This window comes from Dendronephthya gigantea, unplaced genomic scaffold (genome assembly GCF_004324835.1).
Source record: "Dendronephthya gigantea isolate DGI-Jeju-01 unplaced genomic scaffold, DenGig_1.0 000029F, whole genome shotgun sequence".
NCBI lineage: Eukaryota > Metazoa > Cnidaria > Anthozoa > Malacalcyonacea > Nephtheidae > Dendronephthya > Dendronephthya gigantea.
This window is the reverse complement of record NW_021163039.1, coordinates 1898670-1970758: the sequence shown is the minus strand read 5'-3', so window position 1 is coordinate 1970758 and position 72089 is coordinate 1898670. Positions and strand designations below refer to the sequence as shown.

Below are 72089 nucleotides of genomic sequence, written 5' to 3'. Positions count from 1 at the left end.
GACGGTATTCTTGAACCCAAGTTTCTCAATTTTTAAAAAATCTCCTCTTAATTAACCCGCGAACAAACGAGTGGGCCTAATTTAGGTAAAACATATATGCAAACAATTCCTACATCCGCATCTATTATTTCATGTATTTTATGTACAAAATGATTATGGCATATATGCCTAAGTTGATGTACCACATTTAATGCGACGTTGCTTGCCACAATTCGATAATTTACGCGTTCATTTCTCTACTTAAGATCTTAACTTGTCTGTATTTGAACCGAAGCGAGTATTTGCCAAACAATTTGACCGATATTTAAATTTGTCGAAGTTTGAATGTTAAAATGTTTCTCTGATGACTTACATCTCACACAGCCACAGCCATATCACAGGAAACTACAAACAGTTTAAAGCGACGTATCTTTGTTATACGAAGACTGATTAAATGCCTCCTCGTGGGCAGACAGCTGGTTGCTGTGTGGGGGATATTTGCATTCATCCACAATCAACATTTAATTTCACATTGTTTCAATTAAACTCTTCTATTTATATAAAATAGATTCAAGAGCATGCTGACTTTCAAATTTATTCAGGCATATAGACACAGTCTTTAAGAGATCACATATTAAATATATATATAAACCCTTATATATGAACGCTATATGAACCGGGCCTCAGTTTACACCCGAATCGCCGTCTCTGTTTCGTCGTCCGTCCGTCAACACTTGTCTAATGCTTATTTGCCCTTGGATTTTAAGTTCCACCATGCTGCAGTAATTTCGTGAGCAAGTTGTTCGGCCCTAAGATCTACTTTGTGTTTCTTGGCACACTTTTCGATCTTAATTCACAAACCCACTCCTCGACCATTCGAATCTCATCGAACAAAGCGTATAGAAGAAAATAAGATGATAAAATTTTTTATCAATGAACTGTCACATGTATGTCCATCTAATCAATTTTGTAAAAATTGATTATTACCGGCCTGCGTGCATTCTCATCTTATCTCTTGGCATGCCCAGCCGTGAGCAGCCATATACTAACATGGTTGTTTATCTCAATCAATAAAGTCGACCATTTTATTACTGCACTTAGCTATACGAATATAAAGTTGTCTATATAAAGACATACATAAATTATGTCTATATATATGATGATGTTTTAACTTTCCAATAAAGTGATCGAAATATTCAAATTATAAAGTCAAACGCATGGTTTCACTTTTTCGCTCATCTTAAAAACGAAACGTATAACAACTAACGTTATCTAACATAACCTTGAGCGGTTGATAAGATACAAGGAAATTGAGTTAATATATGAATTTTTACCGTGATCATACAATTTCATGCATGTATAGGTTGTAGCCTAAGTCAATTCCAAATAAATTAACTTCAAATGCCATTCATGTTAGTCTTGTTATGGCAGCAAAAATGCCATGTACACAGTTATAAGCAGTTACCACATATAAGGTGTCCGAAACACCCCCCGCCAACCTCCCCCCCCCCCAATTCAAATGGAATGACGGCTTAATTCCAGCACAATGCTTTATCTTTAATAGATTAAAGATAATTTTAATTATGCTTTACTCTTATCGTTTGTATTTTCCTCTAATCAATCAATATCAGTGTTTAACCTCACACTGTTTAGTCACAGTTGTGTAGTTAATCTAAATCATTGCTATTAGGAGGAGATATTTTTCTATTTCACGTAATATATGATCAAAACCTCAGTTATATCTTCATGCAACACTAAAATTTTCAGCATTAAAAATGTTGTGCAAAACTGAAAAGTATCCACAAAGTATGTTTACTGTAAAATCTCAAAATATTGTGAAAATGAAAAGATTTCTCGGGATACGCCGAAAGGAAATGACACTTGAATCAAAGCTTCTTTTGTATTCATTTCAGTTATAATGGCGTTGCCATTATAACATTGTTGATAGCCGCATTATATTTTGTAATAACTCCTTTGTTTGGTGTTTTGCATTGACCAAATACAGTTCAAAACTTAGTTCACAACATAATCTAAAGAATAACGGTAAAATAAATGGATTTTGAGTGGTACGCCGAAAAGATTTTAGGTTTTGAGCGTTTTCCCGTCAAAATACGGGACATAATAAAAAATCTCCTCTTAATTAGCCTTAAAAAAGGACATTTTTGGAACAAATTTTCATGAAAATCGCGTTCACCGTAGTAGGTCAGCATCTTTGGTGTTATTTGTACACATTGCTCCGTTATTGAATGGCGCCTCGCTTTATAAATACCACATTTGGTTACGTTGGAACTGAAATCTAACACGTTGATCGCATGATCAAAAATGTTAATCAAAGAAACGATAGCTTCTATATATTATTAACAAAGCGCATTTGTCGGACGGAAGACAGTGGCTGTGTTTCGAAGATATCGTAAATGGATCGGGATAATTATGAAAGCAACCATTTTGATTATTGAAAGAACAATATATTGTAATTATTCAAATCATATTATATGCATGGTTACATTTTTTATGGTGATGCTATATCGGTCTACAATACGACTAAAAAATAGTCAAAAAATCAACTTTTCATCGATTTCAGGTTTGATTTAATTATAGGACTAATTTAAATTATAATCATCGACTAAAAATGAATGTAATTCATTGGTCTTCTAAAGTCCCAATTCTATGCTAAGATATTACTTGCATGTGAAATGATAATAACTTGTTCAATGATAATAACTACCTTTTTTCATACTCTATATATGTTTTACTTTCAAAAGTATTCAATAAAAGTAATGTGGTAATGAAGTATAAGATATGAAAATTCCGTATAATGGAGGATAATGTAGAGCTCAGCAGCAGTGGTAGGAATCTAAACATCGTGCAGTATTGCAGCTGCTGTGGTAATGAAAGTGTTGATATATTGATATATTGTTTCTTGGGTATATCGCGACTGTTTACTTTTAGTTTAAATGATCAACTTCTCACTTCGATAACTTTATTCGGAGTGCTCGATTTAGACCAAAATCATAGGGGATTGGAGCATGATTAAGACGTTTATCACAGACGTATGTACAGTGAGGTTTCAAAATAGTAAATTAACAAACTAATAAGTTTATGTAAAATTGAACACTTCCATTACCACGTATCATTAATATAGGCTATGCTCAACTCTATATGTCTACTTAGATTATGACCAACATTCCTTATAACCATCTTGTGGACTGTACGTATCCTTTTTGTTAGTTTCCATCGCTTCAGGGTGTGAAGTTCATGAGAGAATATGCCACCTTTTCCACGAGAAACACTGTTCGAATATAAACACGATGGTCGAGTTGTAAATATAAACGTTATAAACTCATATCCTTTTAATCCATTTGTAGTATTGCCACTGCTTTTCTAAAAGACGTCATTTTCAATCCTAAAAGAGGCATGTTATAATCTTGGGTGAAAGAGATCAGTATACACTTTTACTGCAGTCACTGTAAACCACGTGGTAAATATTGATGATTATACTGTTTGACTTTCATCTTTCACCTCATATTTCTGCGTTTTACGCAATCGCGCGTCTCTTTTCCGTTTTTACGCACGTTTTTAATTCACGTAACTTCGTCATTCTTAATTTCATTGTTTCCGTGTCCAGATTTTTTTGTATTCCGTTGAAACGGGCACATCCGCAAAGTTTTCCACAGAAACTTGGCAACTTTCCATTCCTTTGCAACTCGTGTTTATGTTACCCGTGATTTCCTTTTGATCTTCTTTTGACTGATTTTCTTGAACATTAAGCTTTCTTCAAAGCATACGAAATGTTCTCACGTGACGAGTTAGACCATGACTGCCTGCTAATTTGGGACGTACGCGTGGTCTTCTGTACAAGGCACGAAGACTCGAATCATTATAATTATCATATTTCTTCTTTCGTATTCTGGTGATAGCCAATAAAATGCGGATATTGTTTTTCCACCAGGTTATAGAATGTTGGTTAAAGGTCAATGTTTTTTCACTTAAAATAACAAAGTCCTGTGCTTTTTCACAATTTATAGCGAGTAATAGCTACTTTTTACTCGTATTAGATCGTATTAGAATTACACCCCAGGACCTTCCCGAGGTATACAGAAATTTAGTAATAAACACTGCTGAGAACAACGAAAAATTTGTTTACTCGAGAGAAATATTAACTTTTCGGATTTTAAAAAGAGTAAATATGAAGCTGCGAAGAGCTGGCGTTTTTCACCAGCATTTTTTCATTATCCTCCAATGAAAGTGAAATAACGCAATTATTTAATACCTTATTCATTCAAGTCTTTCACTTGGTTGTTTGTGATTGCGTTGCATCACATAAACATTTTCCATTTACTGACCGTGTAATGAATGTTTCCATTGCACTGTCAAGCTGTGCAAGTTTTTCTCAATGCACAGTTGCTTTCAAAGCATTAATCGTATCGTACTTGCACACATTTGATCACGAATCCGAACATGGAATTACTCATAAACACAAACCTGTTTATTCATTAGATCTATTTGGTGTTTTTTTTGGTGCTGTATGAAACGAATAATTCTCCTCGATGAATGGAATAATCCATCTTTCACCTGGTGAAAATATTCTTTATCACTGCGCTTGTAAACATTCATTACTAGTTTTACCATGTATGGAATTAATCAGAAACTGAGGGGAAAATTGTAAAATTTTCGCGCACGAAACAAGTATGTTCATCTTTGAAATATGAAAAAAAGACATTGGATAATTTTTGAAAAATACATGGAATTGTAGTTACATGATCCAGATGAAGTAGCATGCAGCATGGCAGCCTCTTCGATTTTCCAATTGATGAATTGGTTTATCAGCTATGTGATGATGCAACAAGAAAACTTCTCCTCTTTACCCCAAGAGTAGTGTTTCGCGGGCGCGGTGCTTATGCACCTGCATTCAAGGAGGTCTACTAAACTAAATCTAAGTTGCAGGTTGAATTATATACTTACACCAGAAGCCTGAAAGATCTTTGCGTGGTGGTCCCCATGCCATAGAATCGCTTGTTGCCTAACCAACACCAAACTCTTGAAAATAGCTGCTAATTGTGGTGAGAAGAAATTTCACATCAATTTAGTACTTCTGTTTGTACTGGCATTTGGAGAGGCGTGGAAAGTTACTTTGTTTACATAATCTTCGAAATTTAATTCGCTTAAATTTATAGCCAAATTCAACGAAATTTTAATCAATCTTTTAATGGTCGATAGGAAATTCACTCACAAAATTTGGTATGAGTACTTTAATTTTATTTATTTACACTTAATACACACACACACACAAACACACACACACATGTACAAACATAAAACCCAGATGTTTACATATCCTCCGGTTCAGGTAATTATTGTATGATCATGAACTATTTGGATACGTTAGCAATTCACATCTTGAATTTCATACAATCCTAAGTACATGATTACATTATTGAATAAAATATGTAATTCAAAATTTTACAGCCGGTATACTCTTCCATTCTGACTATTTTCTGTATTAGCGAGGACGAAAGATTTAAACAACCTGCAAATAATTATATTGAACAGAACCTGGAAGATTAATAACCTTCCTAAACTTGAACTACAGAATATACAATGATAACCTATTCTATGGTTTATCTTGCAGGTTAAGATTTGCAAGCGAACCAGTAAGTTCATCAGGTGGTAATACAACAAAATCAGAAAACATTTTGCGAGATTTCTCTCTTATCGTTTCGATATCATGTTTTTCAAGCATCACATCTTCTCCGTAGATTGTAAACGGAAAACGACCTACAAAGGATCGATGCGACTCTCTATCGTGATTTTCAAAGAGTTTCTTTGTCTTCTCTAGCGCTTCCCTGACTGATGAATTTTGCAGTAAATGATTATAAAATGCTTTTATAAACTCCGTTGTTGCATCATCGTCATTGTGCCTTAGTCTGGTAAGAACAGAGCGAGCTCCTGCTTCAAGAAAAGACAGAGCTAAAGTTTTAACACATTTTAGAGAGACTTTGTCTTGCCCAGAATAACGTAGGCATAAAACAACCAAGACAGCTTTCAAAGGAATGCCCCGAACGTTCTGTTGCGTTAAAAGATCCTGAGTGGAAGAACCTTGATTCCAGGAGACACATGGAGAAAGCATTATTGCACATTGATTAGGTTCAATATGTGCAGAAATATGGATAATACTTGCCCCGCTCAACAGTCCCAGCAAAACCTGTTTCCTGGCTTCGCCCTCCACGAAGGCCTTGGTTCTGAAAAGCTTTGACAGAGAATTAACCTCCTCGGTGACTTTAGGCAAGTCTGACGTTGGATTACCAACAAACAACGCAAAACCACACTCGGGTAGAGTTTCACTGGATTTTTCTCGGATCCTTTCAATGTCGCACCTTGTAAACATCACATCCTCTCCATAGAGAGTAAATGGAGCCCAAATTAAAAAGGAGCGGTAATATTCTCTTTCGTGTTGCTGAAAGAGGTTCATTGCCCTTCTTAAAGCTTCACAAACTGGTGTTTCCTGAAGCAGTTCGTTGTAGAATGCTTCCATAAACTCCTTTGTTGCGTCATCGCAAATGGGCCAGAGTGTGGCGAGAAGAGAGCGAGCTCCAGCAGCAAGAAAAGACCGAGCTATACCTATGACACCTTCTGAAGAAATCTCACCTTGCCCTGTGTGACAACAGCATAGGACGACCAAGCGAGTTCGTAATGAAATACTAGTAATATCATTCTGCGTGAGGAGATAGGAATCTGTATTAGGAAGAGAAGAAGATGGTTCGTTTAAAGAAAGGTCAGGAGCAAGCATTATTTCACCTCTCTCTGGTTCACCATGAGCAGCAATATGAATTATACTAGCACCGCTTAGAAGTCCGAGAACAAGCTGTTTTTTCGCTTCACCTTTTACCAGAGGCCTTGCTGCAAAAAGCTTTGCAAGACTTGCAACTTCCTCGGCTGCTTTGGGTAGGTCGGCAGGTGTTGAATCTGTGCCATAAAAAGAAACCTTTCCAACTTTTGGATTACCAACGAACAACGCAAAACCGAGGTCAGAGTCATGGGGTTGTTCTTTAGTGAACGTCAAAGTGTGTAATGAGGGCGTTACTTGAATGCTGTAACTCTGAGATAAATACCTCCCATTTTCATCAATCAATGAAGAAAAGGGAATAAAGAACAATTGCATGTCAGGAACAACAATGAGCTTATTTCCTTTGACGGCATCTCTTATCGGTTGAATGAGAAGATCGAACAGTTTTTTCAGAATAGTTTCATCGCTGGAATTATCGCCGCTCGGATTTTTTCCGTGCAAGTCTTCAAACGTTTCTTCTTTACACAGCTTGTTTCGCGGTGAGATCATGTGACTATCAAAACTATGTTCATTCGCAAGTGAATCAAGTTTAAAAAATGACGAATCTCGATTAACTTTGACGCTTGTCCTTGTGAAAAGCTCACTTATCAGGGGCATCAATATATGAGATGCTGCATCTGACATCAAGCACTTAAAGGTGACATCACTATTTAAAACCCAAACATTCAGAGCACTTATACTTTCAAAAGCAAATACCACTATTGAAGTTTTATCATTTTCAACCTGGAAAATTTTCTGTATTCGCTCTATTTCTTGATTTTCCTCCCCTTTCTCGATTTTGCTCCATATAGATTGTGCGTAAGGAAGCAATTCTGTATCTAAAATTTGTTTTCTTTCAATATAAAAATGAAGCCCTTTAGCTCTTCCCAGATCAATCACTAATAATCCGGATTCTATGCGCCCCCACCAAACAAAACAATTCATTAAAACCCTATGGGCTTTACAATAACGTTCGGTGAAGGTTAGTTTGTTCTCATCTGGGACTGTATTTCGGAACAGCTCATCTAAAATTGTAATAGATTCTACTAAATATGATGATGCAGCTTTATATTCTCCTAAACGCAGATGGATATGGCTAAGATCTTCATAACTATATGCTACCAGCTGCGAATTGCCAATATCCTTGCCTATTTTTAAACTTTTTCTACAATATTCAATGGCTTTTTCCTTATCCCCTAACCGTTCATATATAATGCCCATATTTCTATATATTTCCCCTATTACTTGTCGATCTCCAATAATAGTGGCAGTTTCTAAACCCCTTCGGACATACTTCATAGCCTCGTCGCATTTGCCGAGATTATAGTAACAAGATCCCACGTTTATATTGCCCACTGCTATTGCCCTTGGGTCGCCGTTTGCTACAAATAAGTCTAATGCTTTCTTGTAGTGGTTAATTGCTATTTGAAAAATTCCGCAAGAATAATAGATATTACCTAAACAGATATTGTTTCCTGCTATTATTGCAGAATCATCAATAGCCGTGCCAATTTCTATGCTTTTTTCTAAATAGTTAATGACCTTTTCGTTCTCTCCTAATATTTGGTAAACATGAATCAAACTTTGATTAGCTTTTGCTATACCAAATTGGTCATGGAGTATCATTGCCATCTCTAAGGTTGTTCTGAAGCAGTCGATGGCCTTGCTGTATTCTCCTAAGCCCATGTAAATATCACCTATTTTTTTACTGATACCTTTAATTTCTTTCTTGTCATCATTAGCATTATATATGTTTAAAGCTTGTTTGTAATAATCAAGTGCTTTTCTATTTTCACACAAACTATAATAGATTCCGCCCAAACGGTCTTTGCTATAAGCTATTCGTTTCTGGTTGCCAATAGCGGTTACAAGTCTTAACATTTCCTCAAAACAGTGAAGTGCCTCTTCATTCCTTCCTAGTTGACAGTAACGATGACCTAAACTGCCATTGGCTTCTGCTATTAGTCTTTGATCGCCCATTGCTACTGCCAAATCTAAAGTTTTCTTATGATGGCCAATTGCAATTTCCCACTTTCCTAGACAATAATAAATATCGCCTAAACTGTTACTATTTTCTACCATTAATGGCTGATCATCAATGGCCCTGCTAGCTTCCAAACTAACTTTCAAGTAACTAATAGCCGTTTCATAGTCATTTGATCTTTGGTAAACATCACCCAAATAGAAATTGGCCAGTGCTATACCTGATCGGTTATGGACCGCTTTTGCAATCTCTAAAGATTTTCTGAACCAGTCGATGGCCTTGCTGTATTCACCTAAATTCTTGTGAACTTTGCCCAAATTGATACTGATATATTCAATTTGTTTCTTTTGATCAATACATCTATATATGTTTAAAGCTCGTGTGTAATAATCAAGTGCTTTTCTGTTTTCCCCTAAACTGTAATAGATTCTGCCCAAACGGTCATTGCTATCAGCTATTCCTTTTTGGTCACCAATTGTGGTCATATGTCTTAACATTTCCTTAAAACAGTGAACTTCCTCTTTATTCCATCCTAGCTGCCCGTAACAATGACCTAAACTGCGATAGGCCTGTGCTATTATTCTTATATCGCGTATTGCTACTGCCAAATCTAAAGTTTTCTTATAATAGTCAATTGCAATTTCCCACTTTTCTAAACAGTAATAAATATTGCCTAAACTTATATTGTTATCCACCATTAATGACTGATCACTAATGGCTTTGCAAACTTCCACACTAACTTTGAAATGGTTGATAGCCTTTTCATAGTCTTTTAATCGTTGATAAACACCACCCAAACATGAATTACTGAGAGCTTTTCCTTTCAAGTCGCCAATAGCGGTCACAAATCTTAACATTTCTTCGAAATAGTGAAGCGCCTCTTTATTTCTTTCAAGTTGCTCGTAACAATGGCCCAAACTAAAATTCGCATTCGCTATATTTTTTTCATCGTCCATTGCTATTCCAAATTCTAACATTTTCTTAAAGTAGCCAACCGCTTTTTCACACTCATTTGAACATAAATAAATAAAACCTAAACTATTATTGTTTATTGCCATTAATAACTGATCACCAATAACCGTGCTTATTTCTAAACTTTCTTTTAAACAGCTAACAGCTTTTTCATAGTCTTCTGATTTTCGGTAAACATCACCCAAACGAAAACTGGCTTGCGCTATAACCGATTGATTACGGACCGCCTTTGCCATCTCTAAAGATTTTCTGAAACAATTGATGGCGTTGCCGTAATCACCCAAATTTTCGTGAACATCGCCCAAATCGATACTGATATTTAGAATTCCAATTTTATCATCAATAGAATGAAAGATGTTTAAAGTCTTTTTGAAATAATTGATTGCTTTTCTATACTCTTTTAAACTAAAAAAAACCTTGCCCAAATTTTCATTACTATATAAGCTATTCCTTTCTGGTCGCCAATAGCGGTCATAAGTCTTAACATTTGTTCGAAACATTGAACTGCCTCGTCGTTTCTTCCTAGCTTACGGTAACAACTGCCCAAATTGGAATTGATCTCTGCAATTCTACTTTGATCGCCGATTGCTGTTCCCAGTTCTAATGTTTCCTTATAACAGTCGATTGCGCTTTCCCACTTTTTTAAAGTATAATATATATCACCTAGAGTGTTACTGTTTTCTGCCACTAATGACTGATCACCATTGGCCCTGCTAATTTCTAAACTAGCTTTCAAATAGCTAATGGCCTTATCATGGTCTTTTATAGCTTCATAAAAACCACCTAAACCTCGATTATAAAGCGCTATTCCTTTCTGGTATCCAAATCCAATGGCAGAAATAATTCTTAACATTTTTAGCAACGGTGAAATTCCTGTTTATCTCTTCTGCTTTTACTATAAGTCTATAACGAAGCAGTGTGAGTGTCTAGCTTTTCTTAAGATATAGTTAATCGCCTTACCTGGTCTTTTAACACTATATTATAGATTTTCTCTACGTTGCTACGGAATTTTTGCAAAAAGTTCGACGAGATTGTTATATCACGGCAGTTAAGTTCGATATCCTTTTTTTATTTAAAATAGCATAATATGCGTCCAGCTCTACGCAGCAATGTGCTATTCCTAGTTAGTATAAAGTAGGCATGCAGTGCTTTAATCCAAAGCTAGTTTGTAGCATTTTATCGCCTTTTGTATAGATATTTATATTTTCATCGCCTTTTGTATTTTATTTTTATTACTATATATAATGCATTAGCATTATTGAATACTTACGTGGTGTACCTACAAGCTAATTTACTTACTTATTTCATGGTGATCACCATGCAAACGTACAAGAATATCATTGCCTTTTTATATATTCTTCAAATTTAGCATTGGTCGAGGTAATTCTGGATGATTACTTTCCCTACCTGATCGAATTCCATTACTTCATGTTCTTGGTTTTAAACCTGTAAGCTGTCTTCCCCAGTCTATAATATAGATATAATAATGTTGTTTAGGACGGGTAGGCTACATGTGAACACTTGCCTACCGGCCGATGCTCGCCGGCCACGAAAAGGTAGTTAACTTTTTAACTACAGTTAGTGACGGAATCGACCAAATAAAATCGTGTTTCTTGTCGTAAACTGTGAAGTAACTACCTAGTCAGGAGATTATACAACCAGGCCCAGTTTTCTATCTTTATTATGGCCCGAGTATTTGGAAAAGTGAATTATTGAAATCAGCTGTCAAAATATTCATAACTGGACGTATTCTGAATATGTCTTCACTTTTGGCACATAAACACTGGCAGTCTTCAGAAAAACAGATATGTTTCATATATAGCATTCCAACATCCTCTTCAGAGAAACTAAACTATTATTATATTTATCACGAACATATCCCCACTTGGCCTGAATTGGTTTTTGCCAGACGAAATGAATCGTAGAATCTCATTTTATAGTAGTTTGTGATTGTCGCATTGGGGTTCAGTACAAGGTGTGTAACAAAAAAGGTAACACTCGTCTACACTCAAATTTTTGGCATGGCACGGCTAAATTGGATACTCGTGCCTATCTCATTCGTGCCCAGCCTTTGTTTTGGTAGCCTGAGCACTAATAAAATTGGGCACGGGTACCCATTTTAGCCGTGCCGTGCCAATAGTGTGGTGTAAACAGGGCTATAATATTCATATTGTTATTAAGTTCGCTATAATATTCATATTGCTATTAATAGCACTTCTAATTGTGTATAGCTCACAAAGTGAGTATTTTTAATATTAAGTGGTTGCTTTTTATTAAAGACTAAAACCCCGTATAGACTCTAGCTCATGTGGCTTGCTTTCTGCCAGTTTAAGGTCAATCTACTATATAGTTACATGACTTTGTTGACTTGTTTGACATACTTCACAGAAAGTGTAATAAATAGCCCGTATTTGATCAAAAGAAGAAAATCATTACGTAAAATCTGAACACAAGGGCATGCAAGGGAAATGAAATGAGGTTTGTCGTGTCGTGTTAATTTGTTATAATTATGGAGTTTAAACTTCGCGTTTTCTGAGAACGGCAAACGACAAAGCCGAACTTTCTTGGCAGAATTTTCGTTTAACTTCTTTCGTCTCAGACTTTCTTTTTGATGTAAAAACATTTATTGTGCCTCGAGTTTTAAAATATAGAATTAATTCGCTCTTTAACAGCAGCTATTTTTTAGCATGAAGAACATGCCGCACATATACGAGATCACTTTAGGTGTTAATGGTTAGCACAATGTCAAGTCATTGTATAGAATGTCCTTAGCTCAAGTGAACGCTAGGCGACCATTTTGTTTTTACTTTGTCTTTGAAACTGTGAGTTACGTCAGTTCCTGACGTCGACGTGCAAAGTAGGAGAAAAATTTTTTCGCAAAACTATCGTGATCCTAAATTGCTCTTCCCTCACGAACTAAATCATTTTGTAAAATATCAACACGTTGAAGACTGATTTGACAAAAGCCATGTAAAGGAAAGGCACAGTTTGTAGGGTTACTGTATGCTAATTTGTTATATTGAGTGCATGTAACCTCATCAATTACACACTTATTAAAGTTTAATTACAGAGCATGCCACGCACATACAAAATTACAAATTTACGTGCGGTTGGTCTGCCCAAGTCATGTCAAATGACTCAAATCATTGTAATATATTATTTGATGTATGAGATTCAAACTTTCTAAGGCTAAATGGGTTATAACCGAGACATCACAAATAGAAATTCGCTTAGCAACCATCTTTTTTTATTTTGTCTTTGAAACAGGAATGTTAATTCGTGGGTCGAGAAATAAAGAGTCAGTCTTCGTGACAGAGGAAGTCGATCGATGTTCAAAACAATTCAGTGACTGACCGTCATACGGTCACACACCAGTCTGCATGCAACCAGTGTAAGGAGTAAGAGTAAAACATTCATAGATGGTTTGAAACCTTGCATGCCTTGTAATAAAGAAACTTACTTAGAACGTACTCCTTATCTTTTAAAACTCTTTTAACTATACCCAAGAATGTCAACAATTTTCAAAACATATCTTCATCATATTCATTAAATTTACTGCATTTCTTTGAACTTTACATTCGCGTACTTACAATCATTGGGTTTGTCAATATTCACTGGTTAGCTGGGATGGCTTACAATCTTTCATTTGCGGCACAATTTTAAACGAAAGGTTGAAAACGTAATAATATAAAACAAACAAAGACACGGCTCGTTTTTGACTGAAGAAATCAAATTAAGATCGATCGTGAGAAAGACAATTCAGTTAAAAATAAAAGCGCAAGCAATTTAACAATGTCAATAAGAAACTATACGTCGTACTTACCTCATATTTTCAGCTTTCTATTCCCTTTCACCTTTCATACTAACTACTAAGATGTTCCACCACAGACTAAAATTATTCCGTATTATCACTCTTTTTATACAGCTGTCTTACAAAGCTGTCTTTGAGAGGTCGGGAGAGGACAGTCCGTGAACATTCAGTTTAATATGAATATTTAGTGCTACGAAACGATTACGTTGTTGAAGAAGCTGTCGTTGTTGCTAGACCTATCACATTGCTGGATTTTTATTCGCCCGTGCAAATTAGGCGAATTCGTACACGCGAATAAAAATCCATACTATTCATGCAAGGGGCAGATTCAGTGCGACTGATGAATTGGAAACCTATAAAAAATATTGCCGTATACCCAATGAATTGTGCATGAGCGCATATCAGAGTTAAGCCTCGTACAGACGAGCAAGTTTTCTTTGACAAGTTTTCTTGACCAGTTCACTTGCTGGTGTGTATGGCGAACAAGTTTTCGTTGACAAGTTTTCCTTGCCAAGTTTTATTGACAAGTTTTACGATAATATGAGTATATTTTAGGATAATATGAGCCATGATAAAATGAGTATACGATCGAATTTCAAAACAAACAGAAATGATAAGTAAAATTTCAAAAACCCGCTCGATTGGTTCTAGGATTGTTGCGCTGTTCCCTATTGCGCAATTCCTTGTCAAGTCTTCCTTGACGGCCGTACACACGAGCATTTTTCCTTGTTGAAAAACTCGCATGACTAGCTTTCGAACAAGGCTCCTTGTTAAGGAAAACTTGTCAATTTCTTCGGGTACACACGAGCAAATAAAACTTAAATAGGAAAACTTGCCCGTTTGTACGGGGCTTTACAGTGGGTACCCTCTCTCCTCCGCAGAGGCTTCGAATGAAAATGCGCTAGATGATGCTAGATGATAACACGTAAATATGACCGCTGCTGAAATTAGTAACGCGCGCGGAAGAGGGAATCTTTACGGTCATATTTAAACATTGAACTGTCTTTAAAATACGTGTTATCATCTAGCGCATTTGCATTCGAAGCCTCTGCGGAGAAGAGGTCAAGAGAGGTGGGTAATGACAAATTATTGAGCACTCTCTAGTATTTCGTAAACCAAACGACTGATTTAAATCTATAATTATAATTATAAACATATGTATATATACGATATCTTGAATTCTGCTACTTAAAAACAGCCGAGTCCCAGTCATAGACATAGTTATTCTTCGCATCACAGTTTTAGAAGAGTTTTACTGGATGTAAGGAGTTTTGACTTACATTCCAAGGAATTTTACAAGTTGGAAGTGAGATTGCCGCCATAATTTTGAATTTATTCTCGCACGTGCACGTTGTTCTTTAAATGCGCATGATCTTGCTTACTCTTGCAACCTGACAACAAATGAAATCTTTTAACATTATCCGAGTTCCAGATGCAAGATACATACAACAAACAGAATGCACTCTTTTGATGTGATCAAACAGGGCAGCCTGGACTTGTTTTTAATAACAGGTAGCTATGTTTGCTATTAAATGTCTCTCCTCTTGTGTTTGTCTCATTTGTCTGCCTGGGAATCATGTGTTTGTCTGCCTGGGAATCATGTGTTTGTCTCCCTTGGAATCATATATGTTACAAATGACACTTGTATTTAATGATGTATATTCATCCGAAGATTGCCATATCCATAATAGAATATATAATACATTTAATCATAAATATATTTAATCTGAATTCAAACTTATAAGTTGGATAAAGTCATTCTAATTATTAAGTGCACCAATGCTTATATAAATGGCAATGAAATTACTGTGTTAGTATATTGTTTATGATATATACTCTTTTTGTGTAATTCTTTTGCGATGATAACCAGAATTAATAAACAATGCCTCATTCACATTACACTTGATCAATTAATTGACACAGCAGTGACAGCACTGCTAAATTCAGTCACATTAGCAAAATTGTATGTGCTTGGCTTTTTATATACACAGTAACCTGAGCACAGATAAAATTGGGTAGGGGTATAATCAATTGTAACCAAACCATGCTAAATTAATTAGGTGAAGTGTTGACAATGCTTAATCAACCTTATAAGCAGCCTTAATTATTTGCATGTTAATTTGTGAATTTCCAGGATCTTCCAGGTTTTTTAAATAAAAAAATAGTTCTATCTATTAGCTATCTTGAAAACAATTGCGATTTTGTGGAACTTCACTCAATGTCGGTAAATTCTAAGGGGTTTTTTATTTTTGTCATTTTCACTTGAAATTAAGACCCTTTAAAAAAACCTTTAGAATTTGTCTTGAAACACATTAAAATGTTCCAAATACAAAATTTACCTTCAACAGAGAAATCTGGTCATTAATATTTTCCATATTCCTGGATAAAGGAATGGCTTTACAAAATAGACTATAAGCTAGCTTGCATACTGATTTAACATTAAGGTTGGGATTTGTTTCAGGATTCAGATTAGTCTTATATTGTCACAACTTTTTGTGTTTAGTAATTGACTCCTACATGTGATTGATAATTTCTTAATGCGGATAGCATTGACGGAGGTCGTTTTGCAGATAATATTGACAGAGGTCTGAATAATTCTTGATTTCATGGAAAGACCGAGTCCAAAAATTGTTTTATTATACGTTAATTTAAAGACATTAGAACGTACATATAAAACAAATTCGCCAACTGCAAAAGAGGCCGTTCTGACTGAACTCCCCCTGATCCCAATTCCTGAAACTTTCAACAAATTTACACCGATATGTATTTTACATTTCAATCTTTGCAAAATACAATATAGTATTCAAAACCCTTTGTATTCAAAACACCAGTTATCTATGAAATGTATTATTCGATTAGTGTACACATTTCAACTAATTCTTCTCTGTGAACGTCAGCAATAAACATCAAACTATATTTGCTTTTACAGATAGTTCTAATAATGCTGCGTATAAAAAAATACTAACAGAATGCACAGACTAAATTACACAACTGAACACAAGTTGTGTACGCATTCTTTAACACACTGTATGAGCAGTCAAAGTCTGTATTTCTCCCCGGGGGAATTCAGTATTATTTATATGATGCCTATAATTTATGCAATCGCCAAAAGCTGCCAGGTTAAAAAATAACCACTTGCGCTTTAAGTATGGAATCGAAACATAGTATTAGTGAGTGGGAAGAGAAAATATAGAAAAATAGGTACATATGGTATATGTCAGCGGGATATTGTTCAGTATTCTCTCTGCTTACTTTTCCGGAACTCATGAACGCTTATCATCTGAAAGTCGACCGGTATCAAAGTAAGCCAGTCCAATCTTTAGTTTTATTTGTAAAGACTGCACAGGTCTCGTTTGAGTTGAATAGCACCTCATTTTAACACCACATTTGGTTACGTTGAAACTGAAATGAAACACGCTGGTGCTAGCGCATTATCAAACATGCTCCATCAATCAAACGATGGCTTGTATGTACTAGCAAAGCTCATTTCTTGGACGGAAGACAGTGGCTGTATTTTGAAGATATCGTAATTAAGTCGGGATTCATTCGTCCATGATAAATAGAATCGTCAAAGTACCACTTTGATTCTTAAAACAACAATATATTGTAATTATTCAAGTATTATTATATGGATGATTACATTTTTACGGTGATGCTATATCGATATACAATACGACTAAAAAATAGACAAAGAAATTAATTATTTTTTCATCGATTTATGACCGATTTGTGCTAATTTAAATTATAATTATCGACTAAAATTGAATCTAACTCATTGGTCTTCTAAAATCCCAATTTTATGCTAAGATAGTTACTAACTTGTTCAATGATAATAACTACTTTTGATTACACTGTTTTATACTTTTGTGTTATCAATAAATGTAATGACGTTATAAGAGTAAAAAAAGGAAAATTCCGTATGTGAAACAAATGGAGGATAATGTAGAGCTCAGCAGTAGTGTTAAGAAGCTAAAGATCGTGGATTATTGCTCCAGCTGTGGTAATAAAAGTGTTCCTGATATATTGGTGTTGTTTCTTGGTTGTATCGCAATGTTTTACTTTTTGTTTAATCCATCAACTTCTCACTACGAATAACTTTATGGGATCTCAATTTAGACCAAAATCATACGTAATTTGAGCATGATTAAGAGGTTTATCAAAAATTATCAAATGTTCGGTGAGGTGTCAAAATCCTAACCTAATAAAGCAAATAAACTATAATAGATTTATTAGGAACACTTCTATTTCAACCACTTGCGTATCATTTAATAAGGCTAAGCTTAACTCTATATGTCTACTTAAATAATTTAACTTTTCTACTTAGATTATGACCAACATTCCTTATAACCATCTTGTGGACTGTCCACATCCGTTTTTTTAGTTTCCATCGATCCAGGGTGTGAAGTTCATGAGACAATAATTTTTATGGCAACCTTTTCCACGAGAAATACGGTTCGAATATATAATCACGATAATCGAGTTGTAAATATACTCGTATCCTTTTAATCCACTTATAGCACTGCCATTTCTTTACCATAAAAAGCCATTTTTAATCCCTTGAAGGGGATCTGTTATAATCGTAGGTGAAAGAGTCACTTTTACTGCCGTCACTGTAAACCACGTGGTAGATATTTAACAGTTATTCTGCGAACTCGAGTCGTAGGCTATATGAACTGATAGATTTATTATATACACCGAAACTTTGTCGCCCTTTCGGTGCATTTTGGTGCGCTATTATCAACCAAAGCTTGGATTTCTATTTACTCAACTCCCCAAATCTTTCGGCCATTTTGTTTACTTTCTCTACTAGACAGATATGAGCTAATATATCTGTCTAGTAGCCAACCAATAAGATTGCAGCATACCTCATATCTGGCGCTTGTGTATATAATAATGATAATTATACTGTTTGGCTTTCATCTTTCACCTTATCTTTCTGCATTTTACGTAATAACGCGTCTCTCTTCTTTTTTACGTTCGTCCACTTCATTTTTTAACTCATGTGGTTTGGTCGTTTTTAGTTCACGTGTTTCCGTGCCCCCAGTACTTTGTATTCCGCTGAAACGGGCAAATTCGCAAAGTTTTCCACAAAAACTTTGAAACTTTCCATTCCTTTTCAACTCATGACTTTCTTACAAAGTTCTCTTGACTAATTTTCCTAAAGCTTACGGGATGTTCTCGCGCAACTATATATATTTAGACCATGACTGCCTGCTAATTTGGGATGTGGTATTCTGTACAAGGCACGAAGACTTGAATCATACTTGTTCCTTCTTATTCTTATGATATGCCAATGAATCAGGATATTGTTTTTCCACTAGGTTATAGAATGTTGGTTAAAGGTCAATGTTTTTTCACTTAGATAACTAAGCACTGTGCTTTGTCGCAATTTATAGCGAGTAATAGCTACTTTTACTCGTATTAGATCCATGTTTAGAATTACACCCCAGGACTTTCCCGAGGTATGCAGAAATTGAGTAATCGACACTCCTGAGAACAACGAAAAATTTGTTTACTCGAGAGGAATATTAACTTTTGGGATTTTAAAACGAGTAATCAAATCCTTCTTAATATGAAGCTGCGAAGAGCTGGCGTTGTTCACAAGCATTTTTCATTATCCTCCATTGAAAGTTATGTAATAAAACCTCATTTTTTATGTCTTTCAATTGGTTCTGTCTTTGTGGTTAAAAATTAATAATAATAATAACTAATAAAAATTTTCCATTTTACTGACAGTGCAATTAATGTTTCCATTGCACCGTCAAGGCGTGCAAGTTTTTGTCAATGCACAGTTGCTTTTTCACAAAATTTAATCATTCACAGCAATTATCGTATCGTACTTGCACACATTTGATCACGAATCCGAACATGGAATTATTCATAAACACAAACTGTTTATTCAATAACATTAAATCTTTTTCGTGTTTTTTTTAGTGTTGTATAAAACAAATAATTTTCCTCGATGAATGGAATAATCCATCTTTCACCTCGTAAAAGTATTCTTTACCATTGCCCTCGTAAACATTCATTATTAGTTATACCATCGTATGGTATTGAGCAGAAACTGAGGGAAAAATTTTACGAACGAAACAAATACGTCTATCTTTGAATGTTGAAAAAGGCATTTTTGAAAAATGCATTGAATTGTAGTTATACACGATCCACATGGAGTAGCATGAAGATTGGAAGCCTCTTCGAATTTCCAATTGATGAATTGGTTTATCAGCTATGTAATGATGCAACAAGAAAACCTCTCCTCTTTACCGCAAGAGTCAGGGGTGGATCCAGCACTAGTGCACTAATTTGCATTACAATACAAAATCGCTATTTTGAGCAGTTTTCTTGTGTCATGCAAATTAGTGCACTAGTGCTGGATCCACCCCTGGCAAGAGTTGTGCTTCGCGGGCGCGGTGCTTATGCACCTGAATTCAGGCAGGTTTACTAAACTAAATCTAAGTTGATGCTTGAAGTATATACTTACATCAGAAACCAGAAAGATATTTGCGTGGTGATCCCCATGCCATAGAATTAATCGCTTGTTCTTTAACACACACCAGCTGTTAATTGTGGTGAGAAGAAGTTTTGGGGCATTTGGAGAGCCGTAGAAAGTTACTTTTTTTACATAATCTTCGAAATTTAATTCGCTTTAATTTATAACCAAATTCAACGAAATTTTAATCAAGTCTTTAATGGCCGATATGAAATTCGCTCACAAAATTTGGTATGAATACACTTAGTATTTATTTATTTACATTTAATACACACATACACCAACATAAAACCCAGATGTTTATATATTCTCCGGTTGAGATATTAAATATGATTGTGAACTATTTGGATACGTTAACAATGCACATCTTGAATTTCACACAAACCTAAGTGCACGATTACATGATTGAGTAAAATAATATGTAATTAAAAATTTTACAGCCAGTCTGCTCTCCCATTCTGTATTAGCGAGGATTAAAGAATAAAAAACTTACAAATAATTATATTGAGCAGAACCTGTGAGATTAATATAACCTTCCTAAACTTGAACGACAAAGTAGACAACGATTACCTATACTATGGTTCATCTTGCTGGTTAAGATTTTCAAACGAACCAGTAAGCTCAGCAGGTCGTAATACAACAAAACTAGAAAACATTTTGTCAGATTTCTCTCTTATCGTTTCGATGTCGTGTTTTTGGAACATCATATCTTCTCCGTAGATTGTAAACGGAGCTCTACCTACATAGGATCGATGCGACTCTTTTTCATGCTTTTCTAGGAGCTCCTTTGTCTTCTCTAGCGCCTCCCTGACTGATGATTCATGCAGTAAGTGATTATAAAATCCTTTTATAAACTCCGTTGTTGCATCATCGTCACTGTGCGTTAGTGTGGTAAGAACAGAGCGAGCTCCGGCTGCAAGAAAAGACAGAGCTAAAACTTCAACACCTTCTGGAGAGATTTCGTCTTGCTCAGAATGACACAGGCATAAAACAACCAAGCCACCTTTCAGAGAAAAGCCCTGAACATCCTGATGCGTCAAAATGTCATTTTGCTCAGCAAGAGTCAAAGAACCTTGATTCGAGGAGAAATATGGAGAAAGCGTTATTGCACATTGCTTAGCTTGAATATGTGCAGAAATATGGATAATACTTGCCCCGCTGAAAAGCTCCAGCAAAATTTGTTTCCTGGCTTCGCCCTCCACGAAGGCCTTGGCTTTGAAAAGCTTTGAAAGAGAATTTACCTCCTCAGTGGCTTTAGTCAAGTCTGACGTTGGATTACCAACAAACAACGCAAAACCACCCTCGGGTAGAGTTTCACTGGATTTTTCTCTGATTGCTTTAATGTCGCCTTTTGTAAACATCACATCATGTCCAAAGATAGTAAATGGAGCCCAAATTAAAAACGAGCGGTAGTCTTCTCTTTCGTGTTGCTGAAAGAGGTTCATTACCCTTCTTAAAGCTTCACAAACTGGTGTTTCCTGAAGCAGTTCGCCGTAGAATGCTTCCATAAACTCTTTTGTTGCATCATCACTAATGGGCCAGAGTGTAGCGAGAACAGAGCGAGCTCCAGCGGCAAGAAAAGACCGAGCTATACCTATGACACCTTCTGGAAAAAGCTCACCTTTGCCAGTGTAACAACAGCATAGGACGACCAAGCGAGCTGGCAATGAAATACTTGTAATATCCTTTGTGTGAGGAGATAGGAATCTGATTAGGAAGAGAAAAAGATGGTTTATTTAGGAGACAGGTCAGGAGCAAGCATTATTTCGCCATTCTTTCGCTCACCATGAGCAGCAATATGAATTATAGTAGCACCGCTAAGAAGTCCGAGGACAACCTGTTTTTTTGCTTCAGCTTTTACGAGAGGCCTTGCTGTGAAGAGCTTCGAAAGACTTGCAACTTCCTCAGCTGCTTTGGGTAGGTCATCAGCTATGAAATCTGTGCCATGCAAAGAAACCTTCCCAACTTTTGGATTACCAACAAACAACGCAAAACCGAGGTCAGAGTCATCGGGTTGTTCTTTGGTAAACGTCAGAGTGTGTAGTGAGGGCGTTACTTGAATGCTGTAACTCTGAGATAAATACCTCCCATTTTCATCAATCAGGCACGAAAATGGTACAAAAAACAGTGGCCCGTCAGGAACAACAATGAGCTTATTTCCTTTGACGGCATCTCTTATCGGTTGAATGAGAAAATCGAACAGTTTTTTTATACTATTTTCATCGCTGCAATTATCGACGCTCGAAAGTTTTTCGTGCAAGCCTTCAACCTTTTCGTTTTTAGACGGCTTCCGGGTTGGCGGTGAGATCATGCGACTTTCAAAACTATGTTTATTCGCAAGTGAATTAGGTTTAAAAAATGAAGAATCTCGATTAACGTTGAGACCTCTCCTTGTGGAAAAATTCAACACAAACAACGCAATATTCAATGCATCATGTAAACTCTTAAAGGTGACATCACTATTCAAAACCCAAACCTTCAGAGACCCTTCATTGTAATCAAACGCAAATAACACTATTGAAGTATCGTCATTTTCTACCTGAAGGATGTTCTGTATTCGCTCTATTTCTCGATTTTCCTCCCCTTTCTCAATTTTGTCCCATATAGATTTTGCGTAGTGAAACGATTCTGCATCGAAATAATTTTTTTTTCTTTCAATAGAAAAATGGAGCTCTTTAGCTCTTCCCAGATCAGTCACTAATAATCCTGATTCTATGCGCCCCAGAGAAACAAAACAACTCATTAACTCTCCATGGACTCTACAGAAAAAACATGTGAAGGAAAGTTTGTTTTCATCTGGAACCGTATTTTGGAACTGCTCTTCAAGAACTTTAATAAGCTTTAGTAAATATGATGATGCAACTTTGTATTCTCCTAAACTCTTGTAAACATCTGCGAGTTCTTCATAACTACCTATCACCATTAACGGCTCGCCAATATCAGTGCCTATTTCTAAACTTTTTGTACAATGTTCGATGGCTTTTTTATGATCACCCAACAGTTTATATGTAATACCGATTTGTCTGTTGGCGTCTGCTATCCCTGATGGCATTCTAGTCGTTTTGGCTAATTCTAAACTCTCTTCGTGATAATTCAAAGCCTTATCATACATTCCAAGTTTACGGTAACAAGTTCCCAAGTTGCCAATGATCGCGCTTTTGGCCGTTTCATTGCCCTCTGCTTTGAAAATTTCAAATGCTTTTTCGAAATATTCAATTGCATTTTCCCACTTTTCGTAGGAAAAAAATATATCAGCTAAATTGGCTTGGATTTTTGCCATTAATGACTTATCACCAATAGCCTTGCCGATTTGAAAGCTTTCTTCTAAATAGCTAATGGCCTTTTCACGCTCTCCCATTCTTTGATAAATCAAAAACAAATAACAATTGGCTTCTACTATACCTGCTTGGTCACAGACCGTCTTTGCTATCTCTAAAGATTTTCTGTGACAGTCGATGGCTTTGCTGTATTCACTTTTATGCTGGTGAACACGGCCCAATTCGTTATTGACATATTTAATTCTATTTTTGTCATCAATAGCCTTATATATGTTTAAAGCGTGTTTTAAGTGAGCGAATGCCTTTTCATATTCACCGAAAAATAAATAGACGTGACCTAAAAGGCTATTACTGTCAGCCATTCCTTTCTGGTGGCCAATGGCGGTGAAAATTCTTAACGCCTCTTCCAAACATGGAAGTGCATCTTCATTTCTTTTTAGATCAATGTAACAAATACCTAAATTACATTTGACATTTGCTGTTTCCTCTTGATCGCCCATTGCTTTTCCCATTTCTAATGTTTTCTTATAATAGTCAATTGCGCTTTCCCACTTTTCTATACAAAGATAAAGATCACCTAGATTTCTGTTCTGTTCTGCCATTGATGACTGATCACTAATGGCCGTGCTAATTTCTAAGCTGACTTTCAAAAAGCTAATTGCCTTTTCATAGTCTTTCGTTCTTTGATAAAATCTGCCAAAACTCATATTAACATCAGCTATCCCTTTCTGGTCGTCAATAGCGGTCATAAGTCTTAACGCTTCTTCGAGACATAAAAGTGCCTCGTCGTCTCTTCCTAGCTGACCGTAAGAGTAGCTTAAACAAATATTGGTGTTTGCTATTCTTTTTTGATCGTCAATTGCTTTTCCTAAATCTAATGTTTTTTTGCAATGGTTAATTGCGATTTCCCACTTTCCTAAAGAATGATAAATTTTAGCTAACTGGCCATGGCTTTCTGCCATTAAATTCGTTTCGCCAATGGTCGTGGTAATTTCTAAGCTTTCTTTGAAACAGCTAATAGCTTTTTCGTGGTCTTTTAATTCTTCGTAAACAACTCCTAAATACATATTAGCAAGAGCTATACCTTTTTGGTCCCCAGTAACGGTAATAAGTCTTAACATTTCTTCAAAACATTGAGCGGCCTCTTTATTTCTTTTAAGTTTAATGTAACAATTGCCTAAATTACGTTTAACAATTGTTGTTTCCCATTGATCGTCCATTGCTTTTCCCAATTCTAATGTTTTCTTATAATAGTCAATTGCGCTTTCCCACTTTTCTATACAACGATAAAGATCACCCAGATTTCTATTCTGTTTTGCCATTGATGACTGATCACTAATGGCGGTGCTAATTTCTAAGCTGACTTTCAAAAAGCTAATTGCCTTTTCATAATCTTTCGTTCTTTCATAAAATCTGCCCAAACTCATATTAACATCAGCTATCCCTTTCTTGTCGTCACTAGCGGTCATAAGTCTTAACGCTTCTTCGAGACATAAAAGTGCCTCGTCGTTTCTTCCTAGCTGAACGTAAGAGCAGCCTAAACTCTGATTGATCTTTGCTATTATTCCTTGATTGCCAATGGCTGTTCCTAATTCTAATGTTTTTTTCCAATGGCTAATTGCGATTTCCCACTTTCCTAAAGAATAATAAATATTACCTAACTTGCGATTGCTTTCTGCCATTAAATACGTATCGCCAATGGTCGTGCTAATTTCTAAGCTTTCTTTCAAACAGCTAATAGCTTTTTCATGGTCTTTTAATCTTTTGTAAACATCTCCTAAATACATATTAGCACGAGCTATACCTTTCTGGTCGCCAATAGCGGTCATAAGTCTTAACAAAACGTACTGCCTCTTCATTTCTTTCTAGTTTACTGTAACAAATGCCTAAGTTACAATTGACACCTGCTAATTTTTCTTGATCGTCCCTTGCTTTTCCCAATTCTAATGTTTTCTTATAATAGTCAATTGCGCTTTCCCACTTTTCTATACAACGATGAAGATCACCTAGATTTCTATTCTGTTCTGCCATTGATGACTGATCACTAATGGCGGTGCTAATTTCTAAGCTGACTTTCAAAAAGCTAATTGCCTTTTCATAATCTTTCGTTCTTTGGTAAAATCTGCCCAAACTCATATTAGTATCAGCTATCCCTTTCTTGTCGTCAGTAGCGGTCATAAGTCTTAACGCTTCTTCGAGACATAAAAGTGCCTCGTCGTTTCTTCCTAGCTGAACGTAAGAGTAGCTTAAACTGTGATTGATCTTTGCTATTATTCCTTGATTGCCAATGGCTGTTCCTAATTCTATTGTTTTTTTGCAATGGCTAATTGCGATTTCCCACTTTCCTAAAGAATAATAAGTATTAGCTAACTGGTGATTGCTTTCTGCCAATAAATGCGTATCACCAATGGTCGTGCTAATTTCTAAGCATTCTTTCAAACAGCTAAAAGCTTTTTCATAGTCCTTCAATCTTTTGTAAACAACTCCTAAAAACATATTTGCATGAGCTATACCTTTCTGGTTGCCGATTGCCGTTGCTATCTGTAACGATTTTTTGAAACAGTCAATAGCCTGGTCATAATGACCTAAATTCACGTGAGCATAGCCCACATCGATACTGTATTGCACCTCTGAAGCGCGATCTGCCATTATTAAGCGAGCACCGGAAGCAATGTCAATAGCTAAGCTTTTCAGATGGTTAATCGTGTTTTCATGGTCCCTTAATTAATTAAGGACCATATATTTTTATTCGTGATTATCAATAGCAATGCTTACTTGATTACAACTCCTGGTGGTGGCTGTTTCTAAAAGCCTTCAATGTTATAACATACCTTGTTGCTCGGATTTGTTTTCTGTACACTCTACCTTTTCCGTCTTTAAGTTTCCTTCCTCAGTCTAAATAAAATATAGATATAATGCTTAGGATGGATTTCTGGATGGATGGGTGGTGGTATGGATGGATGGTGGAAGGGTGGGTGGTTGGGTAGATTGATGGCATGATGGGTGTATGGTTAAATGTTTAGGATTATGGGTGTATGACCGCCGAGTTTGTCTAAACACGTTGGGGTTTTGATGCAAATCGAAGCCATTATGCCTTGTAGTATACTTTCTAGGAACAAAATTGCTTCCAAACATCCGCTTTTTATTCTTATGATGAGTTGATTATTGAATTTAATGTCAAAACACTGGTAATTATATTGATCAACATGGTCGTCCAAACATAACATTAGGAAGTTTAGTGTGTACGTAATTTTCACCTTCCGGAACTTTCTGCACGAGAACACAGGCAGTTTTCAGAAAAACTAAGCAATTATCCAATTGCGCAATAAAGAAAATATGCAATTGCTTTAACAAATTTGCAAATGCGAAACATATACGAGATCGCAAAGTTTTTGTGTGATTAGGTTGGCAACATGTTAAAGATGGCAAAGATGGTATAGTTTGACCATGCAGTCTGGTCAAATATGATTATATAACATCTTGCAACATATGCCAACCATATTGTATAACGTTGCGACGAAATGTTGCGACCGATCATCATAGACAATCCAGAAGACAATGTTTTCTGGATTGTCTATGGACCGATTGACCAAGGACTAAAAATTGAATTACAGAGCACGCCACTACCTGTGCTTGATTTTCACAAGTCATGAGAGTTAATTGATAAACTTTCTAATGATAACCGAAATATCACGGATATAAACTCGGTAGCTTGTTTTATTTTTTCTTTGAAACAGTGAATATTAATTATCATTGGTCGAAATATTTTAAAGAGTTACTGAAATAGAACGATAAAAATGAGCAAGAATATCGTGATCCTGTAATATATTCGCTATTTCTACATGCATTTTAATGAGATGTCTTGTGCTAAGAAGGTAGATATTGTAACAATGCCAAACGAAGATGTTGGCAGATGTTGTTCAATGCCAAACGAAGACAATGCGTTCAAAATCCTATTGGTGGAAGAAAGGGAGATAAAGCTCCAGATTGATACAGGAGCGCAAGTCAATATAATACCGTTACATTTGTTCGTTACAATGCAATTCACACAATAGATAATGAGATGTTACGCCTCATTAAGCTTCATTATCATCTCTTTATCTATTGTTTGAATTGCATTCGACGCGATTAAAATGCGACGTTTAACCTAGGCCATACACTCGGACTGGTGATTATCCGTCGGTGGTGAGAGAATGCAATATGAAGTGTGGCAATGACATTGAATTTTTTCGTTGTCAAAACCCAACAAGTGCCTATCATTGGGTTGAAAGATTCTCTGAAGTTAATTTTGATCGTCATTAACGTCAATCAGCAGAAACTTTTCCAGAGAAATTTACTAAAGTGATTTCGAGGCGGGATGCTTAAAGAAGCCCTATGACATCGATGCTGACCCCATGATTACCCTAGTTGTCAGTCCCTTATGTAGCACACCAGTTGCGCTCAGAGCAAAGTTGAAATTGTCCTTGGACAACATGGAAGAAATGGCACAATCTACCAAAGTTTTATACCTAACATGTCCAAGATAACGCAGCCGATTATATGTAAGTATGAGAAGTATAATAAGCAGCAGAATCTTGATATAACTGTAAATAACCTTATATGTCGGCATCTGTAGACAATCCAATGAATCCACAAGACATCTTCTGGATTGTCTATGATGTCGATTAACAAATACGTTATACATACATATTACCATGGATAATAAAATCAATATTATTGGTTAATAAAATCACTATAATTAAAGTCTTTTAACTATCCATGATATTATTTACATGTGAGCCGCTTATATATGTTAGTATATTTTCACATGTGAAGCACTTTTGATCACATATGAACCATATGTGTTGACAGATATTCCCCATGTAACCACATGCGCATCACATGTGGTTCACATGTGCATCCCATGTAACCACATGCGCATCACATGTGGTTCACATGTAGACTCAAAATAACCGCGTATATTCACATGTGAATCACATATGATCACATGTAAACCACATGTGATCGCATGTATCCACATGTTTGCATGTGTTTTTTTCGTAAGGGCATGCTTAAAGAAGCCCTATCACATTGAAGTTGACCATACGATAACCCTACTTTTTAAGAAGCGAATGTGCCAGTCCTTTGGGGATACCCAAAGTGATGAATGATGATAAACACAGGATGAGCGTTCGATGATTACCCTACAACAGTGTGAAGGAAGCTAGAGTGTCACTGCTATACAAAAGTGGCGCTAAAACTGATCCAGACCTCATTTACGACCAACTTTATGATTATCTTAATGAGAACAACTTGCTGACCTCTTGTCAATCTGGGTTTAGATCATTTCACAGTACACTAACAGCACTACTAGAGGCAACAAATGATTGGTCGGTTAATATAGATAACGGCTTGTTAAATGCGGTAGTCTTTATCGACCTAAAAAAAGCTTTTGACACCATTGACCATGAAATTCTTCTGCTAAAGCTAACAAATTATGGAGTTGATCCAGGTAGTCTAAATTGGTTTAGGACATATCTAACGAATAGAAAACAAAAGTGCAAAGTAAATGGTCAGCTCTCAAGCTCTACCTCGTTAACCTGTGGAGTTCCTCAGGGTAGTAGTTTGGGTCCATTGCTATTCCTTATCTATATTAACGACCTACCAAATTGCTTGAATGTATCTAAGCCAAGAATGTTTGCGGACGATACGAGTATAAGTTATTCCGCTGATTCATTGGACAAAATGCAATTTGTTATTAACCGTGAGTTAGAAAATCTGAATAACTGGCTTACAGCTAATAAGCTTAGTTTGAATATTGGTAAAACGGAATTCATGCATGATAATAGGATCGCGGCAAAGAATTAATACTACCGATAACGATATATCTATTTCCATTAACAATCGTGAAATAAACAGGGTCAATGTTTCCAAATCTTTAGGTATGTATATTGATAGTCACCTCTCGTGGTCAGAGCATATTGACAAAATATCCAAAAAGGTTTCTTCGGCTATTGGAGCGTCAAAGCGCGTAAGACCCTTTATATCGCGCAAAGCGGCAGTTCAGCTTTATTTCGCTTTAATACAACCTCATTTTGACTACTGCTGCTCGGTTTGGGATGAATTAGGGGACACACTTGCAAAAAAATTACCAAAACTACAAAACCGAGCAGTTCGAGTCATAACGAGGTCAAGTTATGATGCCAACGCTTGTGCTCTCTTAAATCGCTTGCAATTAGATAATCTCTATATACGACGTAAAAAATTGAAGTCTCAGTTGATGTTTAAAATACTAAAAGGAAATATGCCTCCATATTTACAAACCTTGTTTTCTATTCGAAATTCTGAGTATGACTTTAGAAATAATCAATTTAAATTAAACTTACCCAAACCACGAACGAACCGTAGCTAGAATCTAAAACGTAGCTTATGCTATGACGGGGCTTTGCTATGGAATAGCTTTCCTGAAGAAATGCGTAATTCAACCCTCTTTCCTCAATTTAAGAAAGCTACAAAAGATTATTTTACTAATTTATATAACGACTCTCTCACGGCAATTTTGTAAACCAGTTGTATTTTTTAGCTGAATATTCCTCCGTGTCTAAATAAATTGTTTGTATTGTATTGTTTGCAAGGAATAAAATCTCACACTCAACAAAGAGAAATACGAACTTCGCGTGCCAGAAGCTACCAATAATGATCACAAGTTAACTGAAGATAGAATGGAACCAGCCGGGCAAAAAGTTAATAATAGAACTGATAAATAAAAAAAATAATAGATATTCTAACGATGAGCCAGTTCTTGCATACTACGACGTGGAGACGTCTGTGACATCCACGTTGTCAATGTGATGTGTCAAAATGTGGTTTGGGAGCTGCGTTAATTCTGTGGATGGTTGTAGAAAACTCTTTAACTACGCTTTGCATATTTAAATCCTAGTTTACTCAGAAATACACAACTCTGCTTTGCTAATTCTGTCCTTAACTACAGTTAAAAGTTAACTAGTCTTATATACAACTGGCCAAAGGATGATAAACCAGTCGCGTTTGCGTCGAGAGCTCTTACAGATGGGGAAACTCAAATCGAAAGGGAGCTGCTGGCAGGTTTTTTTGCATTCGAGGAGTATAACGAGTATACGTACACCAAACCTGTCGAGGTTGAAACTGATGATAAGCCGTTGTTAGTCTCCGTTGTAAAGAAGTCGTTAACGTCAGCGTCTGCAGAGAATGCTATTGAGTTCACAACGGTAGGACTTCACGCTAAATTATAAGCCTGGAAGGAAATGATCATCGTCGATACACTTTCACAATTATTTTTCTAATACCCACTTTGACAACAGTCATATTAACGATGAGTTAGAGTGTTATGCAAACATGTAATAAATTTTATAACGGCACTGCCGTGGCTTTGTTCCTATATAAAATCCTCTCACGTGGTACAAATCGACCAATCAGAACGTAAGTTCACAAAAAGAGAATGATAATTTGTTAAATTCAATGATGACGAGGCAACGTCAAATACACGCAAAAGAAAGGTATTGCACAGCATTGACATATAGCAAATTTACCTTCACAAGTCGTGTCAAATGATTGATATTGTAGTATATATTTGCTGTACGAGAAGTAAACTTTCCAATGCTAACCGAAACGTCTCAAATAGAAACTCTTTGCTATTAACTACCATCTGTAGATAGTTATTGTCGTGTTCACAATGCGTTATTTGCTATAGACGGATGCGATGACCATAAGACTAAATAAATATGAATCTACGGCATTGATGGGAAGTCGATTATTCAGTAGTTTCGAGCGCAATTGCTTCCATGCATTAATTTTGAAAAAAAAATTTTTTTATTCAGGAAATTAATTACATTTCACAATAGCCTTCACTGTTTGAGGAAAAAAAACAATTGTTCATTGCCTCATTTAGGCGTGGGGATTTTGCAAGCATGTATTTCTAGTTAAACAAACTTCTGTTCTAGCGCGCCTCGTGTATGCCAGTCTTATATTAGTGTGCGGTGTAATATGTGTAATGTGTTCATGAATATAAATGGTTCATACTGCGTTAGAGCTTGGTCGTATTCTTTTTCAATCATGTGCGACGTTTTTACGCGCCATGCGGTACCATATCTTTAAACGGCGAAATAGCAGCGATATTATTAAAATAGAACCAGAATCTACATGAAATATATTTTCAGGCCAGTTAAACCTAAACTTAATCAGCCAGCATTAAAAGAACGGTGTATTTGTGCTTCATGTAGGAGGATTATGTATGATGTGAGCAAAATGGAATCGCGCATCAGAAAATTGGCCCAAGATTTGATCGACGAAATATATTAAAAAAATAATAAAAATTGAAGAAAACCATTTTCTAAATTTCCAAGGTGCAGGTGGCTCTTCTATAGCGCAGTTCCTAATAAGGTCTTATAAACATCAAGGAGAAACAAAGAATTCGTCTGTGAAACGTATGGCAATTGTGTAAAAAATAAAAGTGGTTTTTGGGCTGGTCTAACATGGTATTGTTCACATCAGGTTTTCTAACTATTTGTTGTTTGTAAATTCTTTGTTGTATTTGCCTAGTAAGTAACTAGGAAGACAACCTGAAATATTTCATCAACTTAAATTAAAATTCGAGAACATTTACAGTATTTCAAATTTCAATACTTACATTTCCTACACGCAGGGCTCGTAAAATGTGATTCTTCCCTCATTGACGGGAATTTAAATTCTGCTCTTAAGGTTTGAAGTTATTGGAAGCCAAGCCAATGTTAATTGATGCGATGCCTGTTAGACCGACAGGCCATGCACCCAATTAAATTTTAAATAATAATGATGCTGCGGGTAGCTAGGCTACTATGTGTCTGCGCCACGGACTACATAAATACATTATGCAGATTATCGAGTCGATCATTCGGTAGAAATAGGCACAAAGAATGGCACAAAGTGCTTGTAGAAAACTTCATCAGGGACGTCAATATATCCAATAACATCTGGGACTCAAATCTATTTATTAACAACACTGTTCAAAACCCAAACATTCAGCCGGAACTTTCATTTTCAACAGCAAATAACATTTTGAATTTTCATCACTTTCTACCTAGAATTATAATTATCATCGGTAGAGATATTTCAAAGAATTACTGACATAAATATTAAATATACATGTATCATTCAGTGTCAAGATCCTCAAATGTGTGCTCAAATACGGAATATGAAGTAATCATTATGTGAAATGTGGACACGCTGAATACGTGATAATTTGAAAAGGCCACGACGCAAGCAACGCTCAGTTTGTCCTGTCGTGTTAATTTGTTAAATTCAATGATGACTCATGACTAGGCAACGTCGAGTACACATAAATTAAAAGAAACGATTGCACAGCATGACACACATATATGAGATAGCAAATTTACGTTTGCTTGGCTTGCACCAGTCATGTCAAATCATTGACATTGACATTGTATATATATGTATATATATATATATATATATATATATATATATATATATATATATATATATATATATATATATATACATACATATATATATACACCCATTTGCAAAAACGTTGGCCGCAGATAGATACTCGAAGTCTAATTAGAATTGCATATGATTACATTTGCGTGTGATTTCTATAATATTACACAACATATGCAATTCTAATTAGATTTCGAGTATCTATCTATATATCTATCTGCGGCCAACGTTTTTGGAAATGGGTGTATATATATATATATATATATATATTAATATATATTATATATATATATATTATATATATATATATAGTATATTTTAATATATATATATATATATATATATATATATATATAATTTGATGTACGAGAAGTAAACTAATTTGATGTACGAGAAGTAAACTTTTCAATGTCACAAATAGAAACTCGTTGCTCAAGTCAACGCTTAGCAACCGTCTTGTTTCGTTTTGTTTTGAAGAGTGAATAATGATTATCATCGGTTGTTAAATTTCAAACAAGCACTAACATGAGCGAGAAAAATTAGCAAAACTATCGTGATCCTTAGTCGACTACTACTTATAGTATATAAAATATGAACACGGTGAATACCATATGTTTTGAAAGGGCCATGTAAGGGCCGTGTCGTGTTACAAAATAGTTATTTTCTTATGTTGAATGCGACGCCGTGCCGTGAATTAAAACAAAAGTGCAATAGCCGGGCATGCCTAGCAAAACTATCAAATTAGCAAACCATCCAGATCATAAATCACTTTTCTCTGATATTTAACGTCTAATTTATTTATATCAATCGGTTGGTCATGTTTAATACCAGTATACAATCATGAAAGAATGTTTGCTGTCTGTGGAGTAGTCAGACGCCAGATCGACCGCAACTTATATAAATTATGATTTGAAATCTTGCATGCATTGTAATAAGAATATGCACAACCGAGATATACCATGCCTTTGGGGGAACTTAATCAGAACTCCTTGCCTTGTAAGAACGTTTTAACTACATAAAGATATAGACAATTGCACAAAACATTCGCTCATAATAATTCAACTGACATTAACTAAAATTACGCCGTTTCTTTGAACTATGATTTCGCGTACTTACAATTCATGGATTGATGAGTTCCATTCAAATAATTCACTGGTTAGCTGCGATGTATTCTAATGCGATGTATTCGATGTATTCAGCTCATGTTATACAAGTCCTTATCAACAGTAGAAATAAAAATATCTATAAAATATATATTCAGTGATGACGCGTAACGTCAATTAAACAGTACAGACGGGCAAGTTTCATTGCCAAGTTTTCCTTGCCAAGTTTTCCTTGCCAAGTTTTCCTTGCCGAAGTTTTATTTGCTCGTGTGTACGCGAAAAAATTGAAAAGTTTTCTTTGACAAGTTTTATTTGCTCGTGTGTACGCAAAAAAATTGACAAGTTTTACTTGACAAGGAACCTTGTTCAAAAGCTGGTCTCGACTCATGCCAGATTTTAAACAAGGAAAAATGCCCGTGTGTACGGAATTGAATAGGAATTGCCGAACGTATTTTAGGGAACTGCCCAACAATATCTTCGAGCCAATCGAGCGGAATTTTGTTTGTTTTGAGATTCAATTTCTGTTTGTTTTAAGATTCGATCGTATACTTATTTTATCATGGCCATATTATCCTAAAATATACTCATATCATCGTAAAACTTGTCAAGAAAAATGTGTCAAATTTTTCGCGTACACACAAACAAATAAAATTGGCAAGGCAAAAAAACACGTTCGTCATACACACCAGCGCAAGTGAACTGGTCAAGGAAACTTGTGAAAGAAAACTTGCCTGTCTGTACGGGGCTTAACTCACAAAAGTCGTAATTCCTGTCGCAGCATGACACACGTGTACGAGATCGCAAACTTAGCTACGTTTGATTGGCTTCCACATCATTAACTGAAACATTTCAAATAGAAACTCTTTACCTTATGTGAAGGTTTAGCAACCTGCAACCGTCTTTTTTTCGCTTTGTCCTTGAAACATTGCATATATAATTATCATCGGTTGCGATATTTCAAAGAACTATAATAACATGCAAAGTATATAAAAAAATTTCTAAGTTTCTTTTCGTTCATGAAGTACAGTAAATCACTATGTAAAATGTGGACACCCTGAATACCATATGTTTTAAAAAGGCCGTGGAAGGAAAACGAATTAACATATTGTTGTGTTCCAGTATTTTAACTTTTTATATTGAATGCATGATGACGCGATAAGATTATAATTATGATTTTCATTAAGATATGCTTTTTCACAATAAAGTGATTCGGTTTCAAAAAAATTACAAAATCATGTAACAACAAACAATTAACAATTTATATCTATCTTTATTTACCAAACAACTTTTTGATAACCAATACCATTGAATTTGAACATCTTGCTGTACAAATAATTCCAACGTACAGACAACAGAATGAAAAAATAAAATGAATTCCTGTCTTTGAAAAAGATCATAAGTACAAAGTCCAGGGGAGGGATAGTAGTGAAGAAAGTGTAAGGTAAAATCATACTTGAAAAACAACACCTATAGTGCACTTAAGAAATGAGCCTTAATTATATCGGGAAATATAATCATGAAAACAACCATTTTGATTATTTAAACAACAATATATTGTAAATATTCAAATCATATTATATGCATGGTTACATTTTTTACGGTGATGATATATCGGTCTACAATACGACTAAAAAATAGACAAAAAATCAACTTTTCATCGATTTCATGTCTGATTTAATTAGGACTAATTTAAATTATTATGATCAACTTAAATTGAATGTAATTTATTGGTCTTCTAAAGTCCCAATTTAATGCTAAGATATTATACTTGTGAAATGATATAAGATAATAACTACTTTTTATTATACTATATATATGTTTTATACTTTTGTATTCAATAAAAGTAATGTGGTAAAGAAGTATAAGACATGAAATGGAGGATAATGTAGAGCTCAGCAGCAATGTCAGGAATATAAACATCATGCAGTATTGCAGTAGCTGTGGTAATGAAAGTGTTGATATATTGATATATTGTTTCTTGGGTGTATCCAGTGAACTCAATACAACTGGAACGATAACTCCGCCGCCATCTTGAAGCCACACTGATGGCCGCCATTGCACGTCAGGGGTCGAAATTACTCCCCTTTTTCGTTGCATGTTTTCTCATACTCTAAACTAGCAATTGATATAGAATAAAGTCTAGAAAGCTTCAACCTTACCTGGACTTTTCTAAAAAAACACTTTCTAGGCAGGAAATTAATTTTAAGCTTTATTTTAGTGCTGTTGAAAGTTGAACTTTTTTTCGGCGCGTTTAAACTTTTGAAATATTTACGATATGGGACTGTTACCTCGAAAGTTTACCCCCTAAATGGACGTAAATCACTACCAACTATAAGTGACATAAATTTCAAGCTTGGAAATTGATGCTATCGGGCGGAAAATATCTTTTTATAGCCAATTCTTGCTCAAAAATACGCTTTTTCGCTCCTTTACACTCTCCCCACTTCTTTTAAAAGTGTTTTTCTCGCGCGCGGTTCTCAGATTAATAAGGGATTAGTATTCAAATCAGATTCATATCGGCTTCAGCAAATCACAGGATTTTAGAGACTTTATCACTCGAGTTATCGTTCCAGTTGTATTGAGTTCACTGGGTGTATCACGACGGTTTACTTTTAATTTAGTTTAACTGATCAACTTCTCACTTCGATAACTTTATTAGGAGTGCCGAATTTAGACCAAAATCATAGGGGATTGGAGCATGAATAAGATGTTTACCAAATGTACAGTGAGGTTTCAAAATAGTAAATTAATAAACTAATAAGTTTATGTATAATTGAACACTTCCATTACCACGTATCATTAATATAGGCTATGCTCAAATCTATATGTCTACTCAGATTATGACCAACATTCCTTATAACCATCTTGTGAACTGTACGAATCCTTTTTGATAGTTTTCATCGCTTCAGGGTGTGAAGTTCATGAGACAATATGCCAGATTTTCCGCGAGAAATACTGTTCGAATATAATCACGATGATCGAGTTGTAAATATACACGTTATAAACTCATATCCTTTTAATCCATTTATAGTATTGCTACTGCTTTTCTAAAAGACGTCATTTTCAATGCAAAAAGAGGAATGTTATAATCTTAGGCGAAAGAGATCAGTGTACACTTTTACTGCGGTCACTGTAAACCACATGGTAAATATTGGTAATTATACTGTTTGGCTTTCATCTTCCACCATATCTTTCTGCATTTTACAATCGGGCGTCTCTTTTCCTTTTTTTACGCACGTCTAGTTCATATTTTTAATTCATGTAATTTTGTCGTTCTTAATTTCCGTGTTTCCGTGTCCACATTATTTTGTATTCCGTTGAAACGGCACATCCGCAAAGTTTTTCACAGAAACTTGGCAACTTTCCATTCCTTTGCAACTCGTGATTATGTTACTCGTGATTTCCTTGCGAAGTTCTTTTGACTGATTTTTTAAAGTTTGAAATATCTTCAAAGCATACGAATGTTCTCGCGTGACGACTTAGACCATGACTGCTTGCTAATTTGGGACGTGGTGTTCTGTACAAGGCACGAAGATTCGAATCGATAATAATTATCATACTTGTTCTTTCTTATTCTTGTGATATGCCAATAAAATCCAGATATTGTTTTTCCACCCGGTTATAGAATGTTGGTTAAAGATCAATGTTTCTCACTTAAGATAGCTAAGTATTGTGCTTTGTCACAATTTATAGCGAGTAATAGCTACTTTTACTTATTTTAGATCCATGTTTAGAATTACACCCCAGGACCTTCCCGAGGTATGCAGAATTGGGTAATCGACACTGCTGAGAACAACGAAAAATTTGTTTACTCGAGAGGAATATTAACTTTTGGGATTTTAAAACGAGTAATCAAATTCTTCTTAATATGAAGCTGCGAAGAGCTAGCGTTGTTCACGAGCATTTTTTCATTATCCTCCAATGAAAGTGAAATAGTGCAAGTATGTAATATTACCTCATTCATTTTACCTCTTGAAAGAAATTGGTTCGGTGTTTGTGGTTGCGTGGCATTAGATAAAAATATTCCATCTTACTGACCGTGCAATGAATGTTTCCATTGCACCGTCAAGGCGTGCAAGTTTTTCTCAATGCACAGTTGCTTTTTCATAAAATTTAATCACAGTAATAATCGTATCGTATTTGCACACATTTGATCACGAATCCGAACATGGAATTACTCATAAACACAAACTGTTTAATCAATAACATTGGATCTTGTTGGTATTTTTTTTGGTGTTGTATATAAAAATCATTCTTCTCGATGAATGGAATAATCCATCTTTCACCTTTACCATTGCCCTCGTAAACATTCTTTATTAGTTATACCATTGTATGGTATTGAGCAGAAACTGAGGGAAAAATTTCACGCACGAAACAAGTACGTCTATCTTTGAATGTTGAAAAAGGCATTTTTGAAAAATGCATCGAATTGCATTTACATGATCCACATGGAGTAGCATGAAGCTTGGCAGCCTCTTCGAATTTCCAATTGATGAATTGGTTTATCAGCTATGACTTATGTGATGATGCAACAAGAAATGGTGCCTATGGTGCCTATGCACCTGCATTCAGGCAGGTTTACTAAACTAAATCTAAGTTGAATGTTGAATTATATACTTACACCAGAAACCAGAAAGATATTTGCGTGGTGATCCCCATGCCATAGAATTAATCGCTTAATTGTTCTCTAACACACACCAATCTCTGGAAAATAGCTGTTAATTGTGGTCAGAAGAAATTTCACATAAATTTAGTAGCTACTTCTGTTTGTACTAGGGCATATGGAGAGCCCTAGAAAGTTACTTTGTCTACATAATCTTCGAAATTTAATTTGTTTGAACTTTTAACGAAATTCAACGAAATTTTAATCAATTTTTAATCGGCCGATATGAAATTCGCTCACAAAATTTGGCATAAATACACTTAGTATTTATTTATTTACACTCAATACACACACAAAAAGATAAAACACAGATGTTTACATATCCTGCGGTTGAGGTAATTATATTATATGAACTATTTGGATACGTTAGCAATGCACATCTTGAATTTCACACAAATCTAAGTACATGATTACATGATTGAGTAAAATATGTAATTCAAAATTTTACAGCTAGTCTACTCTCCCATTCTGTATTAGCGAGGACTAAAGAATAAAAAACTTACAAATAATTATTTATATTGACCAGAACCTGTAAGATTAATAACCTTCCTAAACATGAACTACAGAATAGACAGCGATTACCTATACTATGGTTTATCTTGCAGGTTAAGATTTTCAAACGAACCAGTAAGCTCATCAGATGGTAATATAACAAAACCAGAAAACATTTTGTTAGATTTCTCTCTTATCGTTTCGATATCATGTTTTTGAAACATCACATCTTCTCCGTAGATTTTAAACGGAGCCCGGCTTACAAATGATCGGTACGCCTCTTTATCGTGCTTTTCAAAGAGTTCCTTTGTCTTCTCTAGCGCCTCCCTGACTGATGATTCATGCAGCAAGTGATTATAAAATGCTTTTATAAACTCAGTTGTTGCATCATCATCACTGTGCCTTAGTGTGGTAAGAACAGAGCGAGCTCCGGCTGCAAGAAAAGACAGAGCTAAAACTTCAACACCTTCTGGAGATATTTCGTCTTGCTGAGAATGACACAGGCATAAAACAACCAAGCCACCTTTCAGAGAAAAACCCTGAACATCCTGGTGCGTCAAAATGTCATTCTGCTCAGCAAGAGTCAAAGAACTTTGATTCGAGGAGACACGTGGAGAAAGCATTATTGCACATTGCTTAGGTTCAATATGTGCAGAAATATGGATAATACTAGCCCCGCTCAAAAGTCCCAGCAAAACCTGTTTCCTGGCTTCGCCCTCCACGAAGGCCTTTGCTTTGAAAAGCTTTGAAAAAGAATGAACTTCCTCTGTAGCTTTAGGCAAGTCTGACGTTGGATTGCCAACAAACAACGCAAAACCACATTCGGGCAGAATTTCAATGGATTTTTCTCTGATTGTTTTAATGTCGCCTTTTGTAAACATCACATCATGTCCAAAGAGAGTAAATGGAGCCCAAATTAAATAGGAGCGGTAATCTTCTCTCTCGTGTTGCTGAAAGAGGTTCATTACCCTTCTTAAAGCTTCACAAACTGGTGTTTCCTGAAGCAGTTCCCCGTACAATGCTTCCATAAACTCTTTTGTTGCATCATCACTAATGTCCCAGAGTTTGGCGAGAACAGAGCGAGCTCCAGCAGCAAGAAAAGACCGAGCTATACCTATCACACCTTCTGGAGAAATCTCACCTTTGCCTGTGTTAGAACAGCTTAGGACGACCAAGCGAGCTTGCAATGAAATACTTGTAATATCGTTCTGTGAGAGGAGATTTGAATCTGGATTAGGAAGAGAAGAAGATGGTTCATTTAAAGAAAGGTCGGGAGCAAGCATTATTTCCCCCCTCTTTGGTTCACTATGAGCAGCAATGTGAATTATACTTGCACCGCTTAAAAGTCCGAGAATAACCTGTTTTTTCGCTTCAACTTTTACGAAAGGCCTTGCTGTGAAGAGCTTTGAAAGACTTGCAACTTCCTCAGCTGCTTTAGGTAGATCAGTGGGTGTAAAATCTGTGCCATACAAAGAAACTTTCCCAACTTTTGGATTACCAACAAACAACGCAAAACCGAGGTCAGAATTATCGGGATGTTCTTTGGTTAACGTCAGAGTGTGTAATGAGGGCGTTACTTGAATGCTGTAACTTTGAGATAAATATCTCCCATTTTCATCAATCAGGGACGAAAATGGTACAAAAAACAGTGGCCCGTGAGGAACAACAATGAGCTTATTTCCTTTGACGGCATCTCTTATCGGTTGAATGAGAAAATCGAACAGTTTTCTTAAAATACTTTTATCGCTAGAATTATCGGCGCTGGAATGTTTTTCGTGCAAGCCTTCAAGCTTTTTTGCTTTACATGGCTTGGTTGGCGGTGAGATCATGTGACTTTCAAAACTACGTTCATTCGCAAGTGAATCAAGTTTAAAAAATGAAGAATCTCGATTAACATTGACACTTGTCATTGTGAAAAGCCCAATCAACAGGGGCAACAATATATCCACTGCTGCATCTGGCATCAAGCACTTGAAGGTGACATCACTACTCAAAACCCAAACTTTCAGAGACCCTTCATTGAAATCAAACGCAAATAACACTATTGAAATTTCATCATTTTTTACCTGAAGGATGTTCTGTATTCGCTCTATTTCTCGATTTTCTTCCCTTTTCTCAATTTTGCTCCATATTGATTGTGCGTAATGAGACAATTGTGCATCGAAATAATTTTGTTTTCTTTCAATAGAAAAATGGAGCTCTTTTGCCCTTCCCAGATCAGTCACTAATAATCCCGATTCTATGCGCCCCAGAGAAACTAAACAACTCATTAACTCTCCATGGGCTCTGCAGAAAAAAATTGTGAAGGAGAGTTTGTTCTCATCTGGAACCGTATTTTGGAACTGCTCTTCAAGAACTTTAATAAGTTTTACTAAATATGATGATGCAACTTCGTATTCTCCTAAACTCTTATAAACATTTGCAAGTTCTTCATAACTGCGTATCATCATAAACGGCTCACCGATATTAGTGCTTACTTCTAAACTTTTTGTACCATGTTCAATGGCTTTTTCATTATCACCCTTCAGTCTATATATGACGCCCATATCTCTGTTGGCTTCTGCTATCCCTGATTGCATTCCAGTCGTTTTGGCTAATTCTAAACTCTCTTTGTGATAATTCAAAGCGTTTTCATACATTCCTAGTTCACGGTAACAAGTTCCCAAGTTGCCATAGATCGTGATTATGGCAGTTTGATCGCCCTCTGCTATGAAAATTTCGGATGCTTTCTTATACTCGTCAATTGCATTTTTCCAATTTTTGGATTTAAAAGAAATATTACCTGAATAGAAATGGATTTTTGCAATTAATGTCTGATTACCCATAGCCTTGGCGATTTTAGAGCCTTCTTTTATATAGCTACTGGCCTTCTCATTCTCTCCTATTCTTTGGTAAATCAAAGACAAATCACAATTGGCTTCTACGATACCTGCTTGGTCACAGACCGTCTTTGCTATCTCTAAAGATTTTCTGTGCCATTCGATGGCTTTGCTGTATTCACCTAAAGAGCAGTGAACACGGCCCAATTCGTTACTGACATATTTAATTCCATTTTTGTCATCAATAGCATTATATATCTTTAAAGCGTGTTTTAAGTAAGCAAATGCCTTTTCATATTCACTGAATAAAGAATAGATGTGACCTAAACGGCTATTACTCTCAGCTATTCCTTTCTGGTGGCCAATGGCGGTGAAAATTCTTAATGCTTTTTCGAAACATTGAAGTGCTTCTTCATTTCTTTTTAGTTCAAAGTAACAAATGCCTAATTTCCATTTGACATTTGCTGTTTCGCCTGGATCGTCCATTACTTTTCCCAATTCTAATGTTTTCTTATAATAGTCAATTGCGCTTTCCCACTTTTCTATACAACCATAAAGATCACCAAGATTTCTATTCTGTTCTGCCATTGAGGACTGATCACTAATAGAAGTGCTAATTTCTAAGCTGACTTTCAAAAAGCTAATTGCCTTTTCATAGTCTTTCGTTCTTTGATAAAATCTGCCCAAACTCATATTAGCACCAGCTATCCCTTTCTGGTCGCCAATAGCGGTCATAAGTCTTAACGCTTCTTCGAGACGAAAAAGTGCCTCGTCGTTTCTTCCTAGCTGAAAGTAAGAGTAGCTTAAACTGCAATTTGTCTTTGCTATTATTTCTTGATTGTCAATTGCTGTTCCTAATTCTAATGTTTTTTTCCAATGGTTAATTGCGATTTCCCACTTTCCTAAAGAATAATAAGTATTAGCTAACTGGCGATTGCTTTCTGCCATTAAATACGTATCGCCAATGGTCGTGCTAATTTCTAAGCTTTCTTTCAAACAGCTAATAGCTTTTTCATAGTCTTTTAATCTTTTGTAAACATTTCCTAAATACATACTAGCAATAGCTATACCTTTCTGGTCGCGGATTGCCGTTGCTATCTGTAACGAGTTTCTGAAACAGTCGATAGCCTGGTCATAATGACCTAAATTCATGAAAGCGTTTCCCACATCGATACTGTTTTGCACCTCTAAAGCGCGATTTGAAAACCTCCCCAAACTCATCTTAGCATCAGCTATACCTTTCTTGTCGCCAATAACGGCCATAAGTCTTAACATTTGTTCGAAACATTTAACTGCCTCTTTATTTCTTTCTAGTTGACAATAACGACTTCCTAAACCACGATTAACCTCTGCTATTCGCTCTATGCTCAAATTGCAGTCGCATAAGTTTCTGTGGCTTACGGCAATTTTTCTGCGATCATCAGCAGCAGTACCTCCTTCCAAGCCTTTTTTTAAGTATTCAATAGCCCTTCTTTCTTCGCCTGAAACTTCATAACAAGCGTCAACAAGCGCGCGAATATTTGCAATCCTTGCTTTGTCCCCAATGGCAGTACTTGCATCTAGAGCTATTTTATAACTGTTAATGGCCTCTTTATATTGGCCTAATTCAAAATAAACACGGCCTAAACCTTCATTGCTGATTGCTACTGGAAACTTATCGTCACTAAGTGATAAACCCTTTTTGAAGCAGTCAATAGCATTTTGATATTCTTTCAATCCAATATAAGCCTCGCCTTTACTTGTGTGTAGAGCGGACTCGAAAATAGCAAGTTCTAAATCTTCAATTTTAGTTAAACTTTCAATGGCTGTTTCGTAACACTCAATTGCCTCTTTATACTTACCTGATTTCAAGTTGTTATCTCCTGAACGTGCGGTGCATGTAGCTATTTCGAGATGATTCGTCATTCTGATGGCTTCTAACTTCCCAATATTTAGCTCCTTGGGTTCCATCACAAGTTTTGATTTACTTGTCTAAAAATTAATGTAGAGTACAACGGTAACATTATTAAAAATGCATTTAAACAATTATATATATAATTATTAAAAGAACTTTTTTATAACCAGGGATTGAAACTATATGAAATTGGATAGAGATGAGATCAAATGCAAGGTTTAATCCTGTAATTTGATCTGCATTCGACAACAGCCTAGAGTTTGGTATCAAACTTCGCGTACAGGCATTTGTAAGTGAATTTATTAATTAGAATATAGAGTAAGGCAGAGTTGCGTGTCAAAAACAAGGGCTAATAATTCAATATAGTTTAATATAAACAAATATTTTACATTCTTGTAATTCGATTTCGAAAAGTGGCTTCATTCTTGCCTGCGTTAACGCTTCTGCAGTTATTTACTATTCCTATAGATGGTCTCTAGCGGCAGTACATGACTACATGTCTCCAAAGCTAAGTTAAAGGGAAATGGCAACATATTTTTTTTTAGATTGAATTATTAGATTACCTCTTAGTATGAAAGAAAATAGCGAAATCTCCATAACTGTGTCGTTCAATACTCATCGTCGCCATCTTGTTATGATTTTTTTTATGCTATGTAGTTATGCAAGTTCCCTACGGCGTGACGTCACAACAGGGCTTGCTTTTCGCGGCAAATTACGAATTCTGCTGTCTTTGTGTTGTTTTCGCGATGTATTGTCCAGTTTACGGCTGTAATAGCAGTAGTAAAAGAAATCCCGAGAAAAAAATACACTTTTTTTCGTTTCCTAAAATAATCAACGAAACCGAGAAAAAAAGAAACAAGATATGGGTCGATTTTTGCAAGCGAAAATGCTTCGTGCCATCTCAGTATTCGGGTTTGTGTTCGCTGCATTTCAGCGAAGATGCTTACGTTCCTTCGCATTCTCCTCAGTTTTTATCGACATTAAATTTTCAAGAAAGGCGAAAACTATTGCTCAAACCTGACGCAGTACCCACGAAAAATAAGCCGCTTGATATGGTTCGTAATGACTGCAGACAATCGAAGAGGAGACAAACAGGAGTTCTAGCACGGCGAAAAGTAAGTACAATAAAATGTTATGTGGTGGTGATAATATAATGGGTTATGATTTTTGAAGAACATTAACGTAAGGAAGACGCAGATTTAACACTCCACAGTTAAAACGTTACAAATTTATACAGGTTTTGAACATTCTTCTTTCGTAGGAAGGGTTCAAGAGTTGATTACAAAATCCAAATTACCGCCTAATGAAAACGAAATCGTCAACGACGACAACACGATCGGTACTGTTACTGAACAATCAGATGAATCAGAAACTTTAAATGCTGATTGTAGCAACATCAGGACTACAAGTTGCCAAACCATCGCAGTGGAATATTTTAGAAAGAGTGAAGCTACTCAGACAAAGAAGTCTATGTTATCAACAGCAACAAAAGGTACACAGACACTACTTACTGTTAATTCGTTGTCAAATCTACTAGTGCAATTTCCTAAAAAAGCTTCAACTGGTTCTCAAACTGAGCCACCTGACAATGGTATTGAAGAATGTAGTGTCACAATTAATGAGTGTCAAACAAGTCAACATGTTGATTCCTCGAAAACAAGTGAATCTTGCACAGCACACGCTGAGATCCCTGAACCACCACCAGAAGAACCGGGCGAATTCGATTGTGATGAAAGTTCGGACGAGACTTACTGTCCGGAATTTGACAACTTATCGGATGAAGAAAGTCGAATTGAAAAAGAATTCACGAAAGAAGAATCAGAACAAAATGAAAAACGTATTCTTTTGTCCAACGAGAAGCCTATTGAGAATCAGCTAAAGATAATTATTTGTGAAGAGTCGTTAACGCAAATCTTTGGGATTTGCCAAAAATGTGGAAGCAGCTGCTCAGTTTCAATAGGAAACATACTCGGAAGTTATTGCGTGATCTATATATCGTGTTCGTTAAACCAAAACCATGACTTTTCTTGGTCAACTGGTCCTTTAATAAATCGACTTCCTTCTCTAAACATACTGATAACGTCAACAATTTTAGCCACGGGGATGGAATCGAATAAAATGTTGAGGTTTATGGAATCTTTAAACATTCTCTGTATTAAAAGAAGGGAAATGTCACACCTTTAAAGTTCATACGCAATACCAGCAATATTTAACTTATGGAGATCAGAGCAGCAGATGTTGATTGATGGACTCAAGAACAAACAAGTCATTATAGCTTCTGACATGCGGGTGGACAGTCCTGGCCACAGTGGCCTTCTTGGTTCTGGAAGTACTCTTGACGTAGAGCAAAACGTTATTTTAGATACTCAAGTTATAAAGGTAATTGGGAGGTTTAGCTACAATGTATAATAGATACTCTAACTCTCCATAGTCCAAATCAACAAAAGCCATGGTGGCTATTTTAGTGTTCCCAACGAGAGTAATTAATTTTCTAAAATTGAAATACTGGCATGGTAGATGTGACGCCATCTGCAAACGCTCTATTGCATTTGTGGTTAAAACTGATATATTGATATATATTTTAGAGTACTGAAGTCAAAAACTCCAATGCGATGGAGTTAGAGTCCCTGAAAAGGCAACTTTCGTACCTTGAGAGTGCTGACATAAAAGTTAAAAAACTTGTGACAGACAGGCACGTGCAAGTATCAGCGTATATGGCAAATGAAAAGCCAGCTATAGAGCACAACTACGATGTGTGGCATGTTGCAAAGGGTAAGAAGCCTAATTGCCAAATAATTTGATCAGAGCTCAATACGAAAAAACATAATTTAACGATAAAAAAAAGGATTAACTTTTCCTAGTAAGAACTTATATTTATATATAACTTAGGTGTGAAGAAAAAGCTTTTGAAAGCCTCAAAGGCAAAGAAATTCAAGGCAATAAAGCCATGGATTGGGGTAGGCAACATGAGATCAGCATAAAATTTAGTAATAATCTCAATTAGGAAGGACTGTATGCTACTAAACATAAAGGTCACATGCAGACAGTCCTTGAAATTTGCGACAGCATGAAGCAATTGCCGTTGTGATAGTTTCACGACGGCACTTTATTCTTTAAGCTCGAAAGCTCTTGAAGGATGGCAATACTCACTTTAAACACATGACGGTCTATTTAGGAGCGTAAATAACATGGGCTACAACCGCTCAAACTATATAGAATAGGTATACAGAAAGAATTGGTTTGTGAAATAAACATTTGCCGCAGACCGGTACGACCATATTATTGTGTCCAAAGCAACACTATATAACAGCTGTGCCGGTGAGAAAGCGTTACATGATAATGCGTACATGAACTCGTACCCCAAAGATTGATTTTTAAAAACGTTCGACCTGTTGAAAAGCAAGCTTTTTTGCTGCCGTGGCGAATTTTGAATTTTCTGCAAAAATGTCTTCGTAATAAATAATAAATGTTTGATAGGCACACTTGATCCGGCAGGTTTTTAATTTACCCATATCTTGTTGTTTTGCAGTCAAGTTTTAGTGCGATAAGAATCATCATGTAACAAATATCGATCAAATATGAAAATTCAAAAACTTTTTCAGTCAATTTGTAACCATCTTTACTGGGTGGCAATTTCAACCACAAACGAAAATGAAAGAGAAGAAAAATAGAGAAGTCTTCTAAATCACATCACAGACGTGCATGTTCACGGGGAAAATAAGATCTTCCAGAGATGTACCCATGGAGAGTTGGATAGAGCATGGATTAAAACAGGTTACCTAGTTTTTCCAAACTTTATATAGTAATTTCTTGAAAGTCTATAATACATACTATTTACTATTCTATACAGGGTCAGCTGCACACAAGAAACTCGAGGAAATCCTTACACAATCACGACTAATTTCTGCTGTTCGGAAACTATCAAATCTTCACCAGACTTCATCCCTTGAGTCCAAGCATTCTATAGACAACCAGTTTGCCTCTAAAAATGTCTACTATCCATTCCATTCACTTATGGCGAGGTACGTATTTGCAATTTTAATGCAGGTAGAAAACTGTGACCAAAATGTGAGTGCATGTTACTTGTTTGCCTATTGAGAACTAAGTGAAATCAAAACCAATTTAGTTCTAATTATCCTATTATTATAGCTTTTGTAAGGTAATTAAAGGAACACAGGACAAGTTGGCAGAAATAGATCCAGAGCAGTTTGGTATGGGAGGGGGGTGCACACTAGATACCCAGATTAGCACCCCTCCTGCAGCCTGTTTGGCCTAGACTAGAGTTTGTACCCAATACCCGCACTACTCCCCACGCAAATCCATCACTGCCAGTTGGTATTCAAAGCATAGGAAATGTTAAGAAAGGATCGAACTTTTTAAATGTCTAAAGACCCTTTTCTTAGTTATGTCACAAATGTATGTTTAAAAGCCAAGAAACCCCCATTCTTATGTTTTAAGGTGATTGGCTGATAATTCATGAAACCATACTGTAGCCCCAAGGTATAACATATCAAAATATTTCAGGCTGTTTTTCTCTAACATGCATTTTAATGAGAACTCCAAGAAAAGCCAAGCCAAAACCAACAAAGGTTTAGATCGTTGGGCAATAACATACCCAAAAGCACACAAGGGGGAAAAGGCTATTGCTAAGAAGATAAAAGAAGCCCTAACTTTTAGTAAGTTGATTAACAAGATCGAATGACTATATAACTAGCCCATTATGTGCAGAGCTCTCCTAGTGACAAGTAATATTGTCTAGCATTTGTCAAGTAGGGCACACCGGGATGTTTTGCAGAGTAAGTGTAATTTCACAAACTACATGTATCATTATCACAAATTAAAAGTTACAAGTATGTTTTTAGTGCTTTGAAATCACAAAATGTTCATTCAAATAGGCATAGTCTACCTCATATATTACTTTTTTACTTAATCCAGGCAATATAACTAATATTAAACAATAAATGTCTTAACGAAGTTTAACCCTAACAAATCAAATATATTAAATTTTTCTAATTTTAGGTTATGTAAAGCACACTCAGTCTGAAAGCTTAAAGCTACGACATAAGTTCCCAACGATAAAAAAGGCACAGCTTAATGCTATCAATGTCCTACCTAAAGAACCACCCTCCCTTGTGGATCAATATCAAAAAGCAAACCCACCAGAAAGTAAAAGCTCAATCATTGCCAAGCGATTCAGTAGATTTAGCAAGCCGGCATATCCTGAGAGTGATAAAGATACATGTGAATGTTCAGGCAAATGTGCAACAAAAAGATGTGGATGCAAAGCAAGCAAGAGATTCTGCTCTTTGAGTTGTGGTTGTAGGAGGGACATATGCGTAAACAAATAGTCTCATTACTCTCATAATCACCTGGCTGACACAATGAAGAACAATTAACTCCTGGATTCTCCCAAATTTTCATCAGCGAATCATTTTGAGAACTTAAAATGCGTGTATAAACCATCTGGAGACGGAAACATTTTCCGGATGGATGTGTACACACACGAATTAAGGGAAAGCTCGCCGGATTTGTTTTCCTAATATACCAAAAATCCACCTTGAGCATCTTCTGTAGGATACAAGTCTGTATAATTTGTGTGTTCGTTCGAGTTCCTCGTCTCCCAATGGCCAGTTTTCCTCCATATACTGCGATACATCAACACACAGTACATCCTTTGACAACATATTTTGTTGAAAAGCTGACAAATCTGTTATGCACATAAGTTCTTGACTTTCTACTTTTTTTAATATATCGTCATATCGTCGTAATCTAAAGACTTTTCATGGCAACAAAAAGACTCGACTGTTTTTTCCATTTTAGTACACTTTCCGCATTTACACCAGGAAAGTGTTGTTTGACGCCAGGCATTCGCTGCATCAAATTCATCATCATACTCATCCTCTTCATTAGAAGAGTCATCTTCGCTGCTTTCTATTTCGTCAATTTTATTAGGTTCAAACATATAAGGTTCAATAATAGGTTCACACGGCACTAAATCGACGAATACATCTTCCTCACTTTCTATATGTTTAGTCGCCATCTTGAAATATTTGCCCTGTTGTGACGTCACGCGAGGTTCTTTAATCGCTTGAAAGTTCGATTAAAGATGGCGGCCTTATGCTGAAAATTAATGCTTTTAAATTCGGAATAACCCGAGCGTAATGCAAACTTGAGTTATTATTTAACGTTATATACCTTATTTAATATGTATTATTATATTTGGTAAAGAAAAAAAATATGTTGCCATTTCCCTTTAAAGCAGTTAATAGCCTGCTCATAATTATTATTGGCCTAATTCAAAATAAGCACGCGGCCTAAATTTTCGTTGCCATGTGCTACTTATATCTAATCGTCGCTAAGCAATACACTTTTTTTAAGCAACCAATAGCTTTTGTATATTTTCTCAACTCAATTTAGGTATGATATTTTCTGCAGTGAATTGCGAACTGCATAATTGTCAATTTCATTGCAACTTTTAACGCCTATTCCAAATACTCAATTGCCTTCTTATACCAACCGAACTCCGAATAGTCATCTTCCAGAAAAAATGCGCTAACCCTGGGTTGAACAGTGTTTTAAATCGGTGACTTCTATCGGTTCAGAAATTATTTATGAAAAAAAATATTCGACTTTGTAAACAAGCAATTATGTAAAGATTCGCTTCGGCTAGGGTTAAGCTAACCAGTCCCTTGAGGTAAATAACTTGGTTGATCTGTATTTTGCCAGGTTTTGAAGAAGAATTTTTGACTAATTTGGCGAATTTGACTATGTATGTGTTGTCAACACTAAATATATTCTTTAAATGTTAGCAAACTGAATATATGAATAAATACCCCCTTCAATTACATCTCTAGTCACACCCCTGCAAATATACGGGCGGAATTAAATCCTTCTCAACACGTCATTGTTCTCGGTGCATAGCGTCCATGCTTTATAGCCATGTTGCCCTTCATCTCTAGATATCTAGGTGAAGCTGTATTAGTTTTTTCTAACTTTTTTATACGGGCCATCTGAATTTTCATATCCCGGAATAGTTTGATAAAAAACTACTTTGTCCCCTCACCAACTTTTTTATATCCCTATTATAACATACCTATTTACTGTGTATGAGCTATATTACGCAATCTGTGGCTTAAGGCAATTCTTCTGCGATCATCAGCAGCTAAAACTCCATAACAAGCGTTAACGCTTGTGCAGTTATTTACTATTCCTAGATGGTCTCTAGCGGCAGTAAATGTCTCCAAAGCTAATTTAAAGCAGTTAATAGCCTCTTCATAATTATTATTGGCCTAATTCAAAATAAGCACGCGGCCTAAATTTTCGTTGCCATGTGCTACTTATATCTAATCGTCGCTAAGTAATACTTTTTTTAAGCAGCCAATAGCTTTTGTATATTTTCTCAACTCTCTTTTCTCAACAATAGTTGTCAATTTCATTGCAACTTTTAACGCCTATTTTAAATACTCAATTGCCTTCTTATACCAACCTAACTCCAAATAGTCATCTTCCAGAAAAAATACGCTAATCCTGGGTTAAACAGGGTTTTAACGGGCTGTTTACATGAGCCCAATTACCCGAGATTTAACGAAGCGTTAGATGATTTTGAGGTATTGAAATGAGCAGATAACATGATCCTGCCAGTCATATTATCACCACAACAATAGCATGTGCTTGTTTGGTGTCATAAAGACTTATTTCAATACCTCAAAGGCCTCTCATGCTTCGTTGAATTTCGGGTAACCGGGCTAATGTAAACAGCCCTTAAATCGGTGACTTCTATCGGTTAAGAAAATATTTATGAATAAAGTTATTCGACTTTGTAAACAAGCAATTAATGTAAAGATTCGCTTAGGCTAGGGTTAAGCTAACCGGTAACTAGAGATTAACTTGGTTGATTTATATTTTCCCAGGTTTTGAAGAGGAATTTTTGGGCTTGGCGAATTTGACTATATTTAGTGTTGACAACACATGACAGTTCAAATGTTAGCGAACAAAAATCGAGATGAAGCAATGAAATTTCTTGCGTGATTTTCTAGTTCATGCATATTAATATCAAATTCAACAGGTCGTCTTACTTCTTCAAGATTTTCTTCTTTAATTGCGATCCTCGTTTTAGCAGCATTCCTGGAAGAAAAATGTTACCGTAAACAAATAGTTATTAGCGAAAATATCTTAACACTATATAGCTATTGTGTATTCAATGTAAACTTGGCAGTATTGTGAGTGGTCCATGCATGAATAACGAATTCTCGTTAACATTTTTGTCCAGTATATATATAGCCCGTACGGGTTAGAAACACTTCAAATAGCTGAGGTGCGTTTTCAGATTCTTCCGTTTTCAGTGGGCGAAAACGTCGGATACGTGTGGACGATACGCGTAACCGTGGGAATACTCTTGCATTTTCAAATTCTTCCGGCATTGTGTAGACGGGGCCTTAAAGGCCCACACAAACTGAACGTGATTCGCTAACGCGACGCGAATTTTCTTTTTTCAGAAGCAAACATTTTCAGAACATTTTGAGAGACACAGGCTCCAGACAAATCAAAATGACTATCGTTCTATAATTACCAAGAATATCACTGCATTGGAAAACTTAGTAGCTTTTGAAAACTTTCGTAAAATTTCTTAAAAATCGCGTTGGCGGAACGCGTCCGATGTGGGTCGGCCTTAAAACGTCATCTATGGTTGTGATTACGTAATATCCACTATGTTCATAACTGTGCGAATGATTATAAAAACTTAAAGTTGCACCTGCTTTTCATGTTTTTCAGTTGACGAAGAAACTTTAATATAATCTCCATGTTTTGTTTTGCATAATGCATTTTTCGTAAAAACATAAAACGTTTTTACGAAAACTTTTGCGAAATTGCAGCTACATTGCTTTCATTGAAATACAATACTTCTATCTTGACGAACAGGACGTTGCTGATTCCATCATTACTTGCTGCGCATGCACATAACCAGTGGTATTGTTCTGTCACAATTCCCTGATGTAATAAACCTCTGAGCGAGTATGAAATATGGTCGTAAAGCACATTCATATACATACCTTTCTTTATTCACCTCCTCCATGTTTAGTATCTTAATCTCTATTTCCTCCATTTCAATTCCAATCAGCAAAAGTTCCCTCAGAAAACTTTCCTGAAGCCTTTTGGATTCAAAATCATCCAAAACCTCAAGAAACCGTTCATCTGTAAAGCAGTGCAATGAAACAAGAAGACTTCCTTTTTCGATGTTTGTTATTTCTTGGTCATGTTTCTCAGAACCCAAAGCTCTTTTCACTGCGTTCTCGAGAACACGTACTAAGCGAGGATCTTTTTTTAGTGCATCATGCAAATCGCCAATAGAAGCTTCTATGTCCAAATCTTTTGGCTCTTGTTCATGCTTTATTCTTCCGTTGACAAATATTACGAGAATAACTCCTTCCTTTGCTAAACAGCCTAGGGGGAAATTACGCGAAATTGACATGGTTTATAAATTCTGTGAGAATTGTGAATAAAACAAACTATCGAAGTTTCAGGAAATTTAATTGATTTGCCTTTTGAGAAAGAACTAACGTTGAGAAAGGACTAACTTAGATTTTGATATATTATAGTTGTATTTTTAATAGTAATTCATGGGGATATTACTTTTTGAAATGGTTACATTATTTCAAGATGTCTCTAAAATATGCAAAATACGCTCTACAAAAATATTGCTAATCAATCAAATTGGGGTTTTTATTTTCGACCATGCATAAATTCGTTTGAATTCATTTTCGACTTACAGAAGCGGTAAAAATCCAGATTTCAAAGATTTTCTGATGGTCAACGCCTCTGCACCTAATTTTTTGAAACTTGAATAGCTTGTCAGTGTAGCACAGTTCATATTCTCACATAGTGTGGTCAAAATGTATTTCGCATAAAAATCCAGCAAATTTCGATCATACATAATTTTTGTCCCATATATTTGCATAGATTTCATCATAGTTGGGAAGAATTAGGAATTCGGTTTATCAATGACACTATTACCTGTTTCATTACGTTGATCCCCTGGATTGTCTTCAGCTCTATTAGAATATCTTCTGACCGCTACTTGAAAGAGTTCGTTGTTATCGATCATTGTGCGTATCATTTCTGTTACTCTTTCATAAATGCACTCGACTGTTCCTCTTAACCTATTAACTTCATTAGTTGGAAAATCATCCTCTTTAAGATTGCCAATATAATCAACTCGAAAGGTCGAGTATCCAGTTGCAGCAAAAGCATCTTTAGCGAGTTGAACATACTTTAAGAAATCAGCTTTTTTCATTTTGGATTTGGACAAGTGGCACAGATGGTTTCTAAGAAGTCGAACTTGGTCAATGGCTAAAGTTAATGTTTCTTCTTCGACTCCGCCTGGACTGATCAGCGAGGGGTGAAATTCGCTGGTTTTTCTCCCTTTTATATATTGGTCGTTGAGTGTTTGAATCTTGAACATGGTGGAGATTCCGAAGGTCTTCGAGTAAATGGTTGCTCTAAACAGATTTGTACAATCCCAATCATGGTACGATGTGTTGGTTGGTACGTCAGTCGTTCCTCCTTCGTGTTTCAAAAAAAGGGCGCGGACTTCGGGTGTGTCGTCCCATTCATTACATCCAAGAACTTTTGAAATCTTTGTGTTCCAAAGTTTCACAAATGTCGCACGTAGCATGTTCGGAAACTCGTCAAAAACGATGGATGAAAATTTGAAGAAATTCAATTCTTCGTTTGAAAAGGGTTTTGCTGCCATTTAGATGATATTTCTTGGAACGTACCAAACCAATTATTCAAATTCCTTGATGCCTACTGGAGAGAGAAGGAATTTTTAACATATAGTTTTATAAAAATATTATTGGTCATATGAAATTTGAAATATGATTTATTTGAAAAATGATAATATTATTGGAAGTATGAAAGTCATCGTTTAGAACAGAGAAATAAACGAGTAAAGAGACTTTTAGACGGCGATTTCACTCGACTGATTTTAGATTGCGTATTAAAATTATTACCCATACCATAAAAACAATCAAATCAAAAACTTGAATTATAATTTTATAATATAGATCAGTACTAGTGTGCAAATGTTTAGATACTCTGTAAGAAGATAACTAGAAATACATGCATGCAGCAACCCCTCGCCATTTCAAACGAAGCAAAATATTTCCTGAGCTAGCCAGACCTAACCTTCAATATTATGAAATGTCCTAAATGTAAAGCCGATAGCTGATGTTTCAAATATTTCGGAAACAAACACAGTCGTAAAGGTGAAGTGAAATCACCCGTTTTCCTGCTGCTTTCCGTTGCATTAAGTTATAGACTTTCACAGTTTAATAATACTTCATTATAGCTAAACCTTCAAAACATCAAAACAGCCCAAATAACATAAATAACCAAGCAGTGAACGTCGAATGTTGTTTTTCGATTATTAAATTCATGCAGTGATTGCAGTCGACTATATATAAACCTTTAAAGTGATATTTGTTATATTAAAACTCCGAATTACACTTTTAAGGACTATTTTGGAAGTTAAAACGATGATGTAAAGCCTTAGATAGTCGGTCACGTCTTCGCAAAACCGAGCAAAACGACATACTGTACCAAGGTCATAAAATGTATTCGTACAGCAAACACGAAATAAACCTCGAAATAAACAAAATAGGCTCCTACCATTTCAAGGATTATAATCGAGTTGTTCCTTTTCACCGCTAATTCCTCCAGTTCTGATAATATTTTAAACTCTTCCCAGTGTTTTATCTGTTATTTGATTCCACATTTCATATTTTGTTTTCGAAACATTTTTTTAAAAAATAGTTTGCAAAATGACAATTAAATTGCTGACGTTTTTCACTGAAACACAAACGTTTCGTCTTAGCCAATCAGGAAGCTGCTGATTACCAGTCTACACTTGTTCGCATTTCGCGCATGCGCGCAAGTACCATGACCATTGAACGTCCATGACATTTGGGCAACTTTGGATTCCGCTATGTTCTCCCGGGTCCCGGGTGTAATTCCTAATCTCCGGGCGGAATTAGTACTCTCGCACGGTGCGCTCCGCACCGGCTCGGGGATAATCTTCCGAAAAATTACCCAAAATACATACAATGACCGGTTAACAAAGGTTATTGCAAAGGTTATTAAAAGGTTATTGCAAAGCATTTTCGCAGACCAATCATTGCCAAATTTCGTATTTGCACGGACAAGTTTGCCTTGTGAGTCAATGTTGATAATGAATATCCGGGGTCACTCGACCAGGTATTTCCTTCAAGACATTCGTACAAATATTCTAGGGCTCTAATGTTGCCAGGCTCTTCAAGATGCTCTTCAATTTGCATCAAACATTAATCCAATGACGAAAGAAAATTTTCCTTCGTCTTAAGTCTGAATAATTTGAGCAATACAAAATACAACGAAACTGATATTTTCATTTCTAAACCTAATATCGAAGAGCATAAAAAAACAACTTTCAGTATAAACTCTTATTTCGATTCCAATAAACATCTGAATGACACTAGATTAATAGAGACACGCACAGAAAAACTTGAGCGTGGCAGAAAACCTTGAACGAATTAAAATTTGAGAGATGAAATCACCTTTTTCAAGATATCATTGTGGAAAAGTATTAAATAAAGTTGAAAGGTGCTTAGACAGCACTAGTTTCCTCAAAACTCTTACATATCTTTATCAAGCTTTAGTGCTACCACACTTTGATTATTGCTCAATAGTCTGGGGTAACTGTGACGAATATTTAAAAGCAAAGCTACAGAATCTCCAGAACTGAGCTGCGAGAGTTATTACTGGTGACTCATATGAGATATTAATATAATTACAAAGGTGATTATTGAAAATACTGGCATTTGATTGGTCGAGCGACCTCGGATTATTACGCGAAGTCAACTAAGCGGTGACTATGGTGAACGTTTGGGAAAAACTCGCTCGCGCGACCGTATAAAATTGAATTAATTAAATTATTTTTCGGTGTAATTGCGGTGTATCGATTATTTTCTCGAAATTAATCCCACCGGGCGAGGGTACTAATTCCGCCCGGAGATTTTAATTACGCCCAGGAATGCAAATGCGAAATGAAAGTTGTCCGCCATTATGTCATGGACGTTGTGCGTTTTTGTAAGTTATGCGCATGCGTGAGTATAAGACGAGTTAAAACTGGTAACTAGCAAACGTTTACAAACGTGCGATTTGCTAAATTAAAATTTGGGTTCACGTCAGCATAACTGATATTTTCAATTATAAAACTTTTTTTAAATAATATTTTTCATTTGGATGGTCCTAAAAATATACGATAAATTGACTCGTAAAATTGATTAAAATATAATGTAAAAGATGCCTTTGGATAGAAAAATTTTCATTCCAATGGATGGTAAAAAATCTACGATTTTGAAGCATTTTTAAAGTGTTTTTGAACAGGTAAATGGTAGATTTTGTATTTTAAAGTATACAAGTATTTTGTAAGTTTAATATGTGGATTTATCAACAAAAGTATGACCCCTCTTTGAATTTATTCGTCAATTTCGTTGAAATGATTTGGATTTGGAAAGTACTTATTTTAAAAGGTGAATTTGTTTAAAAAGTAATTGAAATTTCGCTAAGAATTGTAGTATTTAAAACTATTCGTAGCACAATTATGATTATATTATAGTCGAATTTGATAGCTCGAGAGTCGACTTTATAATTGTACCAAGATATAGGATTTTACTTTACGACTTCGATCATTCAGCAGAAACGAGTATTATAGAATTTCAGTGATGGAAATATTGTTTATAGCTTAAAATATTGTTTATTGTTTAAAGTTTATTGCTTCAGGCGAGGGGACGACTTTGCATGCAATGTATTTCTAGTATATCTAGGTACAGGGTGTATACTACTCGCCTTCGTTGTCTGTGAGCGAATAGTCAACTCAGGCTTCGTCTTCGTTGACTATTCGCTCATAGACAACTTGGACTCGTTGTCTAATTGTTGAATAGTTAGAATGCACCAGCAAGCCACATGCTGTGCCAACTTTGGTTATTTTATTAAATCGCAAAGTGTTATTAAGCGATACATGATATAATGGGGAGATTACGAACACAGCAGCATCGAGCCTGCGAGACTGAAAGAATATATAGTATAAGTGAAAAATGAGTGAAGATGCCTATACAATCGACTATAGGCACTCTGACTCAATCTAACCCAAAATATGTAACAAAGTTAACATTTTTGTTAGGTTCATATTATTGTTTCTGATGGTGTCTGTATGCTACTCTATGCTTTGAATTACAGGTTAGTGAGGTTACTTACGGGAATAAAGGATAACACGTGACCTAAATGCCTTATAAAGTAAACCAAAGATCGATGGTGTGGTTTCAACCATGGCTATCTATAATATTTGGGTTGATAACTCAGGGAAGAACCATCACAATATCATTAACGCTGGTTTGATTATATGACATATAATCATTTGACATAATCGGTCTTAACTCGCATATGCATGTCATCATTTGTTTTAATTTGTTAGAATTCGGTTTTCATACTTCGTCAGACTTCGCATAACAACGAATTTCAAGAAAGGCGTGTGAATTACGATGACTTATTAAACATTAAAACCTGCCTTTCAGGCCGAGTTTATCCATCGTATTTTGATCGCGTCAGATACAATTTAAACACGGCAATAGGTGAAATAATACGCCTCGTTCATAGTTTGAATTGCATTCGATGCGACCAAAATACAACAGATAAACTAAGCCCAATCTATGCATCTGAGTTACACACGCGCATTCATTAAAACATGAAACCCTAAGAGATCTATAGAACCCCCCTCCGAAAAAAATGACTGCCCCTTTTAATGATCCCAACCCTAATTTAATTCGTCTATACATGTTTTACATGGAGCGAGTTATCCCCGCTAGGCGAGGTGAAGACTGCCTAAACTGCCTAGGTTAAGCCTTTGATGTAATGCGCGCTTTTTACCTCGCCTAGCCGGGATAACTCGCTCCATGTAAACAGGCCCTTAGAGGCCTGAACTGTTTCGAAGGAGATATGTAATACAGTTCAATCCATAAATTGCAGCAATTTCCGGATAACTCTCCATGTAAAGACACGCCGCAGTTGCCCAATTTAATTAATCTGCAAACAAACGAGTGTGCCTTAAGCCCGTCGCACACGTGCGCTAATAGCTGAGCTTTTAGACCTCGCGCGGTTGTTAGCTCACCAAGTTAGGGTGGGTTTCATTTGCAGAGAAATAGTTAGCTAGCGAAATATTCGCATATTTTCTTTAGAATTTTCACAGAATAACTAAATTAGTTTAGCTTCACCCTATTCATTTTAAGAGAAAATATATGCAAATATTTCGCTAGCGAACTATTTCTCTGCAAGTGGAAATCCAGCCCTAATGCCCCCCACAGACCGGACGCGATTTGGCAACGCGGTGCGATTTTTCAAAGTTTTTGATTTTCCAAAAGAAAATAAATTTTAAACTATCATAGTTTTCAGTTAAACAAAACATCTGCTCTGGCGCGCCTATCGTATGCCAGTCTTATATTAGTGTGCAGTGTAATATGTGTAATGTGTTCACGAATATAATATAAATGGTTCATGACGCGTTAGAGCTTGGTCGTATTCTTTTTCAATCATGTGCGACGTTTTTACGCGCCATGCGGTACCATATCTTTAAACGGCGAAATAGCAGCGATATTATTAAAATAGAACCTAAATCAAGATGTAAATATATTCTTACGCCAGTTGAACCTAAACTTAATCGAGCAGCATTAAAAGAACGGTGTATTTGTGCGTCATGAAGAGGTATTATGTTTTATGTGAGCAAAATCGAATCGCGCATCAGAAAATTGGCCTAAGATGTGATAAGACGACGAAAAATATTTAAAAAATAACAAAAATTGAAGAAAACAAATTTCAAAACTATTTCAAATTTCAATACTTACATTTCCTACACGCGGGGCTGGTAAAATGTGATTCTTCCCTCGTTGACGGGAGTATAAATTCTGCTCTTAAGGTTTGAAGTTATTGGAAGCCAAGTCAATGTTAATTGATGCGATACCTATTCGACCGACAAGCCATGCTTCCAATTAAATTTTAATAAAAAGGCTGCAGTTAAGAAGGGCTGCAGGTGGCTAGGCTGCTATGTGTCTGCGCCACAAACTGCATTCTAATTTATAACTACATAAATATATTATGCAGATTTATCGAGTCGATCATTCGGTACAAATAGGCACAAAGTGCTTGTGGAAAACTTCATCTGGAACATCAATATATCCAATAAAATCTTCCACACAAATCTATATAACATCACTGTTCAAAACCCAAACATTCAGCCGGATATTTCATTTTCAAAAGCAAATAACACTTTTGAATTTTCATCACTTTCTACCTTGAGAATGTTTTGTGTTCGCCTTACTTCTCGATTTCCACCCTGTTCTGAATTTTTTCCATATAGATTGTGCGTTAGCGAACCATTTTGTCTCCAAAGCTCCGTTTGCACTACCGTCATTTTATTGGCACGGCACGCCTATAAATGTGTACGCGTACCCAATTTTATTAGTGTTCAGGTTATCAATACAAAGGCCGGGCACGAATAAAAAGGGCACGGGTACTCATTTTAGCCGTGCCGTGCCAATAAATCGAGTGTAGTGTAAACGGGGCACAAATATTGTTTTGTTTCAATAGAAAAATGGAGCTCATCAGCTCAACCCAGTTCAGTCGCTATTATTCCGGATTCTATGTGACCCAAAGAAACAAAACAACTCATTAAAGCTCTATATGCAAATACTTGTGAAGAGGAGTTTGTTACATAATCGAACTCGTTTGATCGATTATAGCGCTGAGCAACCGTCTTGTTTTAATATTGTATTTGAAATGCCTAGAATAATAATTATCATCGAAGTAGAACTGGATGAAGTTGATAGACATGTATAATTGAGTGTCAAGATCCTCAAATGTGTGCCCAAATACGGAATATGAAGTAAATCATTTGTTAAATGTGAACACGCTGAATACGTGATAATTTGACAAAGCCACGACGCAACGTCAAAGACACATAAGAGGAACAGTTGCACAGCATGCCACACATATATATGAGATCGCAAATTTACGTTTGCTTTGCAAAGCCATGTCAAATCATTGACATTGTAGTATATATATATATATATATATATATATATATATATATATATATATATATATATATATATATATATATATATATATACTTTTCCTTTCAATGCTAACCGAAACGTCGCAAATAGTAACTCGTTCTTCAAGTGAACTCTTAGCAACCGTCTCGCTTCGTTTTGTTTTGAAAACAGTGAATATTAATTTTCATCGGTTGGATATTTCATACAATCATTAACATGCAAAGTAGAGCGAGAAAATTAGCAAAACTATGGCGTGATCCAAAGTCGAGGATAGTATTTGGATTGTATTTTTTCATGGAGTAAATCATTATGTAAAATATGAACACGGTGAATACCATATGTTCTGAAAGGGCCATGTAAGGGCCGTGTTGTTGCGTTACGATATGTTATTTTGTTATGTTGAATGCGTGACGACGCCGTACCGTGAATTAAAACCTAAAAGTGCAATGGCAGAGCATGCCTAGCAAAACTTTCAAATTAGCAAAACTATCCAGATCATAAATCACTTTTCTCTGATACTAAACGCCTAGTTAACGTCTAATTTATTTATATCAATCGTTTGGTCGTATACAAGTATACAATCATGAAAGAATGTTTGCTGTCTGTAATACAATCAGACGCCAGACCGCAACTTATATGATTTGAAATCTTGCATTGTAATAAGAATGACCGAGATATACCATGCCGTTAGGGGAACTTAATCGGAACTCCTTGCCTTGTAAGAACGCTTTAACTACCAAAAGATATGGACAATTGTACAAAACATTCGCTTATAATTATTTCAGTGACATTATATAAAATCACGCCATTTCCTTGAACCATACATTCGCGTACTTACAATTCATAGATTGTCCAGTTTCATTCAATTAATTCACTGGTTAGCTGCGATGTATTCCAATGGTTTATTTTCGGCTTTCAGCTCATGTTATACGAGTTCTGATTAACAGTAGAAGTAAATTCAATATTCCTACACAACAATGTAATATTCTCTAAAATAAATATTCAGTAATGACGCGTAACGTCAATTAAGCCCCATACAGACGGGCATGCAGGTTTCCGGCCTTGACAAGTTTTCCTTGACAAGTTTTCCTTGACAAGTTTTATTTGCTCGTGTGTACGCGAAGAAAATGACAGGTTTTCCCTGACAAAGAGCCTTGTTCCAAAGCTAGTCTCGAATAATGATAGCTTTTAAACAAGGAAAATGCCCGTGTGTACGGCCGTCAAGGAAAACTTGACAAGGAATTGGCAAAGAATTGTAGGGAACTGCCCAACAATATCTTCGATCCAATCGGGCGGGTTTTTGAAGTTTTATCATTTCTTTTTGTATTGAGATTCGGTCGTATACTCATTTTATCATGCCTCATGATATCGTAAAATTTACTCATATTATCGTAAAACTTGTCAAGAAAAATTTGCCAAATTTTTCGCGTACACACGAGCAAATAAAATTGGCAAGGCAAAAGAACGTGTTCGAGAAAAACGTGCGAAAAAAGTGTTTTGGTCAAGAAAACTTGTCAAGGAAAACTTGCCTGACTGTACGGGGCTTTACTCACAAAAGTCGCAATTCCTGCCGCAGCATGACACACGTGTACGAGATCGCAAATTTACGTTTGATTGGCTTCCACATCATTAACTGAAACATTACAAAAAGAAACTCTTTACCTTATGTGAACGTTTAGCAATCATCTTTTTTCGCTTTGTCCTTGAAACAGTGCATATATAATTATCATCGGTTGAGATATTTCAAAGAACTATAATAACATGCAAAGTATATCAAGAAAAATTAGCAATTAACTGCATTATCCTAAGTTACTTTTCGTTTATGAAGTAAATCACTTATTCACTATTTAAAATGTGAACACCCTGAATACCATATGTTTTAAGAAGCCGTTGAAGGAAAACAAACAGTTTGTTGCGTTCCTGTATTTTAACTTCTTATATTGAGCGCATGATGACGCGGTAATATTATAATTATGATCTTCATTGAGATATGTTTTTTCACAATAAAGTGATTTTCAAAAAAATTACAAAATCATGTAACAACAAACAACAGTTTATATCTATCTTTATTAACATTAAGAATAAGTGTAGCTAAGCCTTCAGATGCAGATGGATAGAAGAGTTTGTCAAATATAAGCTTTGAATGCAGCCTTATTTTACAAAATTGGTAGGCTAGACAATCGAATAACTTTAGGCTTACTTCCTATATTTACTTACTAGGAAAACACAAAAAAAGAATAACGGCATCACAATACTATTATAATAAAGGAGAGTTGTTTAGAGAGGCAATGCGGTAGATGCTTAATATGTTTATGAAGAGCAAGATTAAATTTCTTCACAAAATGCTCAACAGGATATGTTCATGTAAAGTAGCAGATTTCGAAGTCAGAAATTAAAATTCCCAAATACTTGAAACTACAGACATTGCCCACCTTATATGATCCAGAATCGACATTTCCAATTTGCATGCGATTTACGCCCATAAACATGCATATATTATTTTAAGTTTAGAGTAAGTTTATGTTCGTTTAGGCATTTTGCTACTGTAAAAAGGTGTCTGTTTAGCTTCTCACTTAGTTCCTGGGACAACGAATCATATAGCAATAGTTCACCGTGTCATCACCATAAAGTGGTGCATGTAAAGCGAACCATGCACGCATGTGTCATGAATGTGGCATGAGATCACAAATTATCGTGTGATTGCCTTGCACAAATCATTTTAAATCATGATAGTTAAACTAATTTCCAATGCCAACGGAAACCTAAAAAAAAGACACTCTTTGGCTTGATTATACCGCTGACCAATCCAATTAATTTTCTTTTGGAACGCCCTGAAGAGAAAGAGCTCCTTTCATGATCAGATACATACCGGTATTCAACTAAAAAGATTGGACAAGCCAAATAGTAAATTACGGCAAAGACATGACAAAGCAAATAATTAACTCCTTCACCGCGTCAGCAATGAACAAAACTTTCCATTTCAAAAAAAAAACATAAAAAGATAAAAAAGGCGTCATCTCATTGTCGTCCAGTCATAGAGCTACGAAAAAGATATTTTCTTTCAATACCAAACAACTTTTTGATAACCAACCCCATTGAATTTGAACATTTTGCTGTACAAATAATTGTAACGTACACAGACAACAGAATGAAAAAATAAAATGAATTCCTGTCTTTGAAAAAGATCATAAGTACAACGTCCAGGGGAGGGATAGTAGTGAAGAAAGAGTAAGGTAAAAACATACTTGAAAAACAACATCTATAGTGCACCCAAGAAATGAGCCTAAAACAAGATAACAAGATAACGGTGATAATTCAATTTCCGGTGAAAATCCGAGCAGATTTTATCCTTTAGCCCACTTGGAAACTTTTAGAAATTGATTGTTCACAGCTATATATCCTTCAGTCAATCAGACTGTTTCACTCACTCATTTGCCATGCACGGATTAATATAAAAAAATCTTATTTTGACAATATTGAAATTTAAATAAAACTTTAAGAATTTTGCTTAAAATGAAAACAAAAAATTCCAGAAAAAACCAAACGAAAAAAACAAACATAACAACGACTCTTAAAACAACAGTATATTGTAAATATTGAAATATTATACATGCGTGGTTAAATAAATTAAAAGTTCAAATGATGTCTTTTAGAGACAATCAAATACGACTAAAATATAAACGGTCCTCTAAAGTTTCGTTCTTAAGTTTAATGTTTTCTATATGCGAAGTGATTATTTAAGAAATAGAAAACATTTTCCGTGTTTCTATACAGTTATAGAAACACGCGTGGGAGTTTGGGAGAACGAGAAATAATCAGTGGGAAAACGAGCCCGAAGGGCGAGTTTTTCCACGTTATTTGGAGTTCTCCCAAACTCCCACAAGTGTTTCTATAACTTTATAGAAACACAGGAAAAACTTTTTCTATTTCTTTTATAATATAACTCGATAAAAAGAATTTGTACAAATATTATAATTCGATTCAATTACAAATTCTCATTACATCGCTTCGCTTGTCAAGTTCGGCGGGAAAATTCCCGTGTTCCTATACAGTTATAGAAACACGCTTCTCGACCAATCAGCATGCGCGTACTATAAATGTTATATTATAAACTTACTTATTATTTATTAATTTTTGTGAAACGTTAAATTACTATTTAATAGTTGCCGTGTTCGACGAAAGTTATGAGAAATAAAACAGATTAATAAAAAATACAAAGCGGTGTTATCACGTGAACAAATGGAGGATAATCAAGATATCGTCACCAGTAGTAGGAAGTTAAAGATCATGCAGTATTACAGGCGTGGTAATGAAAATGTTCCAGAACATCTGGCAGAATTGAAAAACACTTTGTGTACTTGGTTCTGCACTGTTAATTTTGCGGTGTCATATTGACACCAAAAAAGGTGTCAAATAAAAAGGCACAGAATAACACCATTTCGGGTGCTAAATTGACACCGCGAAATAAGGTGTCAAATTAGCACGATCTTTGGTGCTAGTTTGACGCCTATTTTTGGTGTTAATCTAACACCCGAAGTTTGCGTGGTTTAGTTTTTGCACTTTTAGCCCTAGCAATGGAGCGACTAAATAGCATAAGCTATAATCATACAAAGTGGACAAAATGCGATTTAAAAATGACAACTCTGACATTTTGTGATTTCTTAATTGCACTCAAAAAACACTTTTAAGCATAGTCGAAAATTACAAATTTACAGTGAGGTTTTAAATTCTTTATATTATTAACGGCCAAATGTTATATAAATCCATTAGGAACAATTTCACTGTCACGATTTTGACTTGCAAAGTTAACTCAAGTTAACCTTGCAAGCTTAACGCTTAATTAAGGTAAGCTTAACTCTTTATTTTTCTACTAAAATTATGACCAACATTCCTCATATTATGAGGAATTTACCATCCCGTGGACTGTGAAATGTCTCCTGGTAGTTTCCTGCCTGTAGCGTAGTGTCTCAGAGGCAATATGCGCACCTCTTTCGTGAAAAATTTCGTATACAATCACAATCATCGAGTTAATGATATACGAGTTTAAAACCAATACTTTGTTAACTTGAAGTCTCAACATCTGATATTAACTCACATCAACATATCAACTCACAATCACTGCACCATCGATAATTATCTTGTTTAGCCTTCTATCTTTCAACTTAAATCATTCTGCATTCTTCCCAAGTCCGCTTTTCGTTCGTGAAGTTTATTTGATTTGACTTTCATAAAAACTCGTCGCCCTCGCTTTATGTACTGCAACAGCAAGTATTTATTTTCCTTTAGCATATGCGAAGAGTTTCCACAGCAACTGATTCACGGCATATAATTTCATTGCAAATCGTGATTGTGTCACTGGTGATTTCCTTCCAAAGAACTTTTGACTGACTATCGTATCTTGACTTAATATGACTAAATATGATTTCACGTTAATCTTCAAAGTATCTTCACGATACTTTGACTAAATATCTTCACGTTAATATACGGAATGTTCTCTTGGCTGACTTTCGCAAATCTAATGAGACAATGGCTGCGTCCAAGTTTGGGATATCGATGTGGTGTTTTTGTACGAAGCATCAAAACCCGAATCATTACTCGTGACTTTCTTGCGAAGAGCCTTTTTCTGAGTTTAAAGTGTATTCACGCAAATACGGAATGTTTTTTTTTCACAAAATTAATCAGACCATGCGTGGCTGCGTCCAAGTTTGGGATGTGGTCTTTTTGCACAAGCATCAAAACTCGATCCATTACATCATCTTTCTCATTCCAGTGATATATGCTAGTATAATTCGGCTACTGTTTTCCACTAGGTAATGGAATGTTGGTGGTATATGTCATTTTGTTTCAAAAAGTGCAGTGCTATATATGTCACAATTGATAGAGCTAGAATATCCTTATCGTTTTTTCATCTACTAGAAATTTTATATATGCTCATTTGAATGGCACAATTAATATATAATTATCTAAATGTCTTGCCTCAATAAATTAAAGATGATGTAAAGTCCGTTCTGCGCATATAGACCGCGCATAACAATGTTTGTTTACGTTTGTTATATAATCTTTACTTGACGTATGTATCGTTTTAATTTTCTTCTTTTCTTCTCGTTCTCGCTCGACCGGCTGTGATGAATATGCTTATTTTATATGATATTTTGAAGAAAATATTATTATATTTTGAAGAAGATATAAAGCGAAGCTTGTAAATAAACCGTTACTTAAAACTGTCTTTATATATTTGTAATTGTAGGACAAGCGAGAAAGTAGCGTCTGTAGCGACGACAAATAGCCTCGCTATTTCGGGTCCTCATTCATCAAATAAATTCTTGAAGCATTCCTTTCAGCATAATATTGCTTTTCACTAGCAGCCTTATCTTCATCACTCGCAATTCGAGCCGCTTCGCCTTGCGACATAAAATAAAATAATCCCGAACTGTCCTTTTTCAATACAAAGCGCTAATATCGCATATCATTAACATTCCAAAAGTTGCTCCCCCACTGATGGAATGTGTTGCTGCGCGGAATATATGCGCAGAACGGACTTTACCTCATCTTTGAAAAAAAAACATTAATTCATACTGCTGAGAACAACGAAAATTCGTTCGCTTGAGCGGGATATCAACCCCAATTTATTCTTGTTGACATATTTTTTAATATGACGCCGCAGAACTAGCGTTTTTCGTTGTTCTCAAGCGTTTATTTATTATCCTCCGTTCAAGGGAAAACAAACTCTTTGGATCAAGTAAATAACCATAATAAATTAAAGAATAGTGTCAGTTGTTGTTTCCTTTATAAAATCGGTTCAAAGTAGAAACAAAACATTTTTCTTTTCATGAAAACTAGTCTATTCGCTTAAAATATTTTCTGAACGGGAAAACGATAACAAAGATACAATTTTGTGGTACTCAGCATTTCCAGAGCATAATTAATGTATGTCTAAGAAATGTTGAATACGGGACAATGCTGGATTGCACTCTTCCAACGTTAGGAAAGTGTACATTGGAACTTCCACCCAGATTTTAACATCAGAGGCCAATAAAATATTTTGAAACTATAACTTTCAAAAATGAACTCGAGAGGTTTATTATCCTCGCGATAAGTAGCAGCTTGCATGGCAGCTTCTTCGATTTTTTAAATGGACGAATCGGTTTAAAGACTGTCAACCTCTCCTCGGGTCTTTTGGACCAGCACCAGCATTCTCGTACATCCAAGCAGGTTTGACAGATCAGCTTCACTTAAAATATAAACAGCATACTTACGGTTGGAACCAGACGATCTTGTGGAAAACTATCAGAAGATCTTTGGGTGGAGAACCGCATCCGATACAAGAACAAGTTTGTCCAAGTTATGTCAAAAACTGGAAAAATAGCTGCTAATTGTAGTGAAAAATTGGAGATAATAATACTTCGGTTAATAATACTTTTGTTTACACATGTTGGGTCAAGATTGCGTCTTGATCGTGCGCGTTCAAGGCTTAGTAAAAACATCCCCCAAATTATACATGATTATACACGGGTAAAAATCATCATGTTGATGCAAGTTGTTCAAAACAGGCGTGAACAATGTTGTTCTGCACCCTGTGAACAGGATTGTCAGCAATTATTGTTGAACCATCAATACTGTTGCAACGTGTTGGCAATCATGTCAACAAATTGCATCAAGATTGATGGTTCAACAAGAATCAACAACATTGTTAAAAATAGTTGTTCATGGGGTGCAGCACAACATTGTTCACTCCCGATGCGACAAACTGATCAATTTTTTGCTCTGCATGTAAAGTTTTTGATACGTTAGCGGAACGTACTTTCCACGCAAATCTTCATATAAGCTAGCGCTATGTGCAATGACTCAAATATAATTGACTGAATTTGTATACAGCTACGCTCATTTATATATACTAACAAACAACCTAAAGCGCGGATTCCCTTACTTTATCTAGTCCTTTGACTAGATGTATGACACAAAACAGAGAAATGTAAAAATGCTGTCGAAAACTTCCAATTTTTAATTGTGAGTGCATTTAAATTTGTGAGTTGAAGGGAGAATTTCTTGAATATCCCTTGTATAAGCAAACACGGAGAAATCTATAAAAAATATTTAGATATTCTAAACAGAACCTGTAAATGCCCTTCCTAGAACTAAACTGCAAAAAAAGACAACGTTAACCTATACTACGATATATTATTGCAGATTAAGATTTTCAAACGAACCAGTATGCTCATCAGATGGCAATACAACAAAACCAGAAAACATTTTCTCAGATTTCTCTCTTATCGTTTCAATGTCACACCTTGTAAACATCACGTCCTCTCCATAGAGAATAAATGGAGCCCAAATAAAAAAGGATCGGTAATATTTTCTTTCGTGTTGTTGAAAGAGGTTCATTACCCTTCTTAAAGCTTCACAAACTGGTATTTCCTGAAGCAGTTCGCCGTAGAATGCTTTCATAAACTCCTTTGTAGCATCATCACTAATGGGCCATAGTGTGGCGAGAACAGAGCGAGCTCCAGCAGCAAGAAAAGATCGGGCTATACCCATGACACCTTCTGAAGAAATCTTACCTTGCCCTGTGTGACAACAGCATAGGACGACCAAGTGAGCTTGCAATGAAATACTCGTAATATCATTCTGTGTGAGGAGATATGAAGCTGGATTTAGAAGAGAAGAAGATGGTTCATTTAAAGAAAGGTCAGGAGCAAGAATTATTTCACCTCTCTTCGGTTCACCATGAGCAGCAATATGAATTATACTAGCACCACTTAAAAGTCCGAGAACAACCTGTTTTTTCGCTTCACCTTTTACCAGAGGCCTTGCTGCGAAAAGCTTTGCAAGACTTGCAACCTCTTCAGCCGCTTTGGGTAGGTCAGTAGGTGTGAAATCTGTGCCATACAAAGAAATCTTCCCAACTTTTTGATTACCAACAAACAACGCAAACCCGAGGTCAGAGTCATGGGGGTGTTCTTTGGTAAAGGTCAGAGTGTGTAATGAGGGCGTTACTTGAATGCTGTAACTTTGAGATAAATAACGATCATTTTCATCAATCAGGGACGAAAATGGTACAAAAAACAGTAGCCCGTGAGGAACAACAATGAGCTTATTTCCTTTGATGGCATCTCTTATCGGTTGAATAAGAAAATGGAACAGTTTTCGTAAAATAGTTTCATCACTGAGATGATCGGCGCTCGGATTTTTTTCCTGCAAGCCTGCAAACTTTTTTCGTTTCGACGGCTTGTTTGGCGGTGAGATTATGTGACTTTCAAAACTATGTTCATTCGCAAGTGAATTAGGTTTAAAAAATGAAGAATCTCGATTGACATTGACACTCGTCCTTGTGGAAAACTGAGTCATCAGGGACTCCAATGTATTCAATGCTTCATTTGACATTAGGCACTTAAAGGTAACATCACTATTCAAAACCCAAACATTCAGAGAACTTTTACTTTCAAAAGAAAATAACACCACTGATGTTTCATCACTTTCTACCCGAAGAATCTTCTGTATTCGCTCTATTTCTAGATTTTCCTCCCCGTTCTCGATTTTGCTCCAAACAGATTGTGCGTAAGGGAACAACTCTGTATCTAAATAATTTTCACAATGTTTTCTTTCAATAAAAAAATGGAGCTCTTTAGCTCTACCCAGATCAGTCACTAATAGTGCGGATTCATAGCGGCCTAGAGAAACAAAACAACTCGTTAAATCTCTCTGGGCGCTAGAGTGTATTCTTGTGAAGGAGAGTTTGTTTTCATCTGGAACCGTATTTTGGAACAGCTGTTCAAGAACTTTAATAGATTTTACTAAATATGTTGATGCAACATTATGCTGTCCTAAACGCCGATGAACACTTGCAAGATCATGATAACTATAAGACATCAGAAGCGACTCGCCAATATCAGTGCTTATTTCTAAACTTTTTTTACCATGTTCAATGGCTTTTTCATGATCACCCAACAGTCTATATAAAACACCGATGTGTCTATTGGCTTGTGCTATCGCTGATGGAATTCCAGTCGTATTGGCTATTTCTAAACTCTTTTTGTGACAAATGAAAGCCTCATCAAATTTTCCTAGTGAAATGTAACAAGATCCCAAGCTGTTATTGATCTTGGCTACTGAACTTTGATCGCCTTCTGCAATGGAAAATTCTAATGCTTTCTTGTAATAGCCAATTGCAATTTCATACTTCTTTTTGAAAGAACTAAAAATATTACCTAAACTGAAGTTGATTTGTGCCATTACTGACTTATCATCAATGGCCGTGCCGATTTTAAAGCTGTCATCCAAATAGCTTTTGGCCTTTTTATACTCTCTTAATCTTTGGTAAACACAATTCAACTGACAATTTGCTCGTGCTATACCTGCTTGGTCACCGACCGCCTTTGCCATCTCTAAAGATTTTCCGTAACAGTCAATGGCCTTGCAATATTGATCTAAATTTAAGTGAACACGGCCCAAATTGATACTGATATCTTTAATTCCATTTTTGTCATCAAGAGCGTTATATATGTTTAATGCTTGTTTGAAATAAGCAAATGCATTTTCATATTCACTGGAACCAAAATAGATCTGGCCTAAACGGCTATTACTCTCAGCTATTCCTTTCTGGTCGCCAATCGCACTCATAAGTCTTAACATTTCTTTGAAACATTGAACTGCATCTACATTTCTTTCTAGTTCATGGTAACAAATGCCCAAATTGCAATTGACCTTTGCTATTTGCTTTTGATCACCAATGGTTGCTCCCAACCCTAATTCTGCATTATAATATTCAATTGCAATTTCCCACTTTTTTAAACAACTCCCATAAATACTACCTAAAGCGCTATTGCTTTCTGCCATTAATAATTGATTGCCGATAGTCGTGCTAATATCTAAGCTGTCTTTCAAACAGCTAACGGCATTTTCATAGTCTTCTAATTTTTGGTAAACATCACCCATATAGAAATTGGCTTCTGCCAAACCTGCTTGGTCACCGACCGCCTTTGCCAACTCTAAAGATTTTCTGAAATAATCAATGGCCTGGCTATAATCACCTAAATTCACGTGATCACGGCCCAAATTGATACTGCGAAGTGCCTCTTCATTTCTTCCTGAAACACGATCTGCCATTGTTGAGCGAGAACCAGAAGCGGCGTTCATGTCGACAGCTTATTTTAGCATTTAATGCATTTGCGTGTTTTCTATATCTTT

At 35.8% G+C, this 72089-nt stretch overlaps 6 protein-coding genes and 1 pseudogene across 6 annotated transcripts; all 7 read right to left on the bottom strand.

Annotated features, from left to right (window-relative positions):
- Nucleotides 1-5590: 5590 nt before the first annotated feature.
- LOC114523962 (tetratricopeptide repeat protein 28-like) lies at nt 5591-9994 on the bottom strand. The gene has a single exon (XM_028545030.1). The coding sequence runs from the start codon at nt 9992-9994 to the stop codon at nt 5591-5593; it is 4404 nt and encodes a 1467-aa protein (XP_028400831.1).
- Nucleotides 9995-19972: 9978 nt separating this feature from the next.
- On the bottom strand, nt 19973-22438 carry LOC114524039 (annotated as a pseudogene).
- On the bottom strand, nt 22432-25124 carry LOC114523961 (tetratricopeptide repeat protein 28-like). Its single transcript, XM_028545029.1, has 2 exons — nt 22536-25124; nt 22432-22449 (listed from the first exon to the last, which is right to left on the bottom strand). The coding sequence occupies exons 1-2, from the start codon at nt 25122-25124 to the stop codon at nt 22432-22434; spliced, it is 2607 nt and encodes an 868-aa protein (XP_028400830.1).
- Nucleotide 25125: 1 nt separating this feature from the next.
- LOC114523960 (tetratricopeptide repeat protein 28-like) lies at nt 25126-25986 on the bottom strand. The gene has a single exon (XM_028545027.1). It carries the CDS (start codon nt 25984-25986, stop codon nt 25126-25128), a length of 861 nt encoding a protein of 286 aa, XP_028400828.1.
- A 12246-nt stretch (nt 25987-38232) lies between these two features.
- LOC114524095 (tetratricopeptide repeat protein 28-like) lies at nt 38233-42957 on the bottom strand. Its single transcript, XM_028545212.1, has one exon. The coding sequence runs from the start codon at nt 42921-42923 to the stop codon at nt 39147-39149; it is 3777 nt and encodes a 1258-aa protein (XP_028401013.1). The 5' UTR covers nt 42924-42957; the 3' UTR covers nt 38233-39146.
- LOC114523959 lies at nt 42925-61879 on the bottom strand. The gene is made up of 6 exons (XM_028545026.1): nt 61744-61879; nt 53776-54570; nt 52815-53205; nt 51840-51888; nt 43109-43841; nt 42925-42998 (listed from the first exon to the last, which is right to left on the bottom strand). The coding sequence occupies exons 2-6, from the start codon at nt 54512-54514 to the stop codon at nt 42925-42927; spliced, it is 1986 nt and encodes a 661-aa protein (XP_028400827.1). The 5' UTR covers nt 54515-54570; nt 61744-61879.
- Nucleotides 61880-69083: 7204 nt separating this feature from the next.
- On the bottom strand, nt 69084-72038 carry LOC114523958 (tetratricopeptide repeat protein 28-like). Its single transcript, XM_028545025.1, has one exon. It carries the CDS (start codon nt 72036-72038, stop codon nt 69084-69086), a length of 2955 nt encoding a protein of 984 aa, XP_028400826.1.
- Between the last annotated feature and the right edge of the window lie 51 nt (nt 72039-72089).

Coding starts and splice junctions, on each gene's coding strand:
- LOC114523962 (XM_028545030.1), bottom strand. CDS start 9,994: ATGGCAAAGGCGGTCCGTAATCAATCGGTTATAGCGCAAGCCAGTTTT.
- LOC114523961 (XM_028545029.1), bottom strand. CDS start 25,124: ATGTATTTAGGAGATGTTTACAAAAGATTAAAAGACCATGAAAAAGCT.
- LOC114523960 (XM_028545027.1), bottom strand. CDS start 25,986: ATGGCAGATCGCGCTTCAGAGGTGCAATACAGTATCGATGTGGGCTAT.
- LOC114524095 (XM_028545212.1), bottom strand. CDS start 42,923: ATGTATTTAGGAAATGTTTACAAAAGATTAAAAGACTATGAAAAAGCT.
- LOC114523959 (XM_028545026.1), bottom strand. CDS start 54,514: ATGGCAGCAAAACCCTTTTCAAACGAAGAATTGAATTTCTTCAAATTT. Junction 51,889..52,814: donor GAGGAGGTGAATAAAGAAAG/GTATGTATATGA, acceptor TTTTTCTTCCAG/GAATGCTGCTAAAACGAGGA. Junction 42,999..43,108: donor CGTTATTGGCGACAAGAAAG/GTATAGCTGATG, acceptor CATTATGACCAG/GCTATCGACTGTTTCAGAAA.
- LOC114523958 (XM_028545025.1), bottom strand. CDS start 72,038: ATGAACGCCGCTTCTGGTTCTCGCTCAACAATGGCAGATCGTGTTTCA.